We start from the raw sequence: 72,089 nt of genomic DNA on the forward strand, positions 1-72,089 counted from the left end.
TCTTAAGGTTCAGCCACTGGTAAAGCCTCGTGTGGTATGCAAGTGGGTGAGGCAGTCTCAGGGAGTCAGTATAGTGGGAAGAGTTATGGTCACCAGATTAATGTAAATTCTTGTTTGGTGCCAGTGCTAAGCCTGAAGGTACTCAGCAAAAGTGTCAGAGTACACTGAGGCCAGTCACTACCCACCTGTTGTTTGTTTTCCAAGGAAGAGTGCACTGTGAGTGGGGCTGGATACTCTTGGAGAAAGTTCCTCAATCATTCGGGGAGTTGGGTGTGGCAGGGCTGCAGTGAGTCAGCAGGGCGGAGCTGCAGAGCTCACCAGACCAATCAGATTCAGATTTTGCCATAAGCGTAGGGGGTGGGCTCAACACAGGAAAGATGGCACCAGCCTACCTGCTGCACTGGAGAAGGACTCATAGAGCAAATGCCAACTGTCCTCCAGCCCTCATCTTGAAGCTACACATTTCAATCTGCTCCCACGTATGTCTCTGACACTCCCCAAATTTCTCTCCGCTGGAGCCCAAGGTGTGTGTCTGGGTGTTAGAGAGTCTGTTTGCAGGCCCTTTAAGAGGATGCCTTGGTTTCCCCGCAGTCTTCCATCCTACCCAGATTGTCAGAATCACCTAGATTTGTACCCTGGTTCTCATGCTTACCATGTGTCTGACATTTGACAAATTACTTAACTTCTTTGCGCCTCAGTTTTTAAATCAGCAAAACAGGGATAATAATGATACCTACCTCACGGCAATTTTAAGCATTAAATGAATTGATACAGATAAAGCCTTAAAACAGAGTAAAAGCTCAATAAATATTAGGCAAATATATACTTGAAAATTTAAATGTATACTTTTCAACTTCAAGGAATTCTGTGAAGTGATGATTCCACTTTGGGAGAAAAATACTAATACATATAGAAAAGTTGGGGGAAAAATTAAGTACTAACCAGTGTGGTATTGGTCATAAATTCATATGACATTAAAGAACAACTTCATGGTGAGCTGGTAGGTGATTGAAGTATGGTATGTTTCTGTGTGGGAAGAAGTGGGACGGTGAGTGGAAGTGAGAATGTAGGCAAAATTCTAGAGGTAGGAATAAATAAGCAACGAGATTCTTTACTGTGGAATAGAATTTAATTATAGCCTTATTTTGTCTTAATTCTTTCAAAATTGAGAATTCATGTAGTAAATATGAATCACTATATTTAAGTAACAAAACCATCTCTAAATACTTTAAAATTATTCACATACATTTTAAGGTAAAACTTTAACATATGTATGTTAACATATTTATGTATATTATGATCACATTTGAATTTCAAAAATGCCCTGTAAGAAAGGCAGGAAAAGTATTATTATTACCATTTTACAAATAGAAGCTGAGGATCAGAGTTTATGTCACATGCTTAAAGTTATACCGCTAGTAAATAATAGAGACTAGATTAGCATCCAGGTCTTCTGGCTCTTCTACCACACTATTCTTACTGAATAGCAGAAAGCTTAGTAAATGAGAAATGAGGACTGACTTTTATGATGAATATTATGTTTGATCTTTGTGTCAAGCAAGGAAAAAATGGTATAGGGTAAAAGTATAGGTACTGCCAAATTTTAGGTATGTTAAAAATAAATGGATGTCAGTTATTACTATGCCTTAGAAGTCCTCTCTCTTTATGTTCTGAGTATTTTCCCCCTAAAGGTTTGCAACATTTGAGATGAAATAGAAATAACATACACATGGCAGATTCAGAAATAACTGCTTTCATAACTTTCCTTTTTCTTCACTATTATCATTTATTTCCTCTGAGGTAATGTGCCTTTTGAAATACAGAATTAAGGAACAGACCACACTTCAGCAAAAGCTTGTCCATGGATATTATATTTTAGCCATAATCAAGTTGTTTTTGTTGTTTTAAGAACAAAGCTAACACTGTATAATATATAATCCATTGTAAACATATCTTTGATATTCCTGTCAACATGCCAATACAAAAGTACAAAGTATAAAACAATAAAAAAGTTTATAAGTAACTTCCATTCATAAATGCATATCATAGAGCAAAATATCTTACATATAGTTATACACATATGCATAAATACAAGTACTTTTTAAAACAATTTTCAATATTAATATTCAATTTTTTATTTAGAAACCCATTTTAATTAATTTTGATCCCAGTAATAAGCATGTAGAAAAGTAGACCCCTTTTTATCTTCTTTAGATTAATTTTTAATTACTTCTGTTCAAATATAGGAATGCCAGTTGCCTGGTTTCCTAAGGAAGGTCTGTGTGTCACGTAGGGAGAGAATTCCCTACAAGAACCTCAATAAGCAAGAAAAATTCCACCATTCTCTTTTGGGGGCCTGAGTCAGGAGCAGAAGAAAATTGGACACAAACTGAACTTTGACCAGGGCTATCTTCCTCAGTTTCCAGACTGTACATTGCATGGAGCCTTTAGGGCCATTTGGCTGAATATTCGGCTGTTCTAGCACTTGCACATTCTCTTCTGGAAGAAATAGCCCTACTTTGCCTAGCCGGTCAATACTACAAAGGAAGAGGGTAATGGTACATTTTATGTAGCTCCTGGGTCATTCTAGTTCTCATCTGATGACATGTATACAAAGGGATATGCTAGCATGATTGAGAACTGTTTACTAATTTTATATCTTAAAAGGCTAGTTCTTATCCTTTTATAGCTTTTGTTTGAGGGTGAAAACCTTGATCTTGGACCTATTTTTTTTACAGTGACAATACACAATTATTCTCCCCCTTTTGGTGAATGGTCAAAAAACATTTATAATTTATTTAATAGTTGTGGACTGAATTTTTAACACTTAAAATATCTTTAGGACCTCTAATAATGTGGATGCATAAATAAGATAGATTTGTAAGCACACCTTCAGTTAAGTACTTATAAATTATTAATGGGAATTCTTATTTTTATTGTAAATGATTTGAGATAATGCTTGGGAAACTCTCATTGATTTACATTGGAGATGGGTTTACACTATTCTTTTAATATTTCCTCTCCTTTTTCTGGCAAAGAGGTCTTCTTCTTGGGTACATAAGTCATGCTGGACAATGAATGCTTTCTAAATGTAGACAGCCTTCTCCTAAAGTTTCCCCCTGAAAAGAAGTATAAGAGAGGATCAAAGCAACAATTTGATGCAGCCAGAGACAAGGTTATGACCACTGACTTTTGCATTCTAAGGACAGAATCACAGGGTTTAGTTTCATTGTGTAAAAAATGAAGGTGGATGGTGCGTTGAATATGATATGGCATGAAGCTGATCAAAAAGGCAGCTGTCACGACTATAATCATCCCTATCGCCTTTTTACGACTTGACAGATTTTTCTTCATTGAATTTTTTAGTAAGGTCAAAATGATCATTGTGTAACAGACAATTATAATAATAAAAGGGATGATAAATCCGACAAACAATGAAACATAATGCAAGATTAAAACATGATTTTTAGCTTGATTGTCCTGTGGAGGCTCAAAGCACTTGGTGTTGTTTCTCTCATCTTTGTAAGATGTGGACATTAAAAATGGAGAACTGGTCAAAATCACAAAAATCCAAATGCCAGCACACACAAATCTGGCTTTTTTCTGTGTAACCACATTAATGTTCTGGACTGGGAAAACAATTGCAATGCACCGGAAAAAGCTCATGGCTGTCATAAAGAAGATGCTACAGTAGAGGTTGACATACAAGGCATAGGTGCTGAGGCGGCACAAAAAGTCACCAAAGAGCCAAATGCCTTTGTGAACATAGTAGACCACGCGGAGAGGCAGTGTACACACGCACAGTAGATCTGCAACTGCTAAATTAATCATGTATATTTGGAAGGCTGACTTCTCATGATATGTTTTTATGAGGACATAGAGCACAAAGCCATTACCAAAGAAGCCCACAACAGAGATCATAGAGTACAAGGTGGAATATACTTGATTGCGGAAGTCATCAATAGTGTCATTGCATGTGTTATTACTGGCAGAAGATACTGTCAGATTTCCAACTCCATCCATGTTTCTCTAGGAATGTCTGCTTGGTACCTACAATATATATTTAAAAAATTGTCAGTTTTTACCAGACCATAAATACAGGAGCTACTAAGGTTTCATTTTATAGTGTCTCTATGTATACTTTTTTGACCACAGCAGGAAGCAAGGATGGTGTGGCAATGAGGAGGGATTCAGGTGCACCTTGTCTCTAGAAGGGTTTGGATCTTACAGGCACTCTTTTATCCCTTCTTTTCCTCCCATGTTTGCTGATAGACTTCCTTTTAATCTTTAAGACCTAGCTAAAACAGCTTTGCCTTATTTTAAGTCATATCTCTCAAGTACTATTCTGTAAATCTTCCTTTTAACTGAGTTTGTTTTTTGATGAGAGAAAAGCTCTAAAGATAATAGTGGTTTTTGTTTTTGAAGAAAAAAGTGTTTTTAATAATGAAAAATATAACAAAAAAAAGATTTAAAAAGGTCTAATGAATTAAAAGGTCTAAAGATTTAAAAAGGTCTAATGAAGGGAAATAGCCAGAAAAAGAAAGCCAATCTGTGTAACCAAAATGATATAGATTTATACAATTTATACTTTTATATGAATTTTCCTGAAATGATCCCAGATCCTCTTCTTTGTCATTTAAACCATTGATACTATTAAGATAGTAGTTTCATAAATGTGAATCTATCTATCTATCTATCTATCTATCTATCTATCTATCTATCTATCTATCTATCATCTATCTATCTATTGGCAGAGCACTGAATTCTCTTGGAAAATAAAATCTGGGTGAGAATGCATGGTTCCCCCCAAAAGATGGCCTCCTAGGTAACGTTTGTTGGATGATACTTCTACCTAGGGAAAATAATCGGATTTGTTATCAATGGAACTCACTCCTCTGGGAGATAATCTTAATCTAGAACATGGTTGACTTTATTTAGAACCACAGAACACCAAGGCTGGACTAATTATAGAAGTCATCCAGTTATTTTAATGAGGAAAATAGTACAAAGAGGTGAAATGCATTTCTAAAATCTGTGCCATAAGTTAAGGCTCTGAGGAAAAATGTAGCATAACTAGTTGGAATATACTTTCTGGGTGAAAATATTGTAGCTGTTCATCCTTGTTCTCTTCATAGACTCATACTCAAAGCCTTACTGTTCAACAATACATGTCCATTTCTCTTATAGCAAGAAGGTGTCACTTGGTCTAGCCTAGTTCAACTATATCAGGTCAGTCAATTAGGGCACCCAACAAGCTCTGATCAGAGAGAAATGGGGATAAGATAGTGTGAAAGTAGTGATATCTTTAGTGTTCCTCCAGATTATTTTCCTTTATTCTTTAAGAAGGTGGGAGCAACTCATCCATATATAATATGATGAACAACCTTTGATTGAAGTCTGAATTTTTTGGCCTTTAACACAGCTCTTGTTCCCTAGTAAGAGAGGAGTTGGGATTTATAAAGTGCAACAACTGTCAGAAATGGAGGGGACTAATCTTGTCTCTGCCTTAGGGACATAGAAACAGATAGCTACAGTAGTGATTGTAGTTGGGATGTAACTTCCTAGGCTTAGTACTACTAGCAATTATATTTGCTGTGAAGAGGTTTCATCCATCCATCCCGGCTAGTTGTTCCATTTCTTCCCTTTCATTGAAAAAAATGCCATTATTTTCGTAAGAACTGTTGGTATATGATAAAAAAAAAATTGAAGATGAATCATTCTGAGGGTATATCTAGGATCATAGAGAAAAATTAGTTCACTATTCCCAACCTCTGCATTATTTCTTAGTTTGCTTTCCTGTTACCTGCCTCTTTCACCATTTGTTCTCTGAACGCAGATGAAATTGCGCAAGAAAGGGAAACCACCTAAACTTAATCTAGTCTTTTTTGTTAGCCTTTTCTTGGGTTTTCCCCAAATCGGGCAGTGTTATGTTGTGAGGCACTAGATGGTGCTGTTGAGATTTTTGATACAGCCTTTTTTTAAGACCTACACTTGAAAGGTATTAGGTAATTACCATCACCAATCCTCACTATGCCCTGCCACAAACTCTTTCCAGAATAATTTTCCATACATTATAGCTTCCAATTATGTCATGTCCTTGCTCTAAAACCTCCAATGTTTCCTGAGTGCCTTCAGAATAAAATCTGGATTTCTTGGCTTGATATTTAAGGCTCTCTACAGTCTGGTTGCAGCTGAAGTTTCCTAGCTTCTTTCTCATTTTTCCTCTTTGCACACCTTAAAGTTCAATGAAACAACTATTTTACTATACCAAGGGCTTGTTTTCCCACCTGTCTGTCTTTTAAAATGGATTTCTTCTTCCTGAAATACCCTTTCCTCCATCTATGTGCGAAAACTACCCATCCTTCAGCCTTCTCAGCCTCTATCCAAAGTAATTTCTATCGTTTTCCCTTCTAGGGAACTTTAAATATATCTTGCAGATAAATAATTTGTATGTATATGTTATCTTCCCTCACAGACTATCTGGTTGATATATAAGAAGGAGTCACACACAGGGATAACACATATGTACCTTGCCCATAAGTACTCATAAATGTTAATTGAATCAATGAGTAAACGAATGATGGAAAAAGTTTATCATTTGAAAGTATTATTTATCATTCAAAATCACTTAGAGTTATTTTTCCATTCCGATATAATTAAAAACCTTTCCGGGGCAGCTGAATGGCTCAGTTGGATAGAGCGTGAGCTCTGAACAAGAGTTGCTGGTTCGATTCCCACATGGGCCAGTGAGCTGCGCCCTCCACAACTAGATTGAAGACAACAAGCTGCCACTGAGCTTCTGGAGGCGTGGCCAGATGGCTCAGTCAGAGCCCAAGCTCGCAACAACAAGGTTGCCGGTTCAATTCCCTCATGGGATGGTGGGCTGTGTCCCTTGCAACTAACTAAAGAATAAAGATGGCGACTGGACTTGGAGCTGAGCTGCGCCCTCCACAACTAGATTGAAGGACAACTACTTGGAGCTGATTGGCCCTGGAGAAACACACTGTCCCTCAATATTCCCCAATAAAATTAAACAAAACAAAACAAAACAAACAAACAAACAAACAAACAAACAAAAAACCTTTCCAGATTCAGAGCCTAAAGTCGCTCTGTTAAGTTGCTTCCCAAAGTATTAAGGAAGGCACTAAATCAACCTTAAGATTGTCAGATTTAAAAAATCTGTATCTTGACACAGATTAATAATTTATTTATTTGTCTGTTAAATATCATAAATTAAATAAACTTGAAATTTCCATATCTCTGAGTGAAAGATGTCAAATAAAACTGATAGTAAAAACAGACAGAAACAAACAAAACAAAACAGATGATCTTTAGTACCATTAATAAAGTTACCAGTCCTTCCAGACCAAAATAAGCCTTCCTAGTAATTTCTGTATTTAGGTTCAATTGTTTATTTATAACTAAGTCAAGTCAATGACCTATATTAAGCTGTTAAAAACAAGACTGTAAGGCTTTCAAACAAATAATAAATCCTGGGGTAGGGATCATTTAGTTCAGCCAGTCATTTTACAGATGATGGCTTTGCTTATCTCAAACAACATTTAATTCCTTTTTATAGAATTTACTGTGATCTTCCAATAATGAGACGCACGCTATATGGAGATGGCTAAGATCTCATCCCTGTGTTTAAGCAGCTCACAGTCTGGTGGGGGAAGGAATGATGTTTCAGAAGTGTGGAGAGGTTACAATACAATATGGTAAGAGCCATCTTAACCCAAAACAAATGGGTTATTAATTGATTAATATAAAGAAGCAATAAACATAAATGAAATTAATTTTTAGTGCAGATGATGAAGAAAGTTAATTTGTTAAGATAATTTGCAAGTTGATAAAAATAAGAATCATTTAGAAAATGGAGCCATACCTCCTTGTGATGCTGCAGTACTCTTCACAAATGTTCTGGTTAGTGGTCAGTTCCTCTTATGATGTAATAGCAGATGAAGGCTAAGCTGAAATCATAAGATTGAAAAGGAAGTTAATGACCTTAGAAGCAGTCCAGAAGGGTCATGGGAGCTTAACAGCCTTCAGCACAGATCCAGGGTGTGTGATGGAATATCAAAGCTCTACTGACAGACTTAGGAATAGTTATTGCATTCTGTGCCTCATTCTTTTCCCTCCATTCATGTTTATATCCCCAGGGGCGAAACTTGGAATACAGACCAGGGCTGATCACAGATGTTTGCTGCTGTGTGCACGTAGCTTCTGTATCTAAAGAGGAAAACATTATTATAAAAATACTTCTTTCTCTATGAAACCATATTTTCCATTTTCTCTTCTACACAGTTTATTACAAAGTTCAAAGAGGAAATAATTTGGAAGATCATATTTAAGGATCTAGTTTACTAGGAAGAAGAGTTACAACATTAAAAATATCAAGTATATCTGTCTGGGATAGATTAGGAACAGTTTTCCTTGAAGGAAGGATGTCTTAGAGGATTTTGGACTCTTCTCCCTAAAAATTCATAATAGCAGTTATTGTTTACATCACTAATTTGGCATATATGCTCTTGGAGATCAACTGTTTTGTAGTTTGTATAGTTAACTTTTCATGACTGTATATCTCTTCTCTTCAATTAAACTATATCAGAAAAATCTACCAAAGTATAACAAATCTTCAAGAAATGAGCAACAAGACAAACAAATGAGAAACAGAAACTTATAGACACAGATAATAGTTTAGTAGTTGCCAAAGGGTAAGGGGGGTGGGGGTTGGGGGGTGGGAGATGAGGGTAAGGGAGATCGAATATATGGTGATGGAAGGAGAACTGACTCTGGGTGATGAACACACAATGGGATTTATAGATGATGTAATACAGAATTGTACACCTGAAATCTATGTAATTTTACTAACAATTGTCACCCCAATAAATTTAATTAAAAAAAAAAAAAAAAAAGAAATGAGCAAAGAAGAGCTTTCTTGGACCAGTAGCAACTTGAACACTTTTGTTCTAAATTTGTGTTGCCCTATGGCAACTTTCATCCCTGTCTGCAAGGATCCCAGAGGCTTGCCACTTTTCATTGGTCTGTGGTCTAAGTGCCAACAAAATAAACATCTTCCTCCAGTTTATTCTTAACAAGTATAAATAGGCTGGAATTTTCCAAAGGAACGCTACTGAAAAAAAGGAAATAAAAAAGAAAATGCAAAAAATATAAAACAGACAAGTTTTAAAAGTAAGAACCTGAACCTACAGCTATGATATTGCTGTTTCGGTCCACCCTGTATTCACATAATCATTTTTCAGATCTTCTTCAATTTATTCTCGCTTTCTGAATTTCCCCTTTTTCTACAGGTAAGGAGTTGATGTGGATAACCTATTACCAGCAGTCTGGGTGAAGTACGCGTTGCAGGTGAGGAATTACTCAGACAGACTTGGCTTTTATATTTTGTTATTCAAGCAGTAAACATTTTTTTTATTTTTGGTTTAGCTTGTCCTAGGTCTCTAATCAATAAAGATATTCTAACTGAATATTGAACGAAAAAAATCCTTTCTTTTTACCACTTTACACAATAGTATTGTTTTTATTTAAAAATAATTATAGATTCATAGGAAGTTAGTATGGAGGGAGATTCCACCCAGTCCCCCCCAATTGTAGTATATTACATAACTGTAGTACACTATTAAAACCAGGAAATTGGTACAACCTATAGACGTTATTCAGATTTCAACACTTTTGCATGCAGTTGAAAAAAATCTGTTCTAATCCTGAAATTATGATCATACTCATCTTATATATGGAGAAAATTAACTTTGGCTCTTTCACAGTTTTGTGCTTAGACAAAACTTTCATTTCTCCCTCATGTGGAAAGAGAAAGCAAGTTAATGAATTTCTAAGATCCATCTATGAAAAGTTTAATATTATCAGACTAATATACTAGTTATCCATTTCCATGGTTGCTGTGCAATTAAAATTTAGCCCACTCGTTACATGCACAAGTGAGTAAATGTTGCATTGGCTGTGTAACAGTGTAGTGTTTTCTCAAGTTTGGGATTCTGAGATGTCTTCTATGCTTGCTTTAGTGATATGAACTTTTCACCTAGCAAGTAACCAAAACTTTCACTCCTTGCCTCTCTTTCCTTTTCAGTTTGAGAACTCTTGTCTCTGACAGCAGCGTCAGTAGGATTCCACTATTCTTATATCGGTGATTGGGTGGGTGAAGGAGAAGTGTTAAACTGAAAGTGTACATATACGCGTATGACTTTTTATTTCAGTTATTTAATTCAGGAGTTACTCAGAACTTTTATTTGATTATATATATCATATCATATTATAGTACAATATAATATAACACTACCGTGTTTCCACAAAAATAAAACCAGGTCTTATATTAAGTTGTGCTCCAAAAGTACATTAGGGCTTATGTTCAAGGGATGTCATCCTGAAAAATCATGCTAGGGCTTATTTTCTGGTTTGGTCTTATTTTCAGGGAAACAGTATATGTAATTATATAATGTATTGTATTGTATCATATTGTATCATATTATATATATTCTCTTTCCCTCAGCCCTTAGCCTCCATTGAACGTGTAACCTGATATGGGTTGTAACCTGGTTTGGATTCCATTGAACGTGGTAACTAAGAGAGCCCTGAGACAATCTAAGAATATGATGTCCCAGTTCTTATACAGTGCTCTTTATTCTTGCTGCAGTAGAACAACCTAAGAATGCAGTGACTGTTGTGCTCTCTAAGTAGAGCTGATGATCTACAAGTGACCCAAGGTAGTCCCCAGGCCATGTCTTCTATTAAGTGAAGATAGCAGTGCCTCTTTGTGTGCTTGTTTGTTTGTTTCTAGGCAAACGAAAAGCCATTCCTGAGCCTCTCAACCTAATTTAATATGTCTCTCCTTTGAAGTCCAGTAGGATTTTGTTTGTACTTTCCTTTTTAAAAAAATGAATTATTTATTTATTTCAGTTACAATTAAATATTGTTTCATATTAGGTTCAGGTGTATAGCATAGTGGTTAGACAATTATACAATTTATGTAGTGATCCCCACGATTAGACTAGGACCCATGTGGCACTATGCATAGCTGTTGCAACATTATTGACTATGTTATCTATGCTGTATTTTACATCCCTGTGACTGTTCTGTAACTACCAATTTGTATTTCTTAAACCCGTTCACCTTTTTCACCCAGTCCTCAAACCCTCCTACACTCTGGCCACCATCAATTTGTGTTCTGTATCTGTGAGTCTGTTTCTGTTTTGTGTGTTTGTTTATTTTGTTCTTTAGATTTCACATATAAATGACATCATATGGTATTTGTCTTTCTCTGTCTGACTTATTTCACTTAGCACAATACCCTCTAGGTCCATCCATGTTGTGGCAAATGGCAAGATTTCATTCTTTTTTATGGCCGGGTAATATTCCATTGTATATATGTACCACCTCTTCTTTATCCAATTGTCTATTGCTGGGTACTCAGGTTGCTTCCATATCTTGGCTATTGTAAATGGCACTGCGGTGAAGATAGGCATGCATATATCTTTTCAAATTAGTGTTTTGGATTTCAAAAGATAAATAAAAAGAAATGGAACTGCCGGGTCATAAAGTGGTTCTATTTTTAGTTTTTTAAGGAACCTCTAAACTGTTTTCCTTAGTGGCTGTACCAATTTGCAATCCCACCAACAGTTCACGAGGTTTCCCTTTCCTCCACATCCTCACCAACCTTTGTTGATTTATTGATAATAGCCATTCTGACAGGTGTGAGATGATATCTCATTGTGGTTTTAATTTGCATTTTCTGATGATTAGTGACATTGAATATCTTTTCTTATGTCTATTGGCGGTCTGTATGTCCCCTTTGGAGAAATGTCTCATCAGGTTCTCTGCCCATATTTTTATATTGGATTGTTTGTTTTTTTTGGTGTTGAGTTGTATGAGTTCTTCATACATTTTGGATATTAATTCTTTATCAGATGTATCATTGGTGAATATCTTTTCCTTTTCAGGAGGCTCTCCTTTCTTTTGTTGGTGGTTTTCTTTGCTGTGCAAAAACTTTTTAGTTTTACATAGTCCCATTTGTTTACTTTTTCTTTTGTTTTCTTTCCGCTCGAAGATAGATCAGAAAAAAAATACTACTAAGATCAATGTCAGAGAGTTCACTGTCTATGTTTTATTCTAGGAGTTCTGTGGTTTTGGGTCTTACATTTAAGATTTTAATCCATTTTGAGTATATTCTTGTATATGGTGTAAGAAGGTGGTGCCGTTTCATTGTTTTTTATTGTTTGTTTGTTTTTGTTTTTGCATGTATCTGTCCAGTTTCCCCAACACTGTTTATTGAATAGACTGTGTCATGCAGGGCGGCATGCGGGATCTCTAGTCCTGCTCCCCATATTAGAATGCAGGACATGGTGAGGCCAAAAAGGAACACCCACGGAGCCATAGATAGGGGAATCACTATATTCTCGCTGGCGGCTGGGTTGGAGACACAGGAAGCAGGAGCCACACTATCCACAGCCTGCCGTCCACTTCTCTATGCCAACCCACCTCACTTGCTAGCTGCAATCCGCCGTGCTAACTGCAATCCACTCTTGCTAGCTCAACCACCATCTTCTTGCTAGCTCCCATTTTCTGCTAGCATAGCCACGGCAGTTATATTAGTGGCCAATGGCTCACTGGTTACAGCTGACAGCCAACAAGCCACAGATGATGGCCATCCAATCATAGTTGATGTTCATTTACTACCTGATGCAGCACATTTCCATGTGAGGCCCAGAACCTGGAAACTGCACTCCTGGCTCTGTCCCCACAGACTGTCTTTATCTCACTGTGTATTCCTGTTTCCTTTGTCATAGATGAAATGACCATATTGGCATGGATTTACTTTTGAGTTCTCTATTCTGTTGCTCTATGTGTCTGTTTTTATGCCAGTACCATGCTGTTTTGATTACTATAGCCTTGTAGTATAGTTTTCTATCAGGTAGTGTGATACCTCTAATTTTGTCCTTCCTTTTCAATATTGCTGTGGCTATTTGTGGTCTTTTGTGATTCCATATAAATTCTAAGATTATTTGTTCTATGAAAAATGCCATTGGTATTTTGAGAGGGATTGAATTGAATTTATAGATTTCTTTGGGTAGTATGGACTTTTAAACGATGTTAATTCTTCCTATCCACGAGCACAGTATATGCTTCCATTTATGTTATCTTTAATTTCTGTCTTCAATGTCTCATACTTTTCCAAGTACAGGTCTTTTACCTCTTTGATTAAATTTATTCCTAGGTATTTTATTTTTTGATTCATTTGTAAATGGGATTGTTTTCTTAATTTCTTACTCTGATAGTTCACTATTTATGTATAAAAATGCAACTGATTTCTGAATATTATATCTGTATTCCTCTACTGAACTCATTTATCATTTCTAATAGTTTTTTGGGTGGAATCTTTAGGGTTCTGATTATATAGCATCATGTCATCTGCAAATAATGACAATTTTGTTTCTTCCTTTCTAATTTCGATGCCTTTTATTTATTTTTCTCGATTGTTGTGGCTAGGGCTTTCAATACTATGTTGAATAATACTGGTGAAAATGGGCATCCTTGTCTTGTTCCTGATATTAAAGAGGACACTTTTAGCTTCTCTCTGTTGAGTGTGATGTTAGCTGTGGGTTTGTCGTATATGGCCTTTATTATGTTGAGATACATTCCCTCTTTTCCCACTTTGCTGAGTTTTTATCATAAATCAATGCTGAATTTTGTCAAATTTTTTTTCTGCATCTATTGATATGACCATAGGATTTTATCTTTCATTTTGCCTATGTGGTCTATCATGTTAATTGATTCGCAGATATTGAAACAACATTGCAGCCTAAGAATAAATCCAACTTGATCATAGTGTATAATCTTTTTCATTGTATTACTGAACTCGGTTTGTTAATACTTTGTTGAAGATTTTTGGATCTATGATCTATGTTCATGAGGGATATCGGTTCATAATTTTCTTTTTTTGTAATGTCCTTTTCTGGTTTTGAAATCAGGGTATATCAAAATGGCGGTGTGAGGTGAGCCTCTGTAAATCTACCCTGGAATTTACAACTAATCGACAAACTATAACTCCACAAAGGACTCCCTGGACAGCAGACAGGCAAGACGAAGAGGTGCACCACTGAATACACGTAAAGGTGGGCAAATTGCACGAGTGGGGGACAAGGGAAGGGAGAAGTGCGGAGAAGGAGCTGCGCGGGCACAGGACGCAGACCTAGCTCAGTGCTCCGAGATCACTGCATCCCGGAACTACCTCACGTGCAGGAGAGGGAAGAAATCGGACTGCTAGGGCTCCATTTATGGTGCACAGGGCTGAGGGGACAGCATATAACACGGCCGAACCCAACGCTCACGGCAGAGAACTCGGAGAAGAAACTGAGGGAAGAAGGCTGGAAACGATGGTTTAAGCCCTCGCTACTGAGCAGAGAATGGAAGCCTTGGGCACTGAGAGTAGCCACCCCCTCCCAACCCTCCCAGATCTCGCCCCCCAGAACCAGCCCGGTGCTAGAAGCAGAAGAGTAGCAGTGTCAGATCAAAAGAACAGAATATTTGCTGTTCTAAGAACCATGGACCGCAGACACAGATTCGCAGCCCAACTAGTTCCAGGAAAGGGAAGGGAGCTGTGGAAGCAGGACCAGCTGTGGTGGTGGTCGCTGCCATTGCTCTGCGCCACCTCTCACAACTCACCCTGTCCCTGGCCCCACCTATCTGGGCGGATCCCTGCAGGAGTAAACAGAACTGCTGAAACAAATAGAATCTGAATCTGGTGCAAGAAGAGCTTTGGAACTTCAAAAGCTATCCGCATACCCACACGGACACTGTGCCCTGTGACTCAGGCGAACTATGACAGAGGAGAAGCCCGTCTCCCAGGGAATCCCCCATTGTGTGAGAAGCTGGAACAGTGCAGAGAAAACACAGCACTAACTTGTGGAGAGAAAAAAAAGACTGCAGCTGGAGAGAAAAAAAAACATTCTACCCACAAGTACTGGAAAACGAAAGAACTCTTCCTATCAACCTATTGCAGAAGCCACTCCTGTAGATGTCTAGGAAAGGATGGAATAAATCAGTGATTGCCATGAATAACCAAGGCAACAAGACAGCTCAGAAGAAAGTGAAAAGTCTCCAGAAAAGGAAATTAAGATATGGAAATATATGACTTAAATGACAGAGAATTGAAGATTGCAGTTCTGAAAAACTCAACGAGATGCAAGAAAACACAGAAAGGCAGTTTAATGAACTCAGAAACACAACCAAAGGACAACATGAGCATTTTATGAAAGAGATTGCAATTTTTAAAAAGAACCAAATAGAATTTCTGGAGATTAAGACCACAACAGAAGACATTAAGATTGAAATAGTCAGTGTAGGTAGTAGAGTTGACCAGATGGAGGAAAGAATCAGTGACATCGAAGATAGAAACCTGGAAATGACACAGAGAGAAGAAGAAAGAGACTTGAGACTTAAAAGAAATGAAAGGACTCTACAAGAACTTTCTGACACCATCAGAAAGAGCCATATAAGAATAATGGGCATATCAGAAGGAGAAGAAAGAGAGAAGGGAACAGAGAATATATTCAAATAAATTGTTGATGAGAACTTCCAAAACTTGTGGACAGAACTGGACCTCGAATCCAAGAAGCAAATAAAACACCTAATTACCTCAATTTCAACAGGCATTCTCCAAGGCACATTGTATTGAAGCTCTCTAAAATCAACGACAAAGAAAGAATCCTCAAGACAGCCAGGGAAAAGAAGACGGCAACCTACAAAGGAAAGCCCATTAGATTATCATCAGATTTTTCAGCAGAAACTCTACAAGCCAGGAGGGAGTGGAACCAAATATTCAAACTATTGAAAGAGAGAAATTACAAGCCAAGAATAATATATCCAGCAAAGATATCCTTTAGATATGAAGGAGGAATAAAGACCTTTCCAGACATACAGAAGCTGAGGGAATTTTATAATAGACGACCTGCACTACAAGAAATACTAAAGGACGTTATTCGACCACCATCAACAGGGACAATTTGTGGCAACTAAAATATAAAATGGGGAGAAAAGGCCTGAACCAGAATATGGGAATGGAGAAAGTAAGCGTGCTGAAGAAAATGGAATACTCTAAATATCAAACTTTCTTTTACAGAAACGTAAGGGAAAGCACTCAAAAAAAAAAAAACGGAACTGAAATATGTATTGTAATAAAAGAAGAAACAGAGGAAAACATCATAGAATACCACCACAGAGAAATAATAGACAACAACAAAAAGGCAAAGAAACAATGGAGACAAAGCCTTACCAGAAAACTGAAGATAGAACGACAGGAAACCCTTACATATCAATAATCACCCTAAATATAAATGCATGTACTCACCAATAAAAAAACACTGAGTAGCAGACTGGATCAAAAAAATAAACCCAACCACATGCTGTCTCCAAGAGACACATCTCAGTTACAAGAACAAGCATAGACTCAAAGTGAAAGGGTGGAAATTGACACTCCAAGCAAATGGTATCCAGAGAAAATCAGGTGTAACCATACTGATATCAGATGAAACAGACTTCAGGGTGAAAAGGGTAACAAGAGACAAAGATGAACATTTCATAATGGTAAAGGGGACTATACAACAAGAAGACATAACAGTCATCAATATTTATGCCCCCAACCAGGGAACACTGAAATATAGCAAGCAACTACTAACAGAACTAAAGGGAGAAATTGACCAAAACACAATTATACTAGGGGACTTAAATACATCATTGACAGCTATGGATAGATCATCCAAACAGAAAATAAATAACGAAATAGCAGCCCTAATGACACATTAGATGAAATGGATATAATTGACATATATAGAGCACTTCGTCCTAAAACATCAGACTATGCATTTTTTTGTAGTGTACATGGAACATTCTCAAGGATAGACCACATATTGCGACATGAAATCAGCCTAAGCAAATTTAAGCAGAGTGAAATCATACCAAGCATATTCTCTAATCACAAGGCTTTGAAATTGGATATCAACTGCAGAAAGAAAGCAGGAGAAAACACAAATGCATGGAGATTAAACAACATACTTTTAAAGAATGACCAGGTCAAAGAAGAAATTTGAGGAGAGATCAAAAGATACATAGAAACAAATGACAGTGAAAATACATCCTACCAAAATTTTTGGGATGCAGTGAAAGCAGTTTTAAGAGGGAAATTTATATAATTACAGGCCTATCTCAAGAAACAAGAGAAATCCCACATAGGTAACCTCATGTTACACCTTAAAGAACAAGAAAAAGAAGAACAAATGATACGGAAGGTCAGCAGAAGAAAGGAAGTAACAAAAATCAGAGCAGAACTAAATGACATAGAGAACAAAAAGACAATATAAATTTTAATGTGACAAAGAGCTGGTCTTTGAAAAGATTAACAAAATTGACAAATCCTTGGCTAGAGTCACTTAGATAAAAAGAGAGAAGACACTAATTAACAAAATCAGAAATGGAAAAGGGAAAGTTATCACGGACACCACAGAAATACAAAGGATTATCCAAGAATACTATGAAGGACTATATGCCACCAAAATCAATAACCTAGAAGAAATGGACAAGTTCTTAGAAACATATAGCCTTCCTAGGCTGAACCATGAGGAACTGGACAGTCTAAACAGACCGATCACCAGTAACGAAATTGAATCAATCATCCAAAACCTTCCCAAAAGCAAAAGTCCTGAACCAGATGGCTTCACTAGTGAATTCTACCAAACCTCAAAGAGGATCTAATATCAATCCTGTTCAAATTCTTCCAAAAAATTGAAGAAGAGAGAGTACTCCCTAACCCATTTTATGAGGCCAACATTATCCTGATACCAAAACCTGGTAAGGACAACACAAAAAAGAAAACTACAGACCAATATCTCTGATGAATACAGATGCAAAAATGCTAAACAAAATTCTAGGAAATTGAATACGACAAAGCATTAAAAAGATTATTCATCATGACCAAGTGGGGTTCATCCATTGGGCACAAGGATGCTTCAACATCCACAAATCCATCAATGTGATACGTCACATAAACAAAATGAAGGACAAAAATTACATGATTATATCAATTGACGCAGAAAAAGCATTTGACAAGATGCCACATCCATTTATGATTAAAACACTTAATTAAATAGGTATAGAAGGAAAACACCTTAACATAATAAAGGCTGTATATGAAACACCCTCAGCTAATCTCATAATTAATGGTGAAAAACTGAAGCCCTTTGCTCTACGTTTAGGAACATGACAGGGTTGTCTCCTATCACCTCTGCTTTTCAGCATAGTGTTGGAAGTCTTTGTCAGAGTAATCAGGCAAGAGAAAGAAATAATAGGCATCCAAATTGGGAATGAATAAGTTCAGTTGTCAGTCTTTGCAGATGACATGATGCTATATATAGAAAACCCTAAATACTCCACCAAAAGGCTATTAGAAACAATCGAAAAACATAGTAAAGTTGCGGGCTACAAAATCAACATACAAAAGTCCGTTGCATTCCTATATACTAACAATGAAATCTCAGAAAAAGAAATACCAAAAACAATTCCTTTTGCAATTGCAGCTAAAAGAATAAAATACCTAGGAATAAACTTAACCAAGGATGTGAAAGACCTATATGCTGAAAACTATAAGACATTTTTAAAAGTAATTGAAGAAGACACAAAGAAATGGAAAGACATTCCGTGCTCATGGGTTGGAAGAATCAACATAGTTCAAATGGCCATATTACCTAAAGAAATATAGAGTTTTAATGCAATCCCCATCAAAAGCCCAATGGCATTTTTTTTTAAAGAAATAGAACAAAAAATCGTTAGATTGTTTGGAACCCCAAAGACCCCGAATAGCCAAAGCAATCTGAAGAAAAAAGAACAATCCTGGAGGTATCATACTCCCTGACTTTAGCTTGTACTACAGGGCCCCAATAATCAAAACAGGATGGTATTGGCAGAAAAACAGACACATAGGACAATGGAATAGAATTGAGAACCCAGAAATAAATGCACATAAATATGGACAGATAATTTTTGACAAAGAAGTAAAAAACACACAATGGAGAAAAGACAGACTCTTCAATAAATGGTGCTGGGAGAATTGGATATCCACGTGCAAAAGAATGAACCTTGACTGCTATCTGTCATCATGTTCCAAAATTAATTCAGAATGGATCAAAAACTTAAGCATAAGACCTGAAACAATAAAATGCAAAGAAGAAAACATAGGTACTAAACTTATGGACCTTGGGTTCAAAGAGCATTTTATGAATTTGATTCCAAATGCAAGGGAAGTAGAAGCTAAAATAAACAAATGATTCTATATGAAACTTAAAATCTTCTGCACAGCAAAAGAAACCATCGACAAAATAAAGAGGCAACCAACTGAATGGGAGAAGATTTTGCAAACAGTGCCTTCGATAAGGGCTAGTCCCCCAAATATACAAGGAACTCATGAAACTGAACAACAGAAAAGCATACCACCCAATTGAAAAATGGGCAGAGGAACTGAAGAGACCTTTCTCCAAAGAGGACATACAAATGGCAAATAGACATGAAAAAATGCTCAACATCACTAATCATCAGAGAAATGCAAATCAAAACCACAATGAGATATCACCTCACCCCAGTCAGAATGGGTACCATGAACAAGACAAAGAGTAACAAGTGTTGGAGAGGCTGTGGAGAAAAAGGAACCCTCGTACTATGTTGGTGGGAATGCAGACTGTTGCAGTCCTTATGGAAGGCAGTGTGGAGGTTCCTCAAAAAATTGCAATAGAATTACCATATGACCCAGCAATCCCTCTCCTGGTTATCAACCCAAAAATTCTGAAAACATTTATATATAAAGTCACGTGTGCTCCAATGTTTATTGCAGCTTTGTTTACGGTGACCAAGACATGGATACAACCAAAATGTCCTTCGATAGATGAATGGATATAGAAGTTGTGGTATGTATACACAATGGAATACTATTCGGCAGTAAGAAAAGATAATATAAGATCATTTTTGACAACATGGATGGATCTTGAGAGTATAATGCTAAGCAAAATAAGTCAGACAGGAAAAGCAGAGAACCATATGATTTCACTGATATGTGGTATATAAACCAAAAACAACAAAAGAACAAGACAAACAAATGAGAAACAAAAACTCATGGACACAGACAATAGTTTAGTGGTTACCAAGAGGGTAAGAGGTGAGGAGGATGGTAGACGAAGGTAAAGGGGATAAAATATATGGTGATTGAATGAGAACTGACTCTGGGTGGTGAACACACAATGGGATTTATAGATGATGTAATACAGAATTGTACACCTGAAATCTATGTAATTTTAGTAACAATTGTCACCCCAATAAATCAATCAATCAATAAATAAATAAGTGATGCCGGGATAAAGTAGAATGCAAAAAAAATAAAAATAAAAAAAGTAAAGAAATCAGGGTATAATAGTGGCTTCATAAAATGAGCCTGGGACCTTTCTCTCCTCTTGAATTTTTGGAATAGTTTGTAAAGGATAGATGTTAATTCTTTAAATGTTTGATAAAATTCACCCATGATGTCATCCAGTCCAGGACTTTTGTATGTTGTGAGCTTTTTGATTTATGATTTGATTTTGTTTGTAGTAATCTCTCTGTCCAGAATTTTTGTTTCTTCTTGACTCAGTCTTGGAAGATGGTATGTTTTTAGTAATTTATCCATTTCTTCCAGTGTCCCATTTGTTTGAGTATAATTGCTTATAGTATTTTCTTACCATGCTTTGTATTTCTGTGGTGTCATTTGTGGCTTCTCTTTCATTTCTTATTTTATTTGAGTCCTCTTTCTTTTTTCCTTGATGAGCCTGGTTAAAGTTTTATTATTTTGTTTATGTTTTCAAAGAACTAGGTCTTTGAACATTGATATTTTATGTTTTTGGACTCCATTTATTTCCACTCTGCTCTTTATAATTTCCTTCCTTCTACTCACTTTGGACTTTGTTGTTTTTCTTGTTCTTATAAGTGTAAGGTTAGAATTTTTATTTGAAAAAAATTTTTTTTTGTTTCTTTAGGCGTGTATTGCTATGAGTTTTCCTCTTAGGACTGATTTTACTGTGCCCCATAGATTTTGGGTTGTTATGTTTTCATTTTCATTAGTCCCAATGTATCTTCATTTCTTGCTTGATATTGCTGTTAATCCATTCATTATTTACTAGCATGCTGTTTAGTCTCCAAGTGTTTGTATGTTTTTCAAGTTTTTTTTTCTTGTAATTGATTTCTAGTTTTATACCACTGTGGTCAGAGAAGATGCTTGATATGATTTCAATTTTCTTAAATTTATTGAGACTTTTTTGTAGCCTAATGTGTGGTCTGTGTTCGAAAATGTTCCATGTGCACTTGAAAATAATGTATATTCTGCTGCTTTGGGGTGAAATGTTGTAAAAATATCAGTTAAATCCACCTGGTTGTGTGGCATTTAAAGCCACTGTTTCCTCGTTGGTTTTCTGTCTGGAAAATCTGTCTATTGGTGTCAATAGGGTGTGAATGTCCCCTGCTATGCTTGTATTACTGTTGATTCTCCCTTTATTTTATTCAGTATTTGCTTTATCTATTTTGATGCTCCTATGTTGGGGCATAAATGTTTACATGGGTTACATCCTCTTGATGGAGTGATCCCTTTGTCATTATGTAATATCCCTCTTGTTCTCTTATTATAGCCTTTGTTTTAAAGTCTAGTTGTCTGATGTATGTATTGCTACACCAGCTTGTTTTTGTTTCCATGTGCAAGAGATATCTTTTTCCATCTCTTTACTTTCAGTCTGTGTGTGTCTTTTGATCTCAAGTGGGTCTCTTGTAGACAACATATGTATAGGTCTTGTTTTTTTATCCATTCAGCTGCCATATGTCTTTTTATTGGCGTATTTAATCAATTTACATTTAAACTGATTGTTGTTAGATAGTTATTGCTATTTTATTATTCAACCTTATGTCCTTCCCCCTGTCCACTTCTTTTTTTAAAGAAGTCACTTGGACATTTCTTGCATTACATATTCGATAGTGATCAGCTCCTTTAGCTTTATCTTATCTGGGAAACTATCTCTCTTTCAATTTTAAATGATAGCCTTTCTGGGTAGAGCAGTCTTGTTTGAAGGTCCTTTTCATCACTTTGATTATTTTCTGCCAATCCCTCTGGCCTGCAAAGTTTCTGTTGAGAAATCAGCTGACAATCGTGGGAGTTGTATTGTAAGTAATTAGTTGCCTTTCTCTTCCTGCTTTTAGGATTCTCTCTCTTTAATATATTTTATTTTAATTATGATATGTCCCAGTGTGTGCCTGTTAGATTTCATCTTGTTCGGAACTCTCTGCACTTCCTGGACTTGTATGTCTATTTCCTTCACCAGGTTAGGGAAGTTTTCCATCATTATTTCTTCAAATAGGTTTTCAGTTCCTTGTTCTCTCTCTTCTCCTCTGGTATCCCTATGATGCAAATGTTTGTATGCTTGATGTTTTCCCTGAGGTGCCTTTAACTATCCTCATTTTTAAAAAATTCTTTTTTCTTTTTGCTGTGCTGATTTGATGTTTTCTGCTACTTTTCTTGCAAATTGTTGATTTGATTCTCTGCTTCATCTAGTCTGCTGCTGATTCCTTCTAGTACATTCTTCATTTCAGTTATTTTTTTCTTCACTTCTCACTGGTTCGTTTTAGTGGTTTTTATGTTGTTTTTATGCCTGCTGTATGCTGTTTTATGCCTGTTTTTTGAAGTTCTCACTAAGTTCCTTTAACATTCTTATAACCATTATTTTGAACTCTGTATCTGGTAGATTGTTTGCCTCCATTTCATTCCATTCTTTTTCTGGAGTTTTCTCCTGTTCTTTCATTTGGGATATATTTCTTTGTTTGCTCATTTTTGGCTGCCTCTCTGTTTTTATTTCTATGTATTAAGTACATCTGCTATGCCTCCCAGACTTGGCAGGGTGGCCTAATGTAGTAGGTCTCCTCTGGAGCCCAGTAGAATAGTCTCCTTGATCACCTGTGCCAGTTCTCCAACAGTGCCCTTTGTGTTGGTTGTATGTGCCCTCCTATTGTAGTTGAGCCTTGATTGCTGTTGGCACATCAGTGGGTGTGATTGACCCTTAGGCTGACTGGCTGTGAGATTTGGCTACACCCACAGTTTATGGGCTGCTGTGTGGGGGGCTTATTTCACAGAGCAAAATTTGCCTCAGTGGACTCTGGTTTCTTCTGAGACCACTTTTTGGGTGTGCCACTTGTGGGGCTAATTGTGTGGTGCTCTACTGTGGTCTGAAATCTAGCCTTCAGGTATGTTGGTCATGGACTCTCTTGGGAGGATCTCCGGTGTAGGCTCAGGTTAGCCACTGCCTCTGTCCAACCCAGGACCACCTGGTAGGAGCTACAAAGCATCCATAGTTGGTTGCTGCTGTGCTGGTCATAGAGGCATTTGTAAGACGCCACAGTGTGAACTGAGAATGGCTGTCACTAGTACTGAATCTGGGGGAGCTCAGTGAAAAATCCAGGGCATCCCAAGTTCTGCTGCCTCCTTCTGGCTGCCTGTAAGTTCAGCCTCTGATAGAGCCTCATGCAGTATGTGAGTTGCATGAGGTGGGATCTCAATGAGTCACCAGGGTGGAGTGAGTGGTGTTCATCAAGTTAATGTAGATTCTGGTTTGGTGCCAGTGCTGAGTCTGGGGCCGCTGTCTAAAGTCTTAGAGCACACTGAGGCCAGCTGCTGCCCACCTGGGGGCCCACCAACCCATGAGAGTTGTCCAAGAAACACTGTAGCACATGCCAGGGCTGGCTGCTGGCCACAAAAGTGCCTCCAGTGGCGTGTGAGTTGAGGCCAGCTGTTTGCCTCTGAAAGAGCCTCCTGGGATGTGCAGGGCATTGTTGGCTGCCTGTTGTGGAAAGTGTCTCCAGTGTTGCACAAATTGGGTGGGGCAGGGTTCCAGGGTTGAGGGATTGAAGTTCACCAGGCCAACACAGGTTTAGATTTGGCCATGTGTGGAGAAGGTTCAACTCAGGAAAGATGGCGCCTGCCTACTGGCTGCACAGGAGGAGGGTTCTACACAGTGAAAATGGCTACTTTCCCTCTAGTCATTGCCTGGAAGTCACACAACTCAATTTCTCCCTGTATATCTCTGGTGCCTCCCGAATTGTCCTTCCACTGGAGCCTGCGGTGAATGCCTGCAAGTGAGTGAGTCTGTGCTTGCCCTTTAAAAGGATGTCTGTGTTTCCTGCTGCCTTCCATCTCACTCTGATGGTCAGAATTTCCACTGTTTTTCACAGCCAAATCTTGTGGGGGTTCCTTTTCCCAGTACCAACACTCCGGGCTTGGGAGCCAAGAGTGGGACTGGGGTCCCTTTCTCCTCCAAGGAGAAACTCCACAGCCACCACATGTAGGTGTGGGGCTGGCCCTTTTCACATCTCTGCCCCCTCCTACCAGTTTCTGTGCGACCTCTTCTTTATATCCTTAGTTATAGGACTTCTGTTCAGCTAGCTTTCAGATAGTTTTCCAGGTTGATTGTTTTTGTGTCTGTATCTCCACTGTGGCTGACTTTGGACTCTGTACTTTTCTTGATAATTTTCATTTATTCTTTTGTGCCATAGTCATCTCTGTAGTTATTCAACTTAAACTTCCCCATTCTTCCCACTCTAGTCCCACTAGACTTAAAGGGCAATAACCAAGTCTTATTCTTTTTGTATTTCATGCTGCACATAGTACTGTGCATTTTAAATACTGGTTGATTTGAAATAATCAATTTTGTATATTATTTCATTGCTGTCTTATCAAAATCAGAGGGAATCTTTACAAGGAGAAAGACAATGGACATAGTGGAAAGCTCATAGCACTGGTAGGCACAAGACCTGGATCATACCTCAGGCTCTGGTGGATGATTGTGTGATCTTGAGTAAATCACTCCCTCCCTATGATCTGTTCACTTATCTGCAATTCAATAGGGTTGTATTATATGATCCCTGAATTCCCTTCCAGTTTGCCATTCTGTAAATCTCTGAAGCTTTGGGTATGTTTTTCCCCCTTGATTAGTTTTTATCTTAGAAAAAAAAAAAGAAAAAAGAGCAGGTATGATAAGAGATCTATGGCTTCAATAAAATGTGAAGTTGCCCCACTTTCTAGGGCTCACAGGTATTTCTCCCTGGCCTTACCTCTTATTTTACAAGTTACAGCATCTCTGATTCTGGCAGTATGATCACCATTCTTCAGATCTTTTAAGAGAGAAACTCATAAAGTCATCTTTGTTGGTTCCTTTTTATCATCTCTTGTATAGGTTACTCATCCTACTTGATCGTATGGCTTTAGGGTTCCATAAAGATGCTATGGCTTTAACTTCCTCCTTTTCATTTCTGATTTTGTTTATTAGTGTCTTTTCCCTTTTTATCTTAGTGAGTCTAGCCAAGGTTTTGTCAATTTTATTAATCTTTTCAAAGAACCAGCTCTTTTTCATTCCAGGACCAAAAATCTATCCATCCGCATCTTAGCTTAACGCCTGAAATCTACTCTGCAGAGATTCTAACAGGCTTTGATTCCTGCCACAAAGAAATAAAATGGCAGTTTGTGTTCAGCAGTTTTAAATGGCTACCTGTTAAATCTCGTGTGTGCATTAAGGTAATGGAGAATTAAGTCTACAATACACAGAAAGGTCTATAGTATGCAGATACATTTCATATAGGTAATAGTTATTTCTTAGTAAAGCCAGTAGAAAAACTGTGAGTTAAGTTTGTATTCAGCAAATATCATTTCTCGATCCCTGTTCCCAAACCTTTTAAAATGACACTGTCTTTAGAATGGTCAAGCCCCAAATTTATCAGACCATTTCATCTTCATTAGATGGAAAGACTCAGGGAGGGTTTTATTAAAGCTCATGAGGGCAAGAGGAAAGAGCAGAAAGGCACTGAAAATTTTAGACCTGTAGACACTGAAATTAAAATTACAGGTGGGGAAAACAGCACAGATCTGGGAAGCTGGGAATGAAGGGAGGAGGGTTCTGACTCCTTTCCAATTTTGCTCCAGTTCTAGCTAAGTTTGATACTAAGTCTTGATCTTTTTCATCTCCATTTATCTTCATACCCGTTACTGCTTCTTTTGTTCTGGCTCTCATTACCTCAGACATAGATGACTTATAACAATCTCCTACTTTTCACATGCACCTTGTATTTTAATTATGCTGAACTGTTCATAATTCCTGAAGATATACTCATGCCCCCTTAATTTCAATCTCTTTTCTCTCAAAATCATCTGGCACACCACTGCCAGACTACTCATTTTTTTACAATTAAAGTTTATTGGGGTGACAATTTTTAGTAAAGTTACATAGATTTCAGGTGTACAATTCTGTAATACATTATCTATATCTCACATTGTGTGTTCACCACCCAGAGTCAGTTCTATTTGATCACCATATGTTAGACCCCATTTACCCTCTTCTAGAGCCCCCATGCCCCTTTACCCTCTGACAACCCCTAAATTATTGTCTATGTCTATGAGTTTTTGTACCTTCATTTGTTTGTCTTGTTCTTTTGTTGTTTTCAGTTTTATGTACCACATATCAGTGAAATCATATGGTTCTCTACTTTTTCTGTCTGACTTATTTTGCTTAGCATTATAATCTCAAGATCCAGCCATGTTGTCACAAATGGTACCATTTCATCTTTTCTTACCTCCAAATAGAATTCCTTTGTGTATATATACCACAACATCTTTATCCATTCATCTACCAAAGGCTATTTTGGTTGTTTCCATGTCTTGGCCACCATGAAAAAAGCAGCAATGAACATTGGAGCCCACATGTCTTTATGTATAAATGTTTTCAGAATTTTTGGGTAGATACCCAGGAGAGGGATTGGTGGGTCATATGGTGATTCTATTCGTAATTTTTTTAGCAACCTCCACACTGCCATCCATAGTGGCTGCACCAATATGCATTCCCACCATCAGTGTATGAGGGTGACTTTTTCTCTACAGCCTCTCCAACACTTTTTATTATTTCTCTACTTGATAGAGAATAGCCATTCTCTACTTGATAGAGAGATAGCCATTCTAACTGGGGTGAGGTGATATTGCATTGTGGTTTTTCTTTGCATTTCTGTGATGATTAGTGATGTTGAGCATTTTTTCATATGTCTATTTGCCATTTGTATGTCCTCTTTGGAGAAATGTCTCTTCAAGTCCTCTGTCCATTTTTCAATTGTTTTATTGTTGTTGTTGTTATTGTTGAAGTGTATGACTTATTTGTATATTTTGGATATTAGCCCCTCATCGGAGGCACTGTTTGCAAAAATCTTCTCCCATTCGGTTAGTTGCCATTTTATTTTGTCAATGGATTCTTTTGTTGTGCAGAAGCTTTTAAGTTTGATATAGTTCCTTTCATTTATTTTAGCTTTTACTTCCCTTTCCTTTGGAGTCAAATTCATGAAATGCTCTTTGAACCCAAGGTCCATAAGTTTAGTACTTATGTTTCCTTCTATGCAGTTTATTGTTTCAGGTCTTATGCTTAGGTCTTTGATCCATTTTAAATTAATTTTGGTACATCGTGACAGATAGCAGTCAAGGTTCATTCTTTGGCACGTGGCTTTCCAATTCTTCCAGCACCATTTATTGAAGAGGCTGTCTTTCCTCCACTGTATGTTTTTTTTTTCTTCTTTGTCAAAAATCATCTGTCCATATTTATGTGGTTTTATTTCTGGGTTCTCAATTCTATTCCATTGGTCTCTGTCTGTTTTTCTGCCAATACCATGCTGTTTTGATTATTGTTGCCCTGTAGTACAAGCTAAAGTCAGGAGTGTGATATCTTGAGCATTGTTCAATTTTTTTTAGGATTGCTTTGGCTATTTGGGGTCTTTTGTTGTTCCATACAAATCTGATGATTTTTTGCTCTATTTCTTTAAAAAATGCCATTGGGATTTTGATGCGGGTTGCATTGAGTCTGTATGTTGCTTTGGGTAATGTGACCATTTTAAGTATGTTGATTCTTCCAATCCATGAGCACAGAATGTCTTTCTATTTTTTGTATCTTCTTCAATTTCTTTCAAAAATGTCATAGTTTTCAGCATATAGGTTTTTCATATCCTAGGTTATGTTTATTTCTAGGTATTTTATTTTTATTGTTGCATTTGCAGATGGAATTGTTTTTTTATTTCTTTCTCTGAGATTTCAATGTTAGTATATAGGAATGCAATGGGCTTTTGTATGTTGATTTTATAGCCAGCAATTTGACTGTATTCGTTTATTATTTCTGACAACTGTTTGGTGGAGTCTTTAAGGTTTTCAATATATAGCATCATGTCATCTTCAAAAAGTGACAATTTAATTTCTCAATTCCCAATTTGGATGCCTTTTATTTCTTTCACTTTCCTGATTGCTCTGGCTGGGACTTCCAGTACTTGTTGAAAAGCAGTGGTGATAAGGCAAAGCACTGTTTTGTTCTTGAACGTAGAGAAAAGGTTTTCATTTTTTCACCATTAATTATAATATTAGCTGAGATTTTGTCATATGTTGACTTTATTATGTTAAATATTTTCTTTCTATATGTATTTTATTAAGTGTTTTAATCATAAATAGATGTTGCATCTTGTCAAATGATTTTTCTGCATCAATTAATATGCTATGATTTTTGTCCTTTATTTTATTTATGTGATGTATCACATTGATGGGTTTGCATATGTTGAACCATACTTGTGCCCCTGACATGAACTCCACTTGGTCATGATGAATAATCTTTTTAATGCATCGTTGCCCTCAATTTGTTAGAATTTTGTTTAGGATTTTTGCATCTGTATTCATCAGAGATATTGGTCTGTAGTTTTCTTTTTGTGTGTTATTTTTACCAGATTTGGTATCAGGGTAATGTTGGCCTCATAAAATAAGTTAGGGAATATTGTCTCTTCTTCAATTTTTTGCAAGAGTTTGAGCAGGACTGGTATTAGATCCTCCTTGAAGTTTTTGTAGAATTCACTAGTGAATCCATCTGATCCCGGACACTTGCTTTTGGCAAGGTTTCAGTTTACTGATTCAATTTCCTTACTGATAATCGGTCCTTTTAGATTTTCTAATTCTTCATGATTCTGTCTAGGAAAGATATATATTTCTAAGAACGTGTCCATCTCTTCTACGTTATTTAATTTGGTGGCATATAGTCCTTCAGAGTATTCTTGCATGATCCTTTGTATTTCTGTGGCATCTGTGATAACTTCCTCCCTTTCATTTCTGATTTTGTTTATTAGTGTCTTTTCCCTTTTTATCTTAGTGAGTCTAGCCACGGTTTTGTCAGTTTTATTAATCTTTTCAAAGAACCAGCTCTTTTTCACATTAGTTTTTCTATTGTCTTTTTGTTCTGTATTTCATTTTGTTCTGCTCTGATTTTTATTATTTCCTTCTTCTGCTGAAATTGGGTTTCATTTGTTCTTCTTTTTCTAGTTCTTTATGGTGTAACACGAGGTTATTTATCTAGGATTTTTCTTATTTCTTGAGATAGACCCATAGTGATATAAATTTCCCTCTTAAAACTCCTTTTGCTGCATCCCAAAAATTTTGGTAGGATGTATTTTCATTCTCATTTGTTTCTATACATCTTCTGAGCTCGCATCTTATTTCTTTTTGACCCGGTCATTCTTTATTGGTACATTGTTTAATCTCCATGTATTTGTGTTTTTCCTCCTTTCTTTTAGCAGTTGATATCCAATTTCAAAACTTTGTGATCAGAGAATATGCTTGGTATGATTTCAATCTTCTTAAATTTACTGAGGTTAGTTTTATGTCCCAATATATGGTCTATCCTTGAGAATGTATAATAGTTCCATGTATACTAGAAATAATGCATAGTCTAATGTTCTAGGATGAAGTACTCAATAAATGTCAATTATGTCCATTTCATCTAATTTGTCATTTAGGGCTGATATTTGATTATTTTTTTTCTGTTTGGATTATCTATCCATAGCTGTCAATGATGTATTTAGATCCCCTTCTATAATTGTGTTTTCATCAATTTCTCCCTTTAGTTCTGTTAGTAGTTGCTTGGTATATTTCAGTGCTCCCTGATTGGGGGCATAAATATTGATGACTGTTATGTCCTCTTGTTGTATAGCCCCCTTTACCATTATGAAATGTCCAACTTTGTCTCTTATTACCTTTTTCACCCTGAAGTCTGTTTCATCTGATATCAGTATGGCTACACCTTATTTTCTCTGGGTACCATTTGCTTGGAGTGTCAATTCCCACTCTTTCACTTTGAGTCTATGCTTGTCCTTGTAGCTGAGATGTGTCTCTTGGAGACAGCATATGGTTGGGTTTAGTTTTTTCATCCAATCTGGTACTCTGTGCCTTTTTATTGGTGAGTTCAGTCCATTTACATTTATGGTAATTATTGATATGTGATGATTTCCTATCATTCTATCTTTGGTTTTCTGGTTAGGGTGTGTCTCCATTGTTTCTTTGCCTTTTTATTGTTGTCTATTATTTCTGTGTGGTGCTATTCTATGATTTTCCTCTCTGTTTCTTCTTTTGTTATGTTACATATTTCAGTTTTGGATATTTTTTGAGTCGTTACCATTAAGTTTATGTAAAAGAAAGTTTCATATTTAGAGAACTCCATTTTCTTCAGCATGCTTACTTTTTCCATTCCCGTATTCCAGTTCAGGGTTTTACTCTCCCCCCTTGTATGTTTTGGTTGTCACAAATTATCACTATTTATCCTGGTCGAATAGCCTCCTTCAGTATTCCTTGGAGTGCAGGTCATTTGTTAGAAAATTCCCTCAGCCTCTGTATGTCTGGAAAGGTCTTTATTCCTCCTTCATATCTAAAAGATATCTTTGCTAGATATATTATTCTTGGCTCATAATTTCTCTTTTGAGTAGTTTGGATATTTGATTACACTCCCTCCTGGCTTGCTGTTTCTGCTGAAAAATCTGATGATAATCTAATGTGCTTTCTTTTGTAGGTTACTGTCTTCTTTTCCCTGGCTGCCTTGAGGATTCTTTGTTAGTCCTTAATTTTTGACAGCTTCAATACAATGTGCCTTGGAGAAGGTCTGTTGAGGTTTAGGTAATTAGATGTTCTATTTGTTTCTTGGATTCGAGGATCCAGTTCTTGGCACAAATTTTGGAAGTGTATGTCGACTATTTGTTTGTATATACTGTCTGTTCCCTTCTCTCTGTCTTCTCCTTCTGGTCATCATTCTTATTTTGCTCTTTCTGATGGAGTCAGAAAGTTCTTGTAGAGTTCTTTCATTTCTTTTAAGTCTCAAGTCTCTTTCTTCTTCCATCCATGTCATTTCCAGATGTCTATGTTTGATGTCACTGATTCCTTCCTCCATCTTGTCAACTCTACTACCTAAGCTGACTATTTCATTCTTCATTTTTTCTATTGAGTTTTTAATCTCCAGAAGTTCTATTTGGTTCTTTTTCTAAAATTTCATTCTCTTTGGTAAAATGTTCATTTTGTTCTTTGATTGTGTTTCTGAGTTCATTAAAGTGCCTGTCTGTGTTTTCTTGCATCTTGTTGAGCTTTTTAGAACTGCAATCTTGAATTCTCTGTCATTTAAGTCACATATTTCCATGTCTTTAAGTTTATTTTCTGGAGACTTTCCATTTTCTTTCTGAAATGTCTCGTTGCCTTGGTTATTCATAGCAATTAATGATTTATCATTTCTTTTCCTAGACATCTACAGGATTGGGTTCTGCAACAGGTTGATAGAAAGAGGTCTTTCTTTTGTTTTCCAGTAAGTGTTGGTAGAATGTCTTATTTTCTCTGACTGCAGCCTTTTATTCTCTCTCACATTGTAGTGTTATATTTTCTCTGCTCTATTCCAGTTTCTCACATAATTGGGGTGGGGTCCTTGGGAGTCGGGCTTCTCCTCTGTGAACACTTCACCTGAGTCATAGGGTACTGCCTGTCTGGGGGGATGTGGAGAGCTTCTGAAGTTCCAAATGTCTTCCTGTACCAGATTCAGAGACCGTGTTTTTCAGCAGCTCTGTGTACTACTGCAGGGATTGCCCACATAGCTGGGGACAGGGGCAGATTGAGTTGTGAGAGATGGCCCAGAGCAATGGTGGCGACCACCACCACAGCCAGTCCTACTTCCATGGCTTCCTCCCCTTTGCCAGAACTAGTTGTGCTGTGAGTCCATGTCTGCGAACTGCAGTTCTCTCAACTGCAAATATTCGGTCATTTTTATCTGACACTGCTACTGTTCCACTTGTAGCATTGGGGGGGATGGTGGCGGGGTGAGCTCTGGGAGGGCAGGCTCAGTGCCTAAGGCTATCGTTCTCTGCTCGGTAGTGAGGGCTTAAACCAGCATTTTCAGCTTTCTTCCCTCAGTCTTTGCTCCGAGGTCTGTGCCATGAGTCTTTGTTTAATCCGTGTTATGTGCTGTCCCCTCAGCCCTGTGGGCCATCAGCAGAGTCCTAGGAGTCTGAATTCTTCCCTCTCCCTTAGCTGTGGTAGTTCCGCAATGCAGCGATCTCGGAGCACCAAGGCAGGTCTGCGTACTGCGCCTGTGCCGTCTCCTTCTCCACACTTCTCCCTTCCCTCCTCCCCTGCCTGTACTATTTTCCCACCTTTAGATTATTTCAATAGTGTGCTTCTTAGTCTTGCCTGTCTGCTGTGCAGAGAGTCCTATGTGGAGTTATAGTTGTTCAATTTGTTGTAAATTCCAGGGAGATTTCAAGAGGGTCACCTCTTGCCGCCATTTTATGACGTCATCTGCCCCAGACTAATCATTCTTAACGCTGGTTTTCACTGTCTTTTTGTTGCTCAAGAGCAAACACATGTCTGTAATCAAGTCCCAACTCAATATTTCAGGCAACCCCCTCCACAATCTAGCCCTAGCCTCTTAGCTAACCTTCTGTCTCACCAAGAAAAGTGATAATGGCAGAGACCAATGAAGTGTTACTACCTGGAGAAAGAAGGAATCCATTAGTAAATACTATGAAGAGCTGAGGGTTCTCTGAAAGAAAGCTTTGAAAGAATTTGTGGAATCTTTTTGGATGTCTAGTTATGTCTAAGATATGTTCTAGATTGAATATTACAGTTTATTTATTGGAATAGTGACTCCTGAGAAAACTTCGTTCAGTGACCAAGTTACCCTGATAAGCTAGTTTTCAATTCTGATTGTCTTCAGAGGCATATCCATTGAGTGTATCATAGTGACTCACCAAAATAAGCTAATAGATTTGCTTTTCATATCAGTGACTTTTTTCCTGAGACCATTTCTTGTAGTACCAAAGTTTAACTTCTTTTAATGTTATCCTGCCATCATTTAAAATTATCCATGGTTTCCACCCAACCCATCACCCCCAGGCCCACTTCCAGCCTAGCCCCACTTGTGTCATCTTTTGAATAATGAAACATCTATTTTGACATTGTTATTTATCCAACCTAAAAAAATAATAAACATTTTTGTTTCTTTAAAAGTAAGATCTTAAGAAGTAGTCAAGTATGTCTGATGTCTCTAACAATTTTAATCATGGGAGATGCCAGGGCCAACTTTGATCAGTAGGGCTGGAGGTGGGAGTTTGTTTGCTTCTAACATTTGGACACTAAACTGATCTTAGGGGATAACCTTAATTTGGACGTCGATTCCCAGGTGATTGTGAGAAAATTTCCAGAAATATACAAATAAGAACAGCTGCATTAGTCTAAATTTGGGGAGATCACATTACTGATTGCACTTTGTTGGAGTAAAGCAAATTAGAGATATTTTTACTTGGGATAAAGGACTCACTTATGTGCATTATTAAGGGTGCAAGGAACCAAAACACTCCACATAGGGGAGAAATATACTTTCTACAAGAAACAAGGAGATGGAAATTCACAGTGAGCCTACTTTGTTTCCTAAAATATAGGAAGATAGGAGAAAAATTCAAAATTGGAGGAAAAGGAACATGGTTTATTTTAAGGTCAGTTTGATGGTTGTAAAAAATGTAGTTTTGAAAGGTAGATATGGGTTGTGGTGTTGAGTGAGTGGCAGAAAAATCTCTTTTGTTTACACCCAAAGTTCCGGTGAGATTGTAAACTTTAGTTATTTTAAAGTTTAGGATTTGCAATGACCTCTACAACTTACAAGTTTTTGGTTTCCACTGCTTTAAAAGTTCACCTGTGACATCACCATTTCAAACACTAGGATAAACTAGAAACTAATGAAAAGAGTTGGGGAGGGAGTACCAGGGTGAAGGGGATTGGAATGGGAGCAGGACTTCTTTGAGAATACCTTTTGACTTTTGAAAAATGCAAATTTTCAAAACTACACATTCAAAATTAAAAGAAAAAGCAAAAATAAATAAAGTTTAGGATTTGAAAAAAGTGGCCAAATAGAAAATCCTTATTTTAAGTTTTTAATATGGGAATGAGACCCACGTAAGTTGAAGAAGACATATTACATCTTAAGTCAAATTTCTTCTGTAATATGTTGCAAAGGGAAATAGAGCTTGTTTTTTTGTCCTGTTTATTGACTGTCTGTCTAATGATTTGTGATTGCCTGTGCTCTTTCCTTTCTCATAATTCTTGCAAGTCATTTAAATTTTCAATCTGAGAGATCCATATAGACAGGTATTCTGAAACAAGCTCTCATTGAGTGGTGATAGAGAAGAACTTGAGAATGGCCTTGTATGGGAATGGGAGGACTTGATGAAGAATGAAGTCAAACAACTCTGCTTTCCCTGATGGGCCCATAATCCCTGTATTTAACGGAGACTAATTTTAGTTCTAGTCTATGCCATCTTTTATTTACAGCAATTTCTTTGTTTTATAAATAAAGACTTTTTGGTTATATTAAACTACTCCTTCTTCAAGAGAGGAGAAAAACTCAGCTTAATTTTCTACTGAGAGAAGGTCAATGTGGATATAGTGGCAAAAACACAACAGCTTTTGAGTCAGGACAAGTCTGAGTTTGAATCATGGTTTCTTGACTTACTAGCTGTGTGACCTTGGGCATTACTTAACCTTGCTGATGCTCAATTTTCTTATCTGTAAAATGAAGACGACAAAGGAAAGGATACAGCAAAAGAGTACCAAAGAGAGACAAGAAGAAAACAAAATTAAAAAATCTTTAGTATTGTACAAATCAAAAGAGCAGTTTTAGGAAAGAATGTGGTTGTCACTGATCTCAAAGTTTTCCAAAAGACCAAAGAGAAGGAAGTTTATAAATGGCAATTGGATCTGGTAATTAGGAGGCCAGTGGTGACCTTGGAGAAAACATTTTCAATAAAATATTAAGTTTATAACTAAAATAGAAGTGTTAGTGTGTGTGTGTGTGTGTGTGTGTGTGTGTGTGTGTGTGTGTAGAAGCATGCCAGCTTCTATTTTCCACCACGTGGGCTAAGGCAATCTTCCTGGTTCTCATTTAGCTAGGAGGGCAGATCTACATGCTTCTGATTTTATAATACTAGGTAGGGGGAATGTTATCCAGCCAGATACAGTGTCCATCCACATAACATAATCATGTAACAGAGATGCAACCACTTCACATAGAGTCTGTTCAAATATACCAATCCCCCTACAAACTTTTACTGTAATTCCATAAACCATTACATTCCTAACTGCAGCTTCTACTAGGACTTCATCCATAGGTATTGGTTTCACAATAGTAGGTAGGGAAAGTGTCCCCAGCCAGACATAATAATATCCACTCTACAAGCATTGATATTTTTAATCAAACTTTTTTGGTATCCATTTAGACAGTCATCATCAATAAGAAGAGACAAAGGATGAAAGAAGGTATATTAATTTTCTATTTTTTGTTTAACAAATTATCCCAAACTTAAAATAACACCCACTTATTTTCTCATAGTTTCCATGGGTCAGGAGTTCAGGTACTAGTCAGCTGGGTCCTCTGTTTAGTGTCTCACAGGGATACAATAAAGTCAGCCAGAACTGTGACCGCATTGGAGGCTAGGGATCCTCTTCCAAGATCACTGGTTGTTAGCAGAATTGATTCCTTGTGGCTGTGTGATTGAGGTCCCATTTTCTTACTGGCTGTTGGCCAGGAACCACTTTTAGCTCCTATAAGCCACCCTCAGGCACTTAACACATGACCCCATTCTCTCACATCATGACTGTTTGCTTTTTCCCAGGCCATCAAGAGAGAGATCTTTCTCTTCAAATCTTCCTGACTTCTTTCTGACTTCTAGACCTTATTTTAAAGGGCTCACCCGATTCAGTAGCCCTGCCCAAAATAATATTCTGTTTGGTTAACTGCAAACCAACTGATTAGTACCCTAACACAGAAATGAAACCCTCTCACATTCACAGGCTCCACCTACACTCAAGGGGAAGAGCTTATACAGGACAGGTACACAAGGAGATAAGAATCCTGAGAGCCACCTTTGAATTCTACCTGTCAAAAAAGGGATTTTTCTAGGGAGGAAATATGGTGCAAAGCCAAGCTAGAAAAATCTGCAAAAATGTAGCAGCGGTAGAAATGTGGACTTATAAATAGAAATGTAAGGATCATTGGTTAAGGTGCTTCAGGTGGATGTTCATTTCATCTGAGACATTTTTTGGCAACATGGAAGTGAAATAGTATATTTGGCATATAAATGCTCCAACAGAAAGGGACTGTCAGTAATCTTTGCTTTAAGTCCATGTGAGATCTCCTGGTGAAATTATAGCAAAAGCTGGGATTGCAGCTGAAGGTTTCCAGGGAAAGGCAGAGTTCTGCAATGCTGAAAGAAGCTCTTTAAAAAGGCACATGATGCCATTAAAGAAGGACCCAATGGAGAAACAGAAGACCATCCATTTGCATGATATTGAGTATCCTTTAGTGTGGAGGAGCAAATTGCACCTTATTTCCCTGAGTGTTACAAAAAACAGTAACACAGTTACATTCTTCTCAGGAATACATACATTTTTGATACTTTGACAAGTACCTCCCCAGGTATCTATTCTTACTGAATGGAGTGAATTGGAAGTGACCTATGACTATGTAAGTAAATGGCACATGAAATTAATTTAATTTAATTGAACAAACCTCTTCTGGTTTTGATTACATGAGTAATGGTTGATTATTTTGTCATAAATAGAATAAAATGAAATGTTTGCTGAGCCTTGTCTAAATTACCTAAAATTAGTAAACATTCATCTAAACTTACTGAGGTTAAAACTTAAAATTTATAAGGAGAAGTCTGAAAACTGAATCTCTAAGTTTAACTTCTATATCTAGAAAGATATTGGTAAAGATACAAGATCAGTTTACATTAAGTACTAAGAAGTATTGAGAAGAAATTAAATTGTCTTTGTAAAGGGAAGAGTCCACCAGCCTGATTTAAAAATTTAAATTCTACCCTTCATAACATACTCAATAATAAAGCAGAAAAATATGGTATAACTATGGAATTTACTAATTTATACCTAGCATTATATTCATTTATTCAAAAAATATTTTCTAAGCCTCTATTATTTCTATTTATGTACTGGCCTTAACTCTTTTCACCTAATGCTCCATAGGGCAGGTAGCATGTCTCATTCATCTTTGTGTTCTCAGCAAGCTTAGCCCCGGGTGTGAGACATAATAAGCCCTTAAAGATGTTACTGACTGGTAGGGTTCCCAGGCAGGAATTCCTGCATGTTCTCAGGAATTTTTTTCGCTTTCCCCTTCCCAAATCCTGAGATATAAAGTGTTTTCTGTTCTCCATGATAAATAGTTTCCACAAAGTAACAACCGATACTACCAACCACCTGGCTTCAAGGAGCCAATTTTCCGGATTTCCTGACCAACTTTTCTCGGGATTCGGGAAGGGGAAAGCGAAAAAAATTCCTGAGAACAGGCGGGAATTCCTGCCTGGAAACCCTACTGACTGGCATTGAATTGGTGACAGGCTTATGTTTGAGAATGGTAACTGATCTGTGTTGGTCTGGTACTGATATAGCATATTTCACAGGGTTGGTATTGGCTTTCCACTGTTATTAGTAACCTTGATAATACGCAAGGAAACAGAATTATTATTTTATGCAGATGTTACCAACTGGTGGGTGGAGATTGCAATTCTGAATAACTGGAAAATTAAATGAGCTGGGAGATGTAATGTGAATGCTCAGTAAGTTTGTTAAATACTAGTCAGAAAACGTATGGTTTTGTTGCAATTAGAGCTAAAAAGAAAGAAAGGAAGGAAGGAAGGAAGGAAGGAAGGAAGGAAAGAAGGAAGGAAGGAAAAATAAAGGAAGGAAGGAACTGTTGTTTGTGTCTATGAGTTTTTGTTTTTTTGTTTGCCTTGTTCCTTTGTTGCTTTCTGTTTTATATCCCACACATGGGTGGTCATATAGTTCTTGACTTTTTCTGTCTGACTTATTTCACTTAGAATGATAATCTCAAGATCCATCCATATTGTCACAAATGGCAATATTTCATCAAAAACAATTCTTAAACAGAGCTACTTCATTAAAGGAAGTTACCAGAAGTTGCTATGAAGTCTCTGTTTGGGATTGAATGACCTAGTTTTAAATGTCAGAGCCAGAAGAGAACTTAGAAAACATCTAATCCAACCCCACTTCCTTTATGACCCAGAAAGATAAAATGATTGCTGGAAGTAACACACAGAATTAGTGACAGAGCCAGGATGCCTGACTCACAGTCCAGTGCTATTTTCATTATACCATACTATTAAGTTTTAGATTTTACAAGACCTATCACTAAACACTGATATAAGACAAACTCATACACTGGTATGAATCATGGCAGTTGAACAAACTGTTATGTAGAGGACAGCACAAAAGCCAAGGATTGATCCCTTTCTTTGATCTTTCTTTGGTTATAATATGGGAGTACTGTTTACTGAATATTAGAAATTACAACTTTGTTTTTAATTTTCTTGTTTCTCTTCTCTTGAGTCTTTCCTTATCGCTTATACCGAACTATTCATCTTAAAGCACAGTTGTGATGTTATCATTTCCCTTTCAAAGGGCTTCAGTGACCTATTAAGCTAAGCTCAAAGCATCATTCAAGACCACAATAATATTTTATCTTAACCTTACAGAGTCACTTTCCATGGTTTACTATATGTATATTATATAAATGTGACCTTATGACCAGCTCCGTCCCTTACTTGGTCTCTTCCTTTGCTTAGGCCGTTTTGCCATCTGAAATGCCTTTTATCCTCATTGCTATCAGATATAATTCTAACCATCTTTAAGATCTCCTCCATAAAAACTTTCCTGATCCTCTGTACTACTGTGATATGCTAGTTATATTAAAAGATATGTATTAACTACTTACTATGTGTCCATTCTGTGCTAGATCCTTTGGAAAGTAAGACACAAACCCTGCCCACAAAGGCTTAAACTGTACTAGATGGAGACATAGATGTATTAACAGGTTAATTCACTGTACCATTACAGCTACATCAATACAAATACATAAAGAACACAGAAAATGGGAATAGTAAATGGTGTGTGTATGTTAGTAAAGGCTTTATAAAAGATAGAAGGATATGGAAGGTGGAGAAGAGCATTCTAGGCAGGGGTTAGAAAGTAGAATGAACAAAATTTTGGAGGAGTGAAATAGCTGACGTGTTTAGGGAACAGTTAACAGTGTGATAGAGATGTGAATGGTGTATGTGTACAGGTGTGTGTGTTTGGATGTACATATCTGTATGTGATTAGATTATGGGGCTTAAAAGTGAGAAAATAGGTCTGAAAGAAATGCAGGAACTAGATAACAAAGGGTCTTGTATACCATTCTAGAGAATTTGATTTTATTCTCTAGGGAATGAGGAGCTATTAGAGGGTGCAGATTGAGAAAAGAAAATATTGACACATAAGGGAAAGAGGAAGTGGAGAAGTAAAGATAATGGTTGTTCATACCTGAGAGGCTTAATTTTATTAGTTAAATACGAGACAATGTTGTCTGTTGAGAAAAAGAGGGCTACACTTGGGTTCAGGTCTTCTAAAAACTGGTGAAGTTTTGAATGGCGGCTCTGGGAAATTGAAGAGAAATATGACCAAGACGAGACGGAAGGCCTAACTGAGGTTGGAAAATGTGGATTTTTAATGGCCCCAGTCTGCACTAGTATGTGATTTATTTCAATAGTGTTCAGCAGCCTGGGTGCAAGAGAGAAAAAATACAAATGCTTAAAGTGGTGTAAGGTTGGGGGTCATAGAACAAATGTTATGGAAAGACACTGGGGTAAGGAAGTTGAGAATGCTACCAAAAGAATGGTTAAAAGTAAAACCATGAAGAAGTTTAACAGATTGGGAGAAAAAGGAGGGACCAAGGGACAAAGATTCATTGAGATTTAAGAACTGGTGTCGTAGCAATAAAGGAATATAAGAGCTTGTGGTTAGAGTATGGTAGGTACATAGGAGTTTAAAATTTCAGCTCTGTGATGATAAATAAAGCCCCAAATGTGGCCATGGAATGCATAACCAAGGTGTAATGTGAATGAATGTTGTTCCAGATAAGGTGATCAAGAAAAATTTGAAGTCAGTTTCCTGGGTTGGTTGTTCATATGGAAGATGAAGTTACCAAGGTAATAGCATGATTTGGGGTAGAAAGGAAGATTGCAAACCAAATGCCAAAATATTCAGTGAATTAGGGAAAAAGTAGGAGGTCAATAGATGATGACATTAATAAGGAGGATTAGAGGGTAGCATAGATAAATGGCTTTGTGCATTATGGCAGAAGAGTAATGGTTTGAAGTGTCACCGGGAACTAGAACATATACAACAGACTCTTTCTTTAGGTCTTACAGTACGTGGGATGCAGAAAAATAAGCAGCTTACTTGTGATGGGGAGGACAAAGTTTCTTTTAAGGCAAGTAGGTGGTGGGAGAATTATTTGAAGAGGTTTAAGATGTAAGGGAACTTATTCATAATGGAAGGGGGGGTTCCAGAGGGCACAATGAGGAAAGGGTTAGTAGAAGGGTTAGATGTGGAAAGAAGAATTAGTACAGGATATTCTGAGGATGTTAGAACCTTGGAGAGCACTTGAACACAGAAGTTGATGGTTCAATTAGAATTCAGTTTTCTCTTACTTTGTTTCTCTACAAATGCTTCCTTGTTCATGGTTCTATTATCTTACTTATTACAGTGCTGTAATTACTCTTTTTGCTTACATGGCTGTCATATCCATTTAGGTGATGATCCCATCAATGACAACGAGTCTGCTTTATTCAGATTTGCTCTTTTGCTCTGCTAATTGAGCAACTTTGGAAGAGTAACTGTGTAGTATTAGGTGCTTTTGAGTAATAGAGTATTTAACTCCCAATGGTGGGGGTCTAGGGGGGTGGAGGGAGGAGCATCTTTTTCATGTGGAAATGCAGATGCTATTGTGCAAGAATCTAGATAATGGTGTAAACTGGAAGTGAAATTTGGACACCTCTAGGAGGGTAGTATCTATTAAAAGGAAAACTTAAAAATTAAAAAGCATATAGAGGACCATCACTCATGAATTGACACTTCACAAATCATTGGTGAAGAAAGGAATGGAGGCGGGGCAGATGAATCCACACATTTAGGAAAAAACAGAAGGTAAAGAGCTTAAAACAAACTAAAACAAAAAGGCAAAAGTGTTCTGCTGGGGCTGAAGGAGAGTTCAAATGTGGCCTAGGTCGGAGATTGATGAGACTCCAACCACTCAACCCAGGGATGTGTCTGACTATAAGGTCTGGGTGAAACTGATGATGGGTATTTTTGAATTTAGCCAAAAGGAGAGACTGAAAGATTAAATCAGTATTTGGGTATAGTTTTATGATTTTAATAGTTCAATGCCTCCCCAGGACGTCCTTTACCTTTCCAGTAAATGTTAGTACTTTACCGGATGGTCTACATGTATTGGAGGACTGCCAACAGGGGTGGGGTGATGAGGGCAGGGCCAAAGCAGAAGAGGAAGTGGGGGAGGTTGCAACTCAGGGCTCAGCCTTCTAAGGCAGATAGTTCCTCCACTTCTGCTGAGCAGTGGCAAGATGCAGGAAACTTAGTTTTCATTAGGCAGCTCAGTGAGACCCGACTTTTGTTTGATCAATGCCCTCTTTCCTATTCTCCATATATCCAATTATTGTCAAATGAAAAAAGTTACCTGTGCTGTTCATTCTATATGGCTGAACTCAGGGAGGTGAGTGTCAATGTTTTTCCCCTACAACTTTATTGAGGTATAATCAACATATAAGATATTCAAAGTATACAATGTGATTTCATATATGTCTACATTGTGAAGGGATTCTCCCCAAGTTAACTAACTGTTAACTTGGTAATAAAATGTTTTATTAATCTTTTGGTACAGCAGGTGTTTGTTGAATGGATACATGAATTAATTGGAAAATCAGCAAATAGGAGTATTTTGTAAACTATAAAGCACTATACAAATGTAAATATTTATGGTTCTCTTTCTTGCTCATACTAGGCTGAGCTCAGGTTCCACTTCCTGACACCAAATTTGACCTTTGAACACCCCACCTTCATACCTCTCTTATTTGAACTTGTATTACGTTTATTGTCTATACCAATAATATGGCAGTCAGCATCTACAACCTCGTATTATATCTTTTAATGTATAGGAATCTTGTCCCCCTAGGTAGATTGTGAATTCCCCTAGGGCAGGAGAGAAAAAAAAAAATCTAGCCTTCTTTTTTTTTCTTAAGCTCTGTGAACCCAAAGCCTAACCTACCACAATATTTAGCACATGGAAAAATGTGCAATAAATGTTAACTGAATGATTGGTTGTTGATCGAGTGGAGCAAAGCTGCACATTCTCCATGGGGTTTTAATCTATAAACAGCCAGGCTTGTGTTAATGATCCCAGTGGCTTTCCTCTATGGTAATAAAAAATCTCAGGAAATGAGTAGAAAGATCCTCCTGTCATCACTGTAGCCTTATTATCACAATAAATAGCTTTTTTACTTGGTATTTTCAGAGATATGCTTAGCAGCGTTCTCACTGGTATTAGAAACTATGGGGGAGTTGATACTGCATTGCTGACAGCTCTAAGATGTTTCTTCTCCAGAAGCTTATTTGTCCTTAAGAGGAGAACGGCACACTAATCAAATTGGGCCATTCTGTTGTCATACAGTTGAATTCCAAACACAGAACAGTGTCAAGTCCAAAAGGAACTTAGACTGTGGTATTCAGAGCCAATAGCACATTCTGCCCCTTGCATAGTACTGTGACACAGATGTTTATCCTGTGTAATTAGAATAAAGTAATTCATAAGAACAGACCTGAAGGGAAATGCAAGTCACAAAATGGCAAGAGGGATCCTGAGTAGTGCATGAATGTGGGTGGGGGTGCACAGTGGGAGAAGAGCTCTACCCTTGGTCTGGGTGGTAGAAACATTTTACAGACAGATTACCTACATTTGAACTTGTTGTGAAGCACTAATTAGAGGGACTACATTTTCACAGGGATACCTGTATAAGTTTCTATCTAATTACCAGAAACTCGGAATCCCTTTAAGTTCTGAGGCCAATGCTCACAGCTGACTCTGAGTTCAGCCTATAACTTCTTGGTATTTAGATACCTGGATCCTGGAAGCAAGATAGTTATTCTCTAGGAGATTGCTTTCTATTGAAGTCCTTCATCTTAAATAAGAATTCAAATCTAGGTTAAACACAATGGGTAACCAATCTGGAATGAAAAGAAGCTTTTAATATCTTCTGAGGCCTGAACTTCCTAGGAACTTTGGAATAAGTATGAGAGATGTGTCAGAGATATTTGAACTTTGTAATTGTTAGCTTAATTCCATCTATAATGTTGACTCCATGACAACACAAAGACAACCCTATGTAAAAACAGAGGCTGTTCATATGTAAAAACAGAGGCTGTTCATATGTAAAAACAGAGGCTGTTCATATGAAATAGATGAGATTTTTTTTTTTAGAACAGCAGGAATGACTTTTTTGAAGAATTCTAAGAGACTAAAAACTTATGATATATGAAGTTACCTAGGGAATATTTTTTAAAATCTTTTTTTAAAAATTAAAGTTTATTGGGGTGACAATTGTTAATAAAGTTACATAGGTTTCGGGTGTACAATTCTGTAATACATTTTCTATATATCACATTGTGGGTTCATCACCCAGAGTTTAAGAAGTCATATGTTAGACATCTCAAGATGTGATTTCAAACTGGATTTTTTTTCCTTTTTAGGGAAAAAGGATTGATGGAAAATAGAAGAAAACCTGGATTTACCAGGGGACACATTCTATATCTCAGCTCCTTTTCCTTTTCTATCAGATACATTTTAGTAGGAGCTCAAATGTTAGGGATGTATTGATTCCATAAACATTCTAAATAATATAATGACATTTTATTAATCAAAGGGAAAATTAACTCTGTGTTTAAGTGCTCAAGGGTCTATGTCTACTCTTCTGTTTTGTCTCTTTCCCCCTATCTATTTCTACCAGGGCCCCTCTCTAGCTTCTCCCAAACGTTTAAAGATTTTTCTTTCCCTTTTCTCTCATATGTACTCCTCCCCTAAATCCAGAAGCAAAACTTGTGGGGCACAAAGAAGGGAGCAATCATGGTAGGATAGGATGGAATGAGGAAGCAAGATAGAAGAGTCTTGTGGTGCACAACTTATATTTAAACAGTGGTCTTCTCTACAAACCTATGAAGAATTCTCAATTGAGGGCAAAAGTAATTGTCAGTTGCTAGTGTTTTAGCACCAGTATTGTGACATGAATTAATGGACCTAAGGTATCTGGGTTTATAATCTGGTTAAATGGCTTTCTCTCTTGCCTTTTCTGTAAGGATAAGGATGGGCCACTACCTGCTATGAGTCTATCAGACTTCTTAACAGTTGTATTTCCTCAACGCAAATCAACAAATTGGTATTCTGACTCATGAATTGCTTTTGTAGGATTAGTCGGCATGAATCTGTCTCCCTGGAGTTTGCTCATGCCTGATCGAACTGGAAAAGCTGTTTCTCACTGGCTTTTAAACCATTACCATGTAGACATCTCTGTAGCCTGAAACCCAAATAACATTGGTGCCAGAGATAAAAATGACCTAGGTCTTTGCATTTTATGGAGAGACAAATGCACTATTCCTGCTTATATATTTTGGGAGCATGATTTATATTATAACCAAATCTGCAATTGGAGAAGTGGCTTTAGGACAGAACAATGGAAATTTTTTTACATTCAGAATTTGGTGTAAAAAAACAGAAACTTACAGACACAGATAATAGTTTAGTGGGAGTGGGAGATGAGGGTAATAGTTAGGGGGGTGGGAGATGAGGGTAAGGGAAATCGAATATATGGTGACGGAAGGAGAACTGACTCTGGGTGATGAACACACAATGGGATTTATAGATGATGTAATACAGAATTGTACACCTGAAATCTATGTAATTTTACTAACAATTGTCACCCCAATAAATTTAATAAAAAAAAATTGTTTTGATACTTAGCATTTAATCATAAGAACAATGGACTTAATGGAATTAATAGCTAATGAAAACAGGTAGAAAGTGTTTTCACAGAAATATTTATTAAATACTACTTAAATATTTTATTTCTTCCAGAATTCACATTGAGGCTTGCACAGGTATTATACAGTTAGTGGTAACCAGAAAGCTGGATCTTACTGATAGGTCCTAGGAGTAGGATGAGGATGAGATTACTGATGCTTAGATTAAAGCCCCTGGTCTAGAGGTATAGTATTGGGAGAAGAAAGTAACTGGTCTTACTTTTTCCACATGTAATCAAGTTTGTTGTGTATTTTATTTACCTGGAATGGACTTTAAACAAAACCCTTTGGATGGTGGTTTGTATTTTCAAGTTGCTTTCATATTTATGTTTATTATTTTAACAGATCTGCAAAATACTCCTATAAGCTCATTACTACATTTGATACATGAGGAAACCAAGAAATACTGATGTTCAGTAACTTGTTAAAGAACAAACAGCTGATTAAAAGGCAAAACTAGGAGGACCTCCCAGTTACCCAGGACCAGTTTCTTTTCCCTTGAAATCCATACATCAAGGTAGTTTAGAGCAGCCACTATTAGGTTGCAGAGTTTATGACAGAGTTCAAACTAGAAGATTCCTCAAAGTAAGAAATCTCTATCCTTGCTTATGTTATAATAACTTAATATTTATTGAGTGTTCATGGTGTGTATGAGCACTGTGCTGGTTATTGTTAGGCAGGGAAGCTTTAAAAGAACCTGATAACTTCCCTCAAGACTCTTGGTATCTTTTGAGGAGAAGAAGTATATTTCTGTGGCTCTTATTTCTTAAGACCCTCTTCTTTCTCGTGCCTGAAAATGTAGGCACTGCACAAGTTTCAGTCCTTGGTCATCTCTTACATTTGTTTTCTTGAAGCTGAGTCATTCTTATGGCCTTGGCTATCTACTACATTCTCCAGATTCAACTTCAGCCTCCACCTCTTATCCAACACTCACATTCAGGGCCATTATTTCTAATCACCCATCAGACATTGCTTCTTGGAATTTTTGCCATCTCCTCAAACTCAATAGGTCAAAAACAGTACTAGTCATGTCCTACATTTCCAGTTGTATCCCCAAATTACCTATTTCTATGAATAGTAGTAGCATCACTGCCCAAATCTCATAGGTTCAAAATTTTAGAGATGTCTCTGACATTCTTGTCCTATGCTGCCTGTATCTAATCACTCACCAACTTCTATCTATTATTCCGTTTACATGTGTCTTGTCACTAACCTAGCTTACAGCCTCAACTTCTACTCTTTAAGTGGTCTCCCTATTTCCAGCTTTTTCCAAATGTAGTCAGGACTATGAAACTGACAGATTCATCTCCTTAAAATGTTTTTTTTTCATCAATGTCCTTGCTTACTCAAAGTTTGTTCATAAGATTTCCCATTAAAATGCCTGGGATTCAATGTCTAATAATCTTGCCTTAAATTTCTATCCAAATTCATTTTCTGTTACTCCTCAACTCAATCCCTTTATCCTAGCCAGATCAGGCTCCTTGGTGTACCCTGCAGGTACACCTGTAAGTTCCCCAAGGGCAGGAACTATGTTTTACCTTGCTTTGTTCACATACTATATTGAGTTTAATCGCATTTGCTTAACTGGATTACAACATATTTGAGAGATTTTAACAAGAACATAAGAAATAACAAAATGGATCCAAGTAGAAGTCCAAGCAGAGCTATGTTATTTGAGAGATTATTATAGTTATCCTTCATGGCATTAAATTCACAAGGCTGGTATATGTATCTTAAGAATCGGTGCTGTTCCTTTCATCCCTTATTATCAACTAACGATAAAGCAAAGGCAAATTTATAATTTCTGCACCATGGAAAAATTTGTGTTTAGCCCAGATAAATAGTTCCTAAACACATCAAAAGTTTGATTAAGGGTAGGGGGGGAATGTAGTAGAAAATGTAATTAATGACTCTGGGTTAGGAAGACACTGAAACGCTGGATTCAGACTAGATTCAATTTGCCAACTTTCTTTAATCTACCATTCTATTTGGTTTCACTGGCTCCGAGGCTGATTTATTTCATTTGCAGGGACTGCTTGGCATACAATGCAGTCCCAAGTCCGGGTTTAGTTACACTTTGTTTTTGAGTAATCACCTGATAGATGTATGGTGTCATGGCTCTCTCTAGGTTTCAAGACAATCAGAATACTGGGAAGGCAGAACAACTGAATTCAAGATTCAAGGATTTTTCTCTTTTTTTAGCTAGAGATGGAATCCACCAAACCATTTGTTTACCCTTGAAAACAGTTTCTTTGCTGCTAAATAGAAGAATGTTCCTGGCCAAATATTTTGATTAAAATGTGTAAAGTGTTGATTCTGTGTAAACCTGGTCTATGTCAGATATGTTTAAGTTACTAAATAGATCATGCAATTTCTTTATATTCATTTATAGTTCTGAGAGCTTTCTATTTGCAGTCTCTAATAATAATTTGCCAATTTCTAGTTGTGTGGTATGTTTCCAGAAAATTTCTTAACTTCTTTGAGTCTATTTCCTTATTTGCAAAACAAGGATATTAACACTTACCCTGTCTAAATTGCAGGATATTGACAGGTTCAAGTGGCATAATGAATGTGAAACTACCTTGTAAAAATACCAGATTATTCTTCACTGGTTTACCTTCAGCAGTCACTATATATTTTCTTTCCATATTGAAGTAAACTGCCACTACAGATTAGAGAAACTACATGAAGCCCTTAAAATAGGATTTTAAAATATGCCTTACAATTCCAACTTAATTACAAAGGTGCTGGAGGCTTGGGGGAGTGTCCCCTCTGTATTTTGCCACATTGAGCCTTTAGCAGAAGCACTGAGCAATACTTGTTGACAGACTTACTAGCCAACAAATAAAGCAGAAAGAATTCATACCAGCAGCCTAAATTAAAGCAGGTAGGGCAGATCTCCAAACTCCTGGGAATTTGCTAAAATCATCTTAGCATTGAAAGGTTGAATCTCCTTACCTGCTACCTTCAAGGCTGGCACTTTAGGGTCCTTTGACATTCACTCTCAGAAGCAAACACTAAGTTTTCGGTAAATCCAATTCCCTGTTTCTTGGAGAGCCAAACCGTTGTTAGTGAGCTGCACAGTAAATCTGAATACTTTGGAAGGTCCTGAAAGTGCACTCCATTCACAGGCTGCTTGCTCTTCAGGCAAGCTTCTTCGAAATGATGGGTTGCTGCTATTTTTAAGAGGACAGAGGGCAGGGCACATATGCTAGCCAATTTATACAGATTCTTCTTCCTCTTTCAGATTAGTCCTCAAACTGTTTAAAGCACGCATAAGTTTAGCTTCTCTGGTGCCAAGTGGGGGAGGGGACAGCAGAGGAATGGAGGAAGAATAGAAACTGGAGACTTGCAGATTGTTGTGTGTATAAATGAGCTTTGATCCCTAGCTCCAGGAACAAAATCCTAAGGAAATCACACAGCTGCTCTGAGATGAGAAGCAGGAAGGAGTATACTCTGTCCAGTTTAGTTCTTTCTGATTTTTATGATTTGGGGGTAGTTAGACTATTTGTAGGTGGAGAAAGATAATCCTACCAGTATATGCTAATCTAACTGCCGTTATGTGAAACTTGATCTTAGACAAGATAAATTATCTCTCTTTCTCTCTCACCCTTCACCGTTTCCCCCCTGTCTTTCCTTTATGACACTTCTGGCTCTAACTACATTCTAAAAAGGCTTTTCCTTTCTGGTGCCTTATTTCCTAGAAAATAATTGCCTTAGTTTGAACTTGGTTTCCCCAAATCCTCACAGCAATATATTGCCTCCACTGGATTAAAAGTGGGTTGTTCTATCTCACACTGAGAATGGTCTGGAATGACTGGGCTTGCTGCCAGTGGTATTTGGAAGCTAAGTGAATGCTCTTGACTTTTGGCTAGGCTTTGGGGTGTTGGGACTATGGGATAGGGACTTCTGGCTTCTGGAGAATAGGGACATTGCAGTCTGCTTTGTGCTGATTTGAATTTGGAGCAGTACCTTCACGTTATGAACCAAATGATGAGACTTTGATGTGAGTTGGTTACATCAATTATACTGAGTTATATTAAGATGGTCTATATGGGGATAGGCATATTTACGTTTACCACTTCTTAAAACATAATCCCATGTTATCATTTTGTGAGGTGTGTAAATGTCTAATTGCTATGCTGTTTTTGTACACCTTAAACTAATAATAATGAAAAACATGACCCCATAACTAATAACTAATTTGGTTGTACTCAGTAAAACATGAGCCCAGCAAAAGCCCTATGGCCTGTTATGTGCTGCAGGAACAAAGCCATTTATTCAAATTTTGGAGTTGTAGGTACCAGAATTATCTCACAGCCAACCTGAGGCCAGAGCTCTAAAGTTTTTGAAATCTTCATCTTTATTTAGAGAATTCTTGGTTATGGTAGTAGTTGGGGGGAAAGGCCAACAAACCAAATTAAAGGGGGAGATATCATTTGGACTCAAGACCAGACTCTTTAATCACCCCTGGGGAGTTTTACTTACTAAAGTGACATTATAACTTGAATTTCTTAAACTAAGTTTGGATCCTGGGAGATATAGGGGAAAGTTCATGAAGGAGATAGAGGGTGTGCTATCACTTCCTCCCCAGTCTGGACTGTTTACTGCCATCCTGAGCTATGGTGGAAGAGTAGTGCATACTCAGGTAATGAAGAAAAGAAAAAGGGGCTAGATTTTTGAGCTTTAAGATGGCACTTCAACAGCTGTGTCAGAGAGGGGGATGCCCTGTGGTGTTTCTGTGTCCTTCTCTACTCATTTTGTTCTTTAGGTGCTTGTCTGATTCCTGAGTGATAGGAAGGACAGTGCCCCACCCATCCCCAATTAGGTCTTTGCCTTGTGCAACTACATCTGTTTATACCATGTTCACTATAATTGAAAACAGATTATTAAATCTCCTTTCCTTGTGTTTCATCATTTCTTTTCTTTTCTGTATATCTTCATTACATACCTATCCTCACATTTTCTATCATTTTCAGGAAATGGTTAAATACCCAGGTTGATCCCTCTCTGCTGCCTTCTCTCTACTCTTTCTCATTTTCACAGACTCTTTCAGTTGTTAATTTATTATTAGGGTAGAGAGTACCAAGTAGGGAATGGTGAGGGAGAAGGGGGATATCATGTGATTGGATGGGGACTCTGTCTTAGTGAAGTATGGTTTGGGCAGGAGGTTAAAGGATTTTCAGACATACACCATTCACAACATTAACTATAAGTCATAAGATTCATGACTTACATGAACTCATACAGCTGAAAAGGGGTCTTGAAAAATCATTTTGTTTAGAATTTTCATTAAATTGAGTTCCTGAGGGTATGACAGGTTCTCAACTCATTGTGTTTCCAGCTGTTAGCTCATTGCATTATTTGATTTGTTGTATAAATAAATCTAGTCCAACTCTCTCATATTACAGATGAGGAGACAGGCCACAGAGAAAGAGACTTTCTCAAGATGTATTTTCTTTACTACAAAATCAAGAGGAGTCACTTTTTTTCCTCCAGAACTGAAATTGTTCCACAATCAATAATAATGACACTTTGAAAAGGTAGATAAGAAAGAGTATTACTATACTCATAGCCCAATTCTATACACACATGTACATTTATTCACAGAGGCTGGGATTGCCTTGCTTCTCCCTTTAGTTCTAGTGTATAGAAACCCAGAGACAATGAAAAATATCAGTCAAGCTGTGGAAATATGGCACTTACCACTTTCCCTCTTCTTGTCCCAGGGCCTACCCAATGGGCATAAAGCAACCCTGGATTATCTTTTCTGGTGAGGCTGAGGCACACTAACTGAGAATTCTGGATGAGTTGGAATGAACCCTGTAGAATGGAATAGCATAAACCACGAAGGAGAAATGGTACAGATAATTTAAGCCAACATCCCTACATTATTTTGTGCTGTCCAATGCAGTATCCTCTAGCTGTGTGTGGTTATTTAAACTTAAATGTAAGTTAATTAAATACAATGAAAATTCTGCCCTTCAATCACACTAGCCACATTTCAGAGGCTCAGTAACCACATATGGATAGTGGCTACTGCATTGAAAAACCCAGATTTAGAATAGATTTTAAAATTAATACCGTGTTTGGGTTAGGGAGTATCACAAGTACAAGGTCGTATAATTAAGTGCCAAAGTTGGGAAAAGAACCCAGGTTTCTGGATTCCAATCAAGAGTAAACAGATTTATTTTCACCTCTTTGTATTTATTTCTATCTCAGTGTGGAACTATGGGCATAACTGAGGCATGCTGAGTGTGTGTGACTTTATGTGTGGGTTTTCAAGTTCCAGGAGAAGGGAATCTAGTTAGCATGGATGAGGGAGCTCCTTTGCATGAATTTATACAGTTCTTGCCTTTCTCCCCTAACAGGACCAAAAGAGAATATACATAAATTTGCAGGAAAAAAACATTATAAAATGCAAGATGTAATAATGATGATAAACTCCAAATTTACTTCCTCCTAATTAGTGTTTGCCCCGCAGTCCAGCTGAAGATGGGTGTGGGTCGGGAAACAGGCTGGATTGGTGGGTCATTTTGACAACTGTGGTGAGAGAGAATCTGTTGAGTGCCTGTGGTAAGGGAATCTGCTGATAGCTTGCAAACCTAGGATCTGGGGCCAGTTGGAATTGTCACCATGTCAGCTTTTGTTCCAAGAGAGGATCAGTAATGGAGGAATTAGGCAAAGACCTTCAGTGAGAACTAGGTCTTTTCTTAATTGAAGGGATTGTCTACAGCCACTTGAAAGAGTACCAAGTTTAGGTTTTTCCAAGGAAAATGAAAGGAAATACCTGCCACTTGAAAGAGTACCAAGTTTAGGTTTTTCCAAGGAAAATGAAAGGAAATACCTGAGCAATAACTGTACTATAAATTTCTGATTTGTCCAGTCATAAAAATGCGGAGTGAGTTGAGACTCTGTAAATCTCCCCTGGAATTTACAACAAATCGAAGGACTATAATTCCACAAAGGACTCCATGCACAGCAGACAGGCAAGACGAAGAGATCCACTACTGAATTCACCTAAAGGTGGGTGAATCACGCGAGTGGGGAGGAGGGAAGGGAGAAGTACGGAGATGGAGTCGAGCAGGCGCATGATGCAGACCTAGCTCAGGGCTCTGAGCTTGCTGCATCCTGGAACTACTTCACCTGTGGGAGAGGGAAGAACTTGGACTGCTAAGGCTCTGTTTATGGCCCACAGGGCTGAGGGGATAACCAATAACACGGCTGAACCCATCACTCACAGCAGAGACCTCGTAGCAAAGACTGACGGAAGAAGGCTGAAAACGGTGGTTTAAGCCCTCACTGCCAAGCAGAGAATGGAAGCCTTAGACACTGAGACTAGCCGCCCCCTCTCTACCTTCCCAGAGCTCGCCCCGCCCCCACCTACTCGGTGCTAGAAGCAGAACAGTAGCAGTGTCAGAGCAAAAGAACAGAATATTTGCTGTTCTGAGAACTGTGGACTGCAGACACACATTCGCAGCCCAACTAGTTCCAGCAAACAGGAGGGAGATGTGGAAGCAGGACTGGCTGTGGTGGTGTGCACTGCCATTGCTCAGGGCCACCTCTCACAACTCACCTGCCCCAAGCCCCACCTATCTGGGCAGATCCCTGCAGGAGTAAACAGGAACTGCTGAAATATACAGGCTCTGAATCTGGTGCAGGAGGACCTTTGGAACTTCCACAGCTCTCCACATACCCACACAGACACTGCACCCTGTGACCCAGGCAAACTATTAACAGAGGAGAAGCCCATCTCCCAGGGAATCCCCCCAATGTGTGAGAAGGTGGAATAGTGCACAGAAAACATAACACTACAGTGTGAGAGAGAAAAAAAGGCTGCAGTTGGATAGAAAATAAAACATTCTACCAGCAAGTATTGGGAAACAAAAGAAAGACCTCTTCCTATCAACCTGTTGCAAAAGCCACTCCTGTAGATGTGTAGGAAGAGAAATAATAAATCAGTAATTGCCATGAATAACAAAGGCAACAAGACAGCTTAGAAACAAAGTGAAAACTATCCAGAAAAGGAACTTAAAGATATGGAAATATGTGACTAAATCACAGAGATTTCAAGATTGGAGTTCTAAAAAAAACTCAACGAGATGGAAGAAAACACAGAAAGGCAGTTTAATGAACTCAGAAACACAATCAAAGAACAACATGAGCATTTTACAAAAGAGATTGAAATTTTATAAAAGAACCAAATAGAATTTCTGGAGATTAAGAACTCAATAGAAGAAATGAAGAATTAAATAGCCAGCTTAGGTAGTAGAGTTGACCAGATGGAGGAAAGAATCAGTGACATCGAAGATAGAAACCTGGAAATGACATGGATGGAAGAAGAAAGAGACTTGAGACTTAAAAGAAATGAAAGAACTCTACAAGAACTTTCTGACGCCATCAGAAAGAGCAATATAAGAATAATGGGCATATCAGAAGCAGAAGAAAGAGAGAAGGGAACAGAGAATATATTCAAATAAACTGTTGATGAGAATTTCCCAAACTTGTGGACAGAACTGGACCCTCAAATCCAAGAAGCAAACAGAACACCTAATTACCTCAATCTCAACAGGCCTTCTCCAAGGCACATTGTATTGAAGCTCTCTAAAATCAACGACAAAGAAAGAATCCTCAAGGCAGCCAGGGAAAGGAAGACGGTAACCTACAAATGAAAGTCCATTAGATAATCATCAGATTTTTCAGCAGAAACTCTACAAGCCAGGAGGGAGTGGAACCAAATATTCAAACTATTGAAAGAGAGAAATTACAAGCCAAGAATAATATATCCAGCAAAGATATCCTTTAGCTATGAAGGAGGAATAAAGACCTTTCCAGACATACAGAAGCTGAGGGAATTTTCTAATACACGACCTGCACTACAAGAAATACGAAAGGAGGCTATTCGACCACCATCAACAGGGACAATTTGTGGCAATCAAAACATAAAAAGGGGGAGAGTAAAGGCCTGAACCAGAATATGGGAATGGAGAAAGTAAGTGTGCTGAAGAAAACGGAATACTCTAAATATCAAACTTTCTTTTCCATAACTTAAAGGTAACCACTCAAAAAAAAAATAAATCCAGAATTGAAATATATACTGTAATGAAAGAAGAAACGGAGGAAAACATCATAGAACACCACCACACAGAAATAACAGATAACAACAAAAAGGCAAAGAAACAATGGACACACAGCCTAACCAGAAAACTAAAGATAGAATGAGAGGAAATCCGCACACATCAATAATCACCCTAAATGTAAATGAACGGAAGTCACCAATAAAAAGGCACATAGTAGCAGATTGGATCAAAAAACTAAACCCAACCATATGCTGTCTCCAAGAGACACATCTCAGCTACAAGGACAAGCATAGACTCAAAGGGAAAGGGTGCAAATTGAAACTCCAAGCAAACGGTATCCAGAGAAAATCAGGTATAGCCATACTGATATCAGACGAAACAGACTTCAGGGTGAAAAAGGTAACAAGAGACAAAGATGGGCATTTCATAATGGTAACGGGGACTATACAACAAGAGGACATAACAGTCATCAATATTTATGCTCCCAATCAGGGAGCACCAAAATATATCAAGCAACTACTAACAGAACTAAAGGGAAAAATTGACAAAAACACAATTATACTAGGAGACTTAAATACATCATTGAGAGCTATGGAAACATCATCGAAACAGAAAATAAAGAACAAAATAGCAGCCCTAAATGACACATTAGATGAAATGGACATAATTCTCAAATATAGAGCACTTCGTCCTGAAACATCAAACTACACATTTATTTCTAGTGTACATGGAACATTCTCAAGGATAGACCACATATTGGGACATTAAATCAGCCTCAGCAAATTTAGGAATATTAAAATCATACCAAGCATGTTCTTTGATCACAAGACTTTCAAATTGGATATCAACTGCAAAAAGAAAGCAGGAAAAATCACATTCGTGGAGATTCAACAACATACTTTTAAACAACGACTGGGTCAAAGAAGAAATTAGAGGAGACATCAAAAGATACATAGAAACAAATGACAATGAAAATACATCCTACCAAAATTTTTGGGATGCAGCGAAAGCAGTTTTAAGAGGGAAATTTATATCATTACAGGCCTTCTCAAGAAATAAGAAAAAATCCCAAATAAATAACCTCATGTTACACCTTAAAGAACTAGAAAAAGAAAAACAAATGAAACGGAAGGTCAGCAGAAGAAAGGAAATAACAAAAATCAGAGCAGAAATAAATGAAATAGAGGACAAAAAGACAATAGAAAAAATTAATGTGACAAAGAGCTGGTTCTTTGAAAAGATTAACAAAATTGACAGACCCTTGGCTAGACTCACTGAGATAAAATGAGACAAGACACTAATTAACAAAATCACAAATGAAAAAGGGGAAGTTATCACGGACACCTGAGAAATACAAAGGGTCATCCAAGAATGCTATGAGTGACTATATGCCACCAAATTCAATAACCTAGAAGAAATGGACAAGTTCTTAGAAACATATAGCCTTCCTAGGTGAACCATGAAGAACTGGAAAATCTAAACAGACTGATCACCACTAACGAAATTGAATCAGTGATCCAAAACCTTCCCAAAAGGAAAAGTCATTGACCAGATGGCTTCACTAGTGAATTCTACCAAACCTTCAAAGAGGATCTAAAACCAATCCTGCTCAAACTGTTCCAAAAAATTGAAGAAGAGACAGTACTCCCTAACTCATTTTACGAGGCCAACATTACCCTCATACCAAAACTTGGTAAGGACAACACAAAAAAAGAATATTACAGACCAATATCTCTGATGAATACAGACGCAAAAATCCTAAAGAAAATTCTAGCAAATCGAATGCGACAATGCATTAAAAAGGTTATTCATCACGACCAAGTGGGGTTCATCCTTGGGGACCAAGGGTGGTTCAACGTCGGCAAATCTATCAAGGTGATACACCACAAAAGCAAAATAAAGGACAAACATCATATGATTATATCAATTGATGTAGAAAAAGCATTTGACAAAATACAACATCCATTTATTATTAAAACACTTAATAAAATGGGTATAGAGGGAAAATACCTTAACATAATAGGGCAAACCCTCAGCTAATCTCATAATTAACAGTGAAAAACTGAAGCCCTTTGCTCTATGTTCAGGAACACGATAGGGCTGTCCCCTATTCACCTCTGCTTTTCAACATCGTGTTGGAAGTCCCTTGCCAGAGCAATCAGGCAAGAGAAAGAAATAAAAGGCATCCCAATTGGGAATGAAGAAGTTAAATTGTCACTCCATGCAGATGACATGATGCTATATATAGAAAATCCTGAAGACTCCACCAAAAAGCTATTAGAAACAATCAACGAATACAGCAAAGTTGTTGGCTACAAAATCAACGTACAAAAGCCCATTGCATTCCTATATACTAACAATGAAATCTCAGAAAAAGGAATACAAAAAACAGTTCCTTTTGCAATTGCAGCAAAAAAAATAAAATACCTAGGAATATACTTAACCAAGGATGGGAAAGACCTACATGCTGAAAACTATAAGACAAATGAATGGGACTATATCAAACTTACAGGCTTCTGCACAGCAAAAGAAACCATCGACAAAATAAAGAGGCCACCAACTGAATGGGAGAAGATTTTTGCAAACAGTGCCTCTCATAAGGGGCAAATAATCAAAATATGCAAGGAACTCGTGAAACTCAACAAAAAAACAACAACCCAATTGAAAAATGGGCAGAGGATCTGAAGAGACATTTCTCCAAAGAGGACATACAAATGACAAATAGATGTATGAGAAAATGCTCAACATCACTAATCATCAGCGAATTGCAAATAAAAACCACAATGAGATATCACCTCACCCCAGTCAGAATGGCTATCATCAACAAGACAAATAGTAACAAGTGTTGGAGAAGCTGTGGAGAAAAAGGAACCCTCATACACTGTTGGTGGGAATGCAGACTGGTGCAGCCATTATGGAAGGCAGTGTGGAAGTTCCTCAAAAAATTACGAATAGAATTACCATATGACCCAACAGTCCCTCTCCTGTATCTACCCAAAAAATATCTACCCAAAAAATCTGAAAACGTTTATGCATAAAGGCATGTGTGCTCCAATGTTCATTGCAGCTTTGTTTACAGTGGCCAAGACATGGAAACAACCAAAATGTCCTTCGGTAGATGAATGGATAAAGAAGCTGTGGTATATATGCACAATGGAATACTATTCGGCGGTAAGAAAAGATGATATAGAAACATTTGTGACAACATGGATGGATCTTGAGAGTATAATGCTAAGTGAAATAATTCAGATAGAAAAAGCAGAGAACCATATGATTTCACTGATATGTTGTATATAAACCAAAAACAACAATAGAACAAGACAAACAAATGAGAAACAAAATCTCATAGACACAGACAATAGTTTAGTGGTTACCAGAGGGTAAGGGGGGAGGGGGATGGGAGATGAGGGTAAGAGGGTTCAAATATATGCTGATGGAAGGAGAACTGACTCTGGGTGGTGAGCACACAATGGGATTTATAGATGATGTAATATAGAATTGTACACCTGAAATCTATGTAATTTTACTAACAATTGTCACCCCAATAAATTAAAAAAAATTCTAGTAGAAGCACTGCTATAAATAGAGAGTAGTTTACTGAGAGTTATTTTAGGGATATGTAAGAAATCCACAGCTCCTCAAAGCTCCTGCTACTCTAAAGTTGCTAACATAAACTTGAAATATGTTTACGTTTAGCTTACATGAGAGTCCTGTATTAGATTCCTTTACATTCAGAACCGCTAAGGAGATGTGACCCAAGGTCTGACTCTCATAGAGAAATCATCCACTGTGATTGGGAATAACCATTATTAGGAAAAGAAAATGATGATAATAATATCAGCTCTTCCTATTTCACAGTATTTAAAAATCAAATAAAATGAAAACCATGGAAGGGTTTTATAAACTATAAGGTCATATGCAGAAAATTGAATTTCATTACCTATTTCTCTATCCTCCTCTCCTATACAGTGCTATTTCTAACCCTAAATATTGCATGAGTTCTAATAAATACAAGTTTTTGAGAGAGAAATTTGAGTAATTTTGAGAAAATTTGATGTTATAATCCCAGGGCAGGAAGTTATTGACATTGAGGATCTTGTTGCAAAGGTCCATTTTATGTATGGAGCTAAGTTTGCCACAATGACAGCATCTGCCCAGTGTATTTGTATGTGTTTTCTGAGTGCATGGGCTAGTGAAGTGCTATCTGTAAAACAGCCTTAGCCATTGGAGGTCTCTGAAGGTAAAGTGAAAGGATTCGTTTACTAACAATTGTCGCCCCAATAAAGTTTAATTTAAAGAAAAGAAAAGAAAACATTGATTTGACTTGAAAATGGAGTCTCGAGACCTGGGTTTATTATGGCCCCAACACTTTTAGTTTGACCTGGGAGAAAGAAATCACTTGAATTTTCTGACCCTCAGTTTTCCCATTTGTAATTATTAGGTTGGTGCAAAAATAATGAGGTTTAAAAGGTTAATAAATGCAAAAACCTCAATTACTTTTGCACCAAATTAGTAATAATGGTAAAGGGTTAAGAATCACCACTTGGTCACTTCTCTAGACATCAGATTGAACTAATTCATGTGAAAATGCTTGTGAACTGTAAATAGCTGTACAAACAACCTCAGTAATTTCCAAGAATCAGGGGAATTCCCCCCAGGGACATACTGAGAAGCATTTTTTGGCATATTTTCTTCTCGGTCTCCTTCTCCTTCTCCTTCTCCTTCTCCTTCTCCTTCTCCTTCTCCTTCTCCTTCTCCTTCTCCTTCTCCTTCTCCTTCTCCTTCTCCTTCTCCTTCTCCTTCTCCTCCTCCTCCTCCTCCTTCTTTTTTTGTAGCAGATGCTCTTTTAATGGTGGCTGATAAAGCCTGACAGGCACTTTGAGAGCATCTGATACATTTCTTACAAGAAACCCACTGTTCTCTTTGGAAATATTGGAGGGAAATATAAAATATGTCTCTCCAAATTTCTGAACATATGTGTTTTAATATATTTTAAGGCATGCATAAAGGAAAATACCTGTATTTATCTTTAATAATAAAGTCTTTATAAAAATATTTTTATTGAAATACAGCTAACGTACAATATTATATTAGTTTCAGGTGTACATCACAGTTATTCAGCAGTACCCATCTAGCTCTATAGAGTGTTATTGCCACATTATTGATTTTATTCCCTATGCTACAGAAGTGAGCACCATGATAAGTCCAGCAACCATCTGGCACTGTACCACAATATCACATTATTGATCTCCCCCCCCCCTTTTTGAATTTTTCAATTAGAGTTGACATTCAAAATTATTTTGTATTAGTTTCAAGTGTATTGCATAGTGGTTAGACATTTATATAATTTAGGAAGTGATCTCCCTAACTAGTACTGCCTGGCACTATAATTATTGATTATATTCCTTATATTTTACATCCCCATGACAATTTTGTAAGTACCAATTTGTATTTTTTAATACCTTCACCTTTTTCACTCTGCCCCCAACCCCATTCCCATCTATCATCCTGATAGATCTAATACTTATCTGGCACACATAATTATTGTAATATTGTTGACTACATTACTTATGCTATGCCCTACATCCCCATGATTACTGTGGAACAACCAATTTGTACTTCTTAATCCTTTCCTCTTTTCACCCATCCCTAAACCCCCTCCTATCTTAAAGAAGTCCCTCTAAGATTCCTTGTATTACTGGTTTGGTGGTGATGAACTCCTTTAGTTTTTTTATTTTCTGGGAAGCTCTTTATCTGTCCTTCAATTATAAGTGATAGCTTTGCTGCATAGAGTAATCTTGGTTGTAGGTCCTAGCTTTTTATCACTTTGAATATTTCCTGCCAATCCCTTCTGGCCTGAACAGTTTCTGTTGGTAAAACAGGTGACAGTCTTATGGGGGCTCCCTTGTAGGTAACTAACGGCCTTTCTCTTGTGGCTTTAAGTTTCTGTCTTTGTCTTTAACCTTTGGCAATTTAATTATGATGTGTCTTGGTGATAGCCTCTTTGGGTTCATCTTGCTTGGAACTCTCTGTGATTCCTGGGCTTGTATATCTTTTTCCTTCACCAGGTTAGGGAAGTTTTCTGTCATTATTTTTTCAAATAGGTTTTCAATTCCTTCCTCTCTCTTCTCCTGGTACCCCTATAATGAAAATATTGGTATGCTTGATGTTGACCCAGAGGCCCCTTTAAAGTCAACTTTTTTGTTGTTGTGGTTTTTTTTTTTCTGTTCTGGTTGGGTGTTTTCTGCCCCCTTATCTTCTATATCACTGGTTCTATCCTCTGCTTCATCTTATCTGCTGTTGATTCCCTGTAATATATTATTCATTTCCATTGTTGTATTTTTTAATTTATTTATGACTGGTTCTTTTTCATGTTTTCTATTTGCATTTTTATGGTTTCTATTTCTTTTTTTTTTCTTTTATTAAAGTTCTCCCTGAGATCAGTGAGCGTTCTTATAACCAGTGTTTGGAACTCTGCATCTGATAGATTGCTTTTCTCCATTTTGTTTGGTTCTTTTTCTAGAGCTTTGTTCTGTTCTTTTATTTGGGACATGTTTGTTTATCACCATATTTTGGCTGCCTCCCTGTGTTTGTTTGTACGTATTAGGCAGAACTGCTATGTCTTTCTGTCTTAGTAGAGTGGCCTTATGTAGTAGGTGTGCTGTGGGGGCTCAGTGGCACAGTCTTTCTGGTCACCTGCGCCACGCACTTCTGGTGTGTCCCTGTGTGTGCCCTCCTCCTGTAGTTGAGTCTTGGTTGCTATTTGCACATCAATGGGAAGGATTGACCGTCGGACTCCTTGGTTGTGCGGATTGGTGCTGACTACAGTGGAAGAGTTATGGTGCAGGGGCTGAACCTATAGAGCAGGATCTGCCTCAGTGGGACTCTGGTACCTGCCCAATCTGCTGCTTGGGTCTGTTGTTCTTGGAGGTGCCTGGGTGATTTTCCAGCTCATTTTAAAGCTGGCCACTGGGGGCACCAGCCCCAGGACCACCTTGCAGGGGCTCTGATGTAGGTCAAGTTCAGCCACAGCCTGTGCCCCACCCAGGACCACCCAGCAGGAGCCACAGAAAAATCTGCAGATGGCTGTTACCCATGCTGTGCTTGGATATACCTTGAGAGGCCAAGCCATGACAAAATTGGCTGCTGTTAGTGCCGAGATTAGGGTTGCTCAGATAGAGGTGCAGGACATGCTCGAGCCAGATGCTGCTTGTGTGTGTTTTGCAAACCTTTGAGAGATCCTGGGAAAGTCTGCAGAATGAGCTAAGGCAGGCGGTTTGTATGAAAAAGACACTGGAAGAGGCTTGGGTGTGGATGAAAGTTGGGCAGGGTGGGTTCTCAAATTATCAGGGTATGGGGAACATGCACTGCCTGCATCTGCATGCTGGGAAGAGGGAGGGCTCAACAAAGAAACAACGGCTTCCGCCAGCTCCTCTGTCTAGGATAAAGCTGTCCCTAAAGCCTCCATCCTGAAGCCAGACAGCTCAGTCCTCCCCCTGCCCCATATGTCCCTGCCGCCTATCAAGCTGCTGCCCCAGTGCTGGAGCTCAGAGTGATTCTGTCCATAAGTCTGCACAAGATCCCTTTAAGAGGAGCTCCTGGGACTCCAGCCACCTGCATCTCACTGAGTCACAATCTCTGATGGTTTTTACAACCAGAAATTATGGGGACTTCTCTCCTCAGCATTGGAACCCCGAGCTTCGGTGGGGCTGGGACCTCTTGCTCCTCTGGGGGATGGGTGGGACCTCCACAGCCCAAATGTCCCTCCCAATCTTTAATGGTCACAGGCCGTGTGGAACCAGCCTGTTCCGTGTCTCTGCCCCTTCTACCAGTCTTGAGGTAGCTTCTTCTGCACATCTTTAGTTGTATGGCTTTGGTTCAGTGAAATTTTAGGTGATTCTCAGTGATGGTTGTTTTGTAGTTTAATTTTGATGTGGTTGCAAGAGAAGGTAAGCACAGCATTTACCTATTGTGCTATATTGGTATTCCTCCCTTGGCATATTTTCTTTATCTCAGCAGGGACTAAACAACTCTCTAGCCAAGAAGGGAAAATGACTTAAACTTTTGATTTTGGAGATTAACCCTTTAACCTAGCTTCTCCTTTCTTACTGAGATACCCTCACTTTCAAAAAATATACACAGAACTAGATAAGGGAAAACAATTAGAAGCAAATAAAGTATGTTGTTAATGTTTTAACTCCCCCTTTTCTTTCTTCCTTTTAGCACTCCCTCCTGTAGAGGGAGTAGAAAGTAGCAGAAGAAACTAGGCTGAGGGGTTGTATGCACTAGTGATTAGTAGTGTAAACTCTGGAGGTAGACAATTTGGGCTGAATCTTCACTCCATCATTTACTAGTCGTGATCTTGAACAAGTTATACAACCGCTTCGCTCATTATGTTCCTGGTCTGTAAAATGGGGCCAATAATTACACTATTTATGGGGTTGTTATAAGGCTTAAATGTAATAATGCCTGGTACAAATTATGTTTTCAATAAATATAGTTTTACTCTTATTCACACCACGGTTTTGTTCACTCTAATTTATTTATATTTTAAAGTTACCAGTCAGGAAGTAGACACTGTCCCAAAGAATACCTTATGGTTTGGAGAGTTAAAATCTTTCCTGTATCTTAGCCTTGCTCCTTTGGTGGTTTGTACAAGTGAGCGCTCAGGCAATATCGGGCACAAACTTGAGTACAAAATAGAATCTTGATTTTCTTTCAATGATATTTCCACAGCTTTTCCAATTTATACTTTTTTCTTGATGAGTTTTCTTTTACGTTTGCTTACAGATGATCAGAGTGCTTTAGTTGGCATTGATTATCTCCTAAAAAATATGTGTATCCTTGTTCTGTTCAGAGGCCCCTGACCACTGGGAGGCTGGTGCCTAGATTGGCTGGTCAAGGTTAGGACCTTGACTAAAATTAACAAAAATGAAGATTTTTTTCCCCTGTTTTTCAGAGAACAGAACAGATGGTATATGTCTCAGGGTTAAGATGGATCCCTAGAAGTATAACAAATATGGTTATCAAACGAAGGGCTAAATTTGTTTAATTTTATGATTTTTGATTTGAAACACACTTTCATAGTTCAACCTCAAATTCTCTTTGTCAGCTTACAGATTACCTTTGGTTCCATGAAATTGTACCTAATAATTTATTTTTCATCCATAGAGAAAAATTGTGGGCAAAGTTGTTAAAAGAGGACAAATGTGTGGTTACTGGTTGGATGAATATTTTCTTTTCTTTTTTTTAATTAAAGTTTATTCGGGTGACAATTGTTAGTAAAGTTACATAGATTTAAGGTGTACAATTCTGTAATACATCATCTATATATCATAGTGTGTGTTCACCACCCAGAGTCAGTTCTCTTTCCATCACCATATATTGGATACCCTTTACCCTCATCTACCACCCCCCTCCTCATTACCCTCTGGTAACCACTAAATTATTGTCTGTGTCTGTGAGTTTTTGTTTCTTCATTTGTTTGTCTTATTGTTTTCTTGTTTTCAGTTTTATATACTACATATCAGTGAAATCATATGGTTCTTGACTTTTTCTGTCTGATTTATTTCACTCAGCATAAGAATCTCAAGATCCATCCATGTTGTCACAAATGGCACTATTTCATTTTTCCATATGGCAGAATAGTATTCCATTGTGTATATATACAACAACTTCTTTATCCATTCATCTATTGAAGGACACTTTGTTTGTTTCCATGTCTTGGCCACCATAAATAAAGCTGCCTGAACATTGGTGCACATATATCGTTAGGGATATATATTTTCAGATTTTTTGGGTAGATACCCAGGAGAGGGTTTGCTGGGTAATACGGTAATTCTATTCTTAATTTTTTGAGGAACCTGCACACGGCTTTCCATAACGGCTACACCAATCTGCATTCCCACCAACAGTGTATGAGTGTTCCTTTTTCTCCACAGGCTCCCGGAAACTTGTTATTATTTGTCTTGTTGATGGTAGTGGTACCTCATGAACATTTTCTTTATACCAAGAAAATACCGGGTGTGCCAAAAAATGTATACAAGTGGACACTTTGGTCAATGTTGTTTAAGCAGTCATTTGCTGTAATCAGAAGTGTCTGAACACTGATGGTAACCACTCTGAACACTTCTTGTAATTTCAGAAGTCAAACGTGACATGTATTCATTTTTTGTTATCAGTATATATTGAGTATTACAATTTTAATAGTTTTTTCCTTTCTTAAAATATGTACACATTTTTTTGGTACCCTTTCTACACTCAATAGGATGAGAAATAAATGTTTATTTTGTGTTCAGGCACTTACACTGATCACTTTTGTCACATTTCTTAACATACAGCCTGAGGTATTGTTTTTCAAGTTCTCATTGTTGATTAAATGAGGTCAAGCATGTTGAAAATAGGGATGCATTATAAATGTCAGAGATTATTACTTGTTATTAGCTTAGTGTTGGTTGTCAAATGTACTTGTTGGAGAATGTTGAACTTTCTCTTTTGCATAAAGATATATTGGTGTCCTCCCTTCTCTGAAATGGTTCTAACGCTCACTTTAATTTCTAGATGAAGCACATTTTTGAACCTGATAACTATTCAGTCTCCAAGCTGCCTTGAGTCCAGTACTCTTCAAACAAACAAAAAAGCAAAACAAAGCAGTCATCAAGTCATCAGGAGCAGTCAAAATGGTAGCTGTAATCTGTCTTTTTGTTCCTGAGATAAAGAGTCCTCCTCATTTTACTCATTTTGAGTAAACTATCAGTCCTTTTCTTCCTTCCTGTTTTAAGCAGGAAGTGCTGATAGCATTATATATAAATAAGTACTCCACGTTGCATAACTGTTGTCTCCTTTCAGATTTTAAGAGTGTGTCAGACAGTCTTGTTGTATTTAATAGGTACTCAGGAGAGCCATTCAGGAGCTAGAACTCTAGAAAACTCTTTTCCACACTGTGTATGTTTTCTTGGGTGCATGGTTTATCTGCCAAACATGTGATATTGACTCTAAACTTGTCAGTCCAGCAGGGTCAGCCTTGAAGAAAATTAGAGAATAAATGAAGTGAGTCCTTCTTGACTTACCTTTATTTACAGATCTCTTTTTTCTTTCTCTTCTGCTGTCCAGGCATCCAGTGCTTCTCTTCCTATGCTGACTAAGTTTCAACTACCTGAAGAAAAGTGAATTGCTCAGACAGAAAAAGCAGAAACCATGTGATTTCACTGATATGTGGTATATAAACCAAAAACAACAAAAGAACAAGACAAACAAATGAGAAGCAGAAACTCATAGACACAGATAATAGTTTAGTGGTTACCAGAGAGTAAGGGGGGTGGGGGGTGGGAGATGAGGGTAAGGGGGATCAAATATATGGTGATGGAAGAACTGACTCTGGGTGGTGAACACACAATGGGATTTATAGATGATGTAATACAGAATTGTACATCTGAAATCTATGCAATTTTACTAACAATTGTCACCCCAATAAATTAAAAAAAAAGAAAAGTGAATTGGAGAAATCACTAACACTTCAGTGTAAATTAATTTAAATTTTTTTTTATTTCTGAAGTGACTTGATTTTATTTTAGTTATGAAATTACAAAATATCACTAAGCAAAAATAAAATCAATAAAAAGTCATCTGTGGAAATGCAAATCAAAACCACAATGAGATATCACCTCACCCCAGTCAGAATGGCTATCATCAACAAGACAAATAGTAACAAATGCTGGAGAGGCTGTGGAGAAAAAGGAACCCTCATACACTGTTGGTGGGAATGCAGATTGGTGCAGCCGTTATGGAAGGCAGTGTGGCGGTTCCTCAAAAAATTACGAATAGAATTGCCATATGACCCAGCAATCCCTGTCCTGGGTATCTACCTCAAAAATCTGAAAACCTTTATAGATAAAGAGACGTGTGCTCCAATGTTCATTGTAACTTTGTTTACGGTGGCCAAGACATGGAAACAACCAAAATGTCCTTCGATAGATGAATGGATAAAGAAGTTGTGGTATATATACACAATGGAATACTATTCGGTGGTAATAAAAGATGATATAGGAACATTTGTGACAACACGGATGGATCTTGAGAGTGTAATGCTGAGCGAAATAAGTCAGACAGAAAAAGCAGATGAACACAGAATGGGATTTATAGGTGATGTAATACAGAATTGTACACCTGAAATCTATATAATTTTACTAACAATTGTCACCCCAATAAATTTAATAAAATTAAAAAAAAATTATTCTGCAAAGAGAAAAAAAAAAGAAAAAGAAAAAGCAGAGAACCATGTGATTTCACTGATACGTGGTATATAAACCAAAAACAACAAAAGAACAAGACAAACAAATGAGAAACAGAAACTCATAGACACAGACAATAGTTTAGTGGTTACCAGAGTTTAAGGGGAGTGGGGGGTGGGAGAAGATGGTAAGGGGGATCAAATATATGGTGATGGAAGGAGAACTGACTCTGGGTGATGAACACAAAATGGGATTTATAGATGATGTAATACAGAATTGTACACCTGAAATCTATGTAATTTTACTAACAATTGTCACCCCAATACATTAAAAAAAACACCTGTTAAAAAAAAAGTCACCTGTGATCCCACCATGCTAAAATAACCCCTTCTTAACATTTATGTGTATGGACTTTTGTGCTTTGTTGTTTACATATCTACATGGATATATTCATCAACATGGGATTATATTATACATACTGTTTATCAACCTGTTCCTTCTATATTTAGTGATTATTTTTTTAAATTAAAGTTTATCGGGGTGAGAATTGTTAGTAAAGTTACATGGATTTCAGATAAACAATTCTGTAATACATCATATATATCTCACATTGTGTGTTCACCACCCAGAGTTAGTTCTCTTTCCATCACCATATATTGGATCCCCTTTACTCTCATCTACCACCCCCATCCCCCCTTACCCCAGTAACCACAAAACCACTGTCTACGTCTATGAGTTTTTGTTTCTTCATCTCTTTGTCTTGTTCTTTTACTGTTTTCAGTTTTATGTACCACATATCAGTGAAATCATATGGTTCTCTACTTTTTCCTGTCTGACCTATTTCGCTTAGCATTATAATCTAAGATCAATTCACGTTGTCTCAAATGGTACTATTTCATCGTTTCTTATGGCAGAATAGTATTCCATTGTGTATATATACCACAACTTCTTTATCCATTCATCTATCCAAGGGCACTTTGGTTGTTTCCATGTCATGGCCACCGTAAATAAAGCTGCAGCGAACATTGCAGCACAAATGTCTTTATGGATAAATGTTTTCAGATTTTTTTGGCAGATAACCAGGAGAAGGATTGCTAGGTCATATGGTAAGTCTATGCTTACTTTTCTGAGGAACCTCCACACTGCCTTCCATAGCGGATGCACCAGTCTGCATTCCCACCAACAGTGTAAGAGGGTTCCTTTTTCTCCACAGCCTCTCCAACACTTGTTAATGTTTGTCTTCGTGATGATAGCCATTCTAACTGTTGTTAGGTGATATCTCATTGTGGTTTTTATTTGCATTTCTCTGATGATTAGTGATGTTGAGCATTTTTCATGTCTATTGGCCATTCGTATATCCTCTTTAGCAAAATGTCTCTCCAGGTCCTCTGCCCATTTTTTAATTGGATTGTTTGTTTTTTTGTGGTTGAGTTTATGAGCTCCTTATCTATTTTGTTTATTAACCCCTTATCGGAGGTGGTGTTTGCAAAAATATTCTCCCTTTCAGTTGGTTGACTCTTTAGTTTGTTCTGCTGTGGAGAAGATTTTTAGTTTGATATAGTCTCATTAATTTTTTTTTAGCTTTTACTTCCCTTGCCTTTGGGGTAAAATTCATAAAATGCTCATGGAATCGAAGGTCCATAAATTTAGTACCTATGTTGTCTTATATGCAGTTTATTGTTTCAGGTCTTATGTTTAGGTCTTTGATTCATTTTGAGTTAATTTTGGTACACGGTGACAGATAGCAGTCCAGTTTCATTCTTTTGCATGTGGCTCTCCAATTCTCCCAGCACCACTTATTGAAGGGGCTGTCTTTTCTTCATTGTATGTTTTGGCTTCTTTGTCGAAATTATCTGTCCATATTTATGTGGGTTTATTTCTGGGTTCTCAATTTCATTCCATTGGTCTGTGTGTCTGTTTTTCTGCCAATTGATACTGTTTTAATTATTGTTGCCCTGTAGTACAAGCTGAAGGCATGGAGAGTTATAGAGCATTGTTCTATTTTCTTAGGATTGCTTGGCTATTCGTGGTCTTTTGTGGCTCCGTAGAAATCTGATGATTTTTTCTTCTATTTCTTTAAAAAATGTCTTTGGGATTTTTATGGGGATTGTACTAAATCTGTATATTGCTTTGGGTAATATGGCCATTTTAACTATGTTGATTCTTCCAATCCATGAACACGGAATCTCTTTCCATTTCTTGTATGTTTTTCCATTTCTTTAAAAGTGTCTTATAGTTTTCTTTTTTTTTTCTTTTTAAATTTTATTTTATTAAATTTATTGTGGTGACAATTGTTAGTAAAATTACATAGATTTCAGGTGCACAATTCTGTATTACATAATCTATAAATCCCATTGTGTGTTCATCACCCAGAGTCAGTTCTCCTTCCATCACCATATATTTGATCCCCCTTACCCTCATCTCCCACCCCCCACCCCCCACCCCCCTTACCCTCTGGCAACCGCCAAACCATTGTCTGTGTCTATGAGTTTCTGTTTCTCATTTGTTTGTCTTGTTCTTTTGTTGTTTTTGGTTTATATACCACGTATCAGTGAAATCACATGGTTCTCTGCTTTTTCTGTCTGACTTATTTCACTCAGCATTACTCTCTCAAGATCCATCCATGTTGTCACAAATGTTCCTATATCATCTTTTCTAACCGCCGAATAGTATTCCATTGTGTATATATACCACAACTTCTTCATCCATTCATCTATCGAAGGACATTTTGGTTGTTTCCATGTCTTGGCCACCGTAAACAAAGCTGCAATGAACATTGGAGCACACGTGTCTTTATCTCTAAATGTTTTCAGATTTTTTGGGTAGATACCCAGGAGAGGGATTGCTGGGTCACATGGCAATTCTATTCGTAATTTTTTTAGGAACCTCCACACCGCCTTCCATAACAGCTGCACCACTCTGCATTCCCACCAACAGTGTATGAGGGTTCCTTTTTCTCCACAGCCTCTCCAACATTTGTTACTATTTGCCTTATTGATGATCGCCATTCTGACTGGGATAAGGTGATAACTCATTGTGGTTTTGATTTGCATTTCTCTGATGATTAGTGATGTTGAGCATTTTTTCATATGTCTATTTGCCATTTGTATGTTCTCTTTGGAGAAATGTCTCTTCAAGTCCTCTGCCCATTTTTCAATTGAGTTGTTTGTTTTTTTGTTGTTGAGTTGCATGAGTTCCTTATATATTCTGGATACTAGCCCCTTATCGGAGGCACTGTTTGCAAAAATCTTCTCCCATTCAGTTGGTGGCCTCTTTATTTTGTCAATGGTTTCTTTTGCTGTGCAGAAGGTTTTAAGTTTCATATAATCCCATTCGTTTATTTTAGCTTTTACTTCCATTGCCTTTGGAGTCAAATTCATAAAACGCTCTTTGAACCCAAGATCCATAAGTTTAGTACCTATGTTTTCTTCTATGCAGTTTATTGTGTCAGGTCTTATGCTTAAGTCTTTGATCCATTTTGAATTAACTTTGGTACATGGTGACAAATAGCAGTACAGTTTCATTCTTTTGCACGTGGCTATCCCATTCTCCCAGCACCATTTATTGAAGAGGCTGTCTTTGCTCCATTGTATGTTTTTAGTTTCTTTGTCAAAAATTATCTGTCCATATTTATGTGGTTTTATTTCTGGGTTCTCAATTCTATTCCATTGGTCTATGTGTCTGTTTTTCTTCCAATACCATGCTGTTTTGATTATTGTGGCCCTGTAGTACAAGCCAAAGTCAGGAAGTGTGATACCTCCATCATAGTTCTTTTCTCTTCAGATTGCTTTGGCTATTTGGGGTCTTTTGTGGTTCCAAACAAATCTGATGACTTTTGTTCTATTTCTTTAAAATATGCCATTGGGATTTTGATGGGGATTGCATTGAATCTGTATATTGCTTTGGGTATTATGGCCATTTTAACTATGTTGATTCTTCCAATCCATGAGCACGGAATGTCTTTCCATTTCTTTGTGTCTTCTTCAATTTCTTTCAAAAATGTCTTATAGTTTCAGCATATAGGTACTTCACATCCTTGGTTAAGTTTATTCCTAGGTATTTTATTCTTTTTGCTGCAATTGCAAAAGGAATTGTTTTTTTGTATTTCTTTTTCTGAGATTTCATTGTTAGTATATAGAAATGCAGTCGACTTTTGTAAGTTGATTTTATAGCCAACAAGTTTAGTGTTTGTTTACAGTTTCTAATAGCTTTTTGGTGGAGTCTTTAAGGTTTTCTATATATAGCATCAGATCATCTTTGGAAAGTGACAACTTAACTTTTCAATTTCTTATTTGGATGCCTGTTAGTTCTTTCTCTTGCCTGATGCTCTGGCAAGGACTTCCAATACTATGTTGAAAAGCAGTGGTGGTAGGGGACATCCCTGTCGTGTTCCTGAACGTAGAGCAAAGGGCTTCAGTTTTTCTCCATTAATTATGAGATTAGCAGAGGGCTTGTCATATATGGCCTTTATTATGTTAAGGTATTTTCCTTCTATACCCATTTTATTAAGTGTTTTCATCATAAATGGATGTTGCATCTTGTCAAATATTTTTTCTGCATCAATTGATATAGTCATATGATTTTTGTCCTTTATTTTGTTTATGTGATGTATCACATTGATGGATTTGCGTATGTTGAACCATCCTTGTGCCCTGGGGATGAACCCCACTTGGTCGTGATGAATAATCTTTTTAATGCATTGTTGTATTCGATTTGCTAGAATTTTATTTAGGATTTTTGCATCGGTATTCATCAGAGATATTGGTCTGTAGTTTTCTTTTTTTGTGCTGTCCTTACCAGGTTTTGGTATCAGGGTAATGTTGGACTCATAAAATGAGTTGGGGAGTACTCTTTCTTCTTCAATTTTTTGGAAGAGTTTGTGCAGAATTGGTATTAGATCCTCTTTGAAGGTTTGGTAGAACTCACTAGTGAAGCCATTTGGTCCCGGACTTTTGCTTTTGGGAAGGTTTTGGATGACTGATTCAATTTCGTTACTGGTGATCCGTCTGTTTAGATTTTCCAGTTCTTCATGGTTCAGCCTTGGAAGGCTACATGTTTCTAAGAACTTATCCATTTCTTCTAGGTTGTTGAATTTGGTGGCATATAGTCCTTCATAGTATTCTTGGATGATCCTTTGTATTTCTGTGGTGTCCGTGATAACTTCCCCTTTTACGTTTCTGATTTTGTTAATCAGTGTCTTCTCTCTTTTTATCTTAGTAAGTCTAGCCAAGGGTTTGTCAATTTTGTTAATCTTCTCAAAGAACCAGCTCTTTGTCACATTAATTTTTTCTATTGTCTTTTTGTTCTCTATTTCATTTATTTCTGCTCTAATTTTTGTTATTTCCTTTCTTC

General features: G+C 37.4%; 1 protein-coding gene across 1 annotated transcript; it reads right to left on the reverse strand.

Annotated features, from left to right (window-relative positions):
- Nucleotides 1–1,125: 1,125 nt before the first annotated feature.
- Nucleotides 1,126–48,730, reverse strand: CYSLTR1 (cysteinyl leukotriene receptor 1). The gene is made up of 3 exons (XM_019713593.3): nt 48,386–48,730; nt 7,886–7,970; nt 1,126–4,050 (listed from the first exon to the last, which is right to left on the reverse strand). Exon 3 carries the CDS (start codon nt 4,021–4,023, stop codon nt 3,001–3,003), a length of 1,023 nt encoding a protein of 340 aa, XP_019569152.1. The 5' UTR covers nt 4,024–4,050; nt 7,886–7,970; nt 48,386–48,730; the 3' UTR covers nt 1,126–3,000.
- Nucleotides 48,731–72,089: the final 23,359 nt, after the last annotated feature.

The sequence above is a fragment of the Rhinolophus sinicus genome, chromosome 18, assembly GCF_057876585.1.
Source record: "Rhinolophus sinicus isolate RSI-liver-muscle chromosome 18, RSI-T2T, whole genome shotgun sequence".
NCBI lineage: Eukaryota > Metazoa > Chordata > Mammalia > Chiroptera > Rhinolophidae > Rhinolophus > Rhinolophus sinicus.

Coding starts and splice junctions, on each gene's coding strand:
- CYSLTR1 (XM_019713593.3), bottom strand. CDS start 4,023: ATGGATGGAGTTGGAAATCTGACAGTATCTTCTGCCAGTAATAACACA.